This window comes from Lathyrus oleraceus, chromosome 3 (genome assembly GCF_024323335.1).
Source record: "Lathyrus oleraceus cultivar Zhongwan6 chromosome 3, CAAS_Psat_ZW6_1.0, whole genome shotgun sequence".
In the NCBI taxonomy this organism is placed as follows: domain Eukaryota; kingdom Viridiplantae; phylum Streptophyta; class Magnoliopsida; order Fabales; family Fabaceae; genus Lathyrus; species Lathyrus oleraceus.
This window is the reverse complement of record NC_066581.1, coordinates 274,791,408-274,863,496: the sequence shown is the minus strand read 5'-3', so window position 1 is coordinate 274,863,496 and position 72,089 is coordinate 274,791,408. Positions and strand designations below refer to the sequence as shown.

The 72,089-nt window shown below is 35.4% G+C and overlaps 4 protein-coding genes, 2 long non-coding RNA genes and 1 pseudogene across 6 annotated transcripts; 5 read left to right on the top strand and 2 right to left on the bottom strand.

Annotated features, from left to right (window-relative positions):
- Positions 1 to 11,832: 11,832 nt before the first annotated feature.
- On the bottom strand, positions 11,833 to 14,901 carry LOC127126948 (peptide chain release factor PrfB1, chloroplastic). Its single transcript, XM_051056017.1, has 7 exons — positions 14,651 to 14,901; positions 14,473 to 14,550; positions 14,148 to 14,368; positions 13,708 to 13,911; positions 12,958 to 13,173; positions 12,564 to 12,750; positions 11,833 to 12,284 (listed from the first exon to the last, which is right to left on the bottom strand). Exons 1-7 carry the CDS (start codon positions 14,814 to 14,816, stop codon positions 11,980 to 11,982), a joined length of 1,377 nt encoding a protein of 458 aa, XP_050911974.1. The 5' UTR covers positions 14,817 to 14,901; the 3' UTR covers positions 11,833 to 11,979.
- A 12,517-nt stretch (positions 14,902 to 27,418) lies between these two features.
- Positions 27,419 to 28,657, top strand: LOC127130820 (zinc finger BED domain-containing protein DAYSLEEPER). Its single transcript, XM_051059783.1, has 4 exons — positions 27,419 to 27,452; positions 27,531 to 27,667; positions 27,837 to 27,933; positions 28,023 to 28,657. Exons 3-4 carry the CDS (start codon positions 27,837 to 27,839, stop codon positions 28,655 to 28,657), a joined length of 732 nt encoding a protein of 243 aa, XP_050915740.1. The 5' UTR covers positions 27,419 to 27,452; positions 27,531 to 27,667.
- A 29-nt stretch (positions 28,658 to 28,686) lies between these two features.
- On the top strand, positions 28,687 to 29,955 carry LOC127130819 (zinc finger BED domain-containing protein RICESLEEPER 2-like). Its single transcript, XM_051059782.1, has one exon. The coding sequence runs from the start codon at positions 28,687 to 28,689 to the stop codon at positions 29,953 to 29,955; it is 1,269 nt and encodes a 422-aa protein (XP_050915739.1).
- Positions 29,956 to 31,267: 1,312 nt separating this feature from the next.
- On the top strand, positions 31,268 to 31,929 carry LOC127126946 (uncharacterized). The gene is made up of 2 exons (XR_007805155.1): positions 31,268 to 31,565; positions 31,670 to 31,929. It is a non-coding gene; the product is annotated as an uncharacterized LOC127126946 (long non-coding RNA).
- Positions 31,690 to 32,396, bottom strand: LOC127126947 (uncharacterized). Its single transcript, XR_007805156.1, has 2 exons — positions 32,058 to 32,396; positions 31,690 to 31,960 (listed from the first exon to the last, which is right to left on the bottom strand). It is a non-coding gene; the product is annotated as an uncharacterized LOC127126947 (long non-coding RNA).
- A 2,745-nt stretch (positions 32,397 to 35,141) lies between these two features.
- Positions 35,142 to 36,130, top strand: LOC127130817 (protein BASIC PENTACYSTEINE6-like; annotated as a pseudogene).
- A 14,873-nt stretch (positions 36,131 to 51,003) lies between these two features.
- Positions 51,004 to 55,697, top strand: LOC127126945 (phospholipase A(1) LCAT3). The gene is made up of 11 exons (XM_051056016.1): positions 51,004 to 51,334; positions 51,415 to 51,506; positions 51,687 to 51,814; positions 51,904 to 52,039; positions 52,148 to 52,199; positions 52,454 to 52,554; positions 53,032 to 53,211; positions 53,540 to 53,697; positions 54,132 to 54,186; positions 54,822 to 54,875; positions 55,191 to 55,697. Exons 1-11 carry the CDS (start codon positions 51,124 to 51,126, stop codon positions 55,368 to 55,370), a joined length of 1,347 nt encoding a protein of 448 aa, XP_050911973.1. The 5' UTR covers positions 51,004 to 51,123; the 3' UTR covers positions 55,371 to 55,697.
- The last annotated feature ends 16,392 nt before the right edge of the window (positions 55,698 to 72,089 follow it).

The following is a 72,089-nucleotide window of genomic DNA, read 5'->3' as shown; positions in this document are numbered from 1 at the left end:
TGTACTTAAATGATACAATGATGTGAATTGGAACACCTTATAAGATGATTCCAAATCACTAGTGGCTATATATTCAATATAACTGGAGGAGATGTATCATCGAAATCAAAGAAATATACTATCTTAGCTCATTCCATGATGGAGTATGAAAGGATAACATTAGCGATTTCTAGTGAAGAAACAAGTTGGTTGAGATGCTTGCTAGTTGAGATCTCTTTATGGGAAAAACTTATGACAATTGTGTTGATCCACTGTGATAGTACCACATCTATCACAAAACTTGAGAATTGTCAGTATAATGGTACGTGATGTCAAATAAGAAGGAAGAAAAACACGGTTATAAATTGTATCTCTAAAGAAGGTGTAAGAGCAGACTCTGTACGCACTTATGAAAATTTAGAAAATTCTTTGACGAAAGGATTAGCTAGAGAGAAAGTTCATAATACATTCAATAAGATGAGACTAATGCCTAAAGTGAGTTGCTCATGATGGTAATCCGACCTAATAGACTGAAGATCTCAAGAAATAAGTTCAATGGGTAATACCAAGTTGTGGGTAATATGAGGTGATCATGCTAGTATAAGTAAGAGAAACATGAATCCTTAAGCGAAAAGAGGATGAGATAATGGAAATTATTAATGAGATCTATACTTTGAGCGAGGGAGTACCTAGCTACAAAAGTACTCTTGATAGACTCACCTATGTGATTGTGGAACTTATGTCGATTTCTATGAAATTTTGAAGCAAAATTATTAGAATCTCCACTAAACCGGGATACATGTGCATGACAATTAAAATACATGCTTTTAGAATACACCTTAAGAAAAAGTTGTGCGCGAGTTTGATGTTTGAGATAGAGTTCAAGACAATTGTGTCACTCTTGTTGAATTAGAATTCTACTTGCTATGCAAAATTTCAAGTCATAGACACCTCTATTAATGCAGAGTCTTATAAACGTTTGACATTACTTTTGAAACACTTTTCTAAATTAAAGTGGGAGATTGTTTGAATGTGTCAAAGTTCCAATAGGAAAATGAATTTGCAAAAGTTTCTTAAGTCCCACACCGTTAGAAAAAAATAAGTGTGTTTGTGTGTTAATTGAAAATATTTCTTATTTCCACATCGCTTAGATTAGATATCTTATCTAGCTTACTTCACCATATAAGTAAATCACTTGATTCATTCCAAAACACATCAAAAACTTCTCATAATTCAATGCCTTTCGAATTGTCGAAGCGCCAACTTCTCTCCATTTCTTTCTACTCGTTGAATTTTTTGAGTATTTTCTTAAATTTTCTTTAGAGAATTATTTTAATTTCTCCTCGTTTAAGTTGAGAAATTATCAAACATTAACTTTTGAATTCACTTTGGAGAATTATTTCAATTTCTGTTTGTTTGAGAAATTATTTTGAGTGATCAAATGACCATTATTGAATTCTCTTTGGAGAATTGTTTGAATTTCTCCTCATTTGAGAAATTATTACGATTTGTCTTTATATCAGATACTACGAGTGATATCTATACCATATTTGAATGATCTTTATATTATTAAAGAGTGTATTTTTAGACCGATTGTTTTATCCTAGATGCGTCGTAGTTGAATGATTGTTTTGCATAATTTTGAGTAGAGCCGTAAAACGTTTTAAAGTGAGCAATCTAGTTCGTGACTCGATCCAATAATTTCTTAAGTGATAATTTTTTAAAACCGTAAAACACCAAGATTATTGATGAAAATTGGGATGATGGAAGAAGGCTTGGTTAGGAAAAAAGAAGTGTTTTTTTTTTATTTTTTTATAAAACTCAAACCTGAATTGTTATCGGGTTTTGCTTTTAATATAATACTTAATGTCAAATATTAATATTTCTTCAATGTGTTTTGATTCTTATCTATCTAAATTAGAAGTCTTCACTTAACTTAGTCACATAATATGTTTGGTTTAGGTCTTAAAACTCATTTAAAAAATCAGATAAACTGATTCAAGTTCAATTAAACACCGGTTTAAAATTAGTTTGTGTTTACAAATCCATTTTAATATGAACTAATTTCATGATTGATTTTAGATTATGAGTTTTAGAATCGGTTTATTTAAATTATATTTAAAAAAATGGTTTTAAAATATATTTCACTCTTCAAACTGTTTTTTAATCCAATTTGATTAACAAAATATTTAAAAGAAATGATTTAGTTTACTATCCATTTAAATTAATAATACAAAATTAAACAATACAATTTAAATTATTATTATAGTTTTGTTAATCACCTATACTATATCTAATTTATATTTAAATGGTTGATTTTGTAAGGTTTTTTATTGATTCTTTTCTTAAAAAAATAATTTAAAATTTTAGTAGAGTTGCTTTAGAATATATATATATATATATATATATATATATATATATATATATATATATATATATATATATATATATATATATATATATATATATATATATATAAAAGTTGAATTTGTTTTGGTTTGTATTGATGTTCATCTCATTTGAATGTGGATTACTTGAATTTGACTGCTAGGGGTTGTTCAAAAGATACACTTGACATATAGACACGTCAAATCATAATCGTCTGACTATCATAAGTAGGTAGATACAGAGGTCACATGATCTATTTACAATTGTTCTTCAAGCATAGTGTATTTAACCTTTAATTTCAACTAATTAATCCTTACTTTGTGACACTCTCACATTCAAATCTAGCTTAAAGTCAATATTAGTCTCTATTACAGAATATCTATGTGCTCTTTAACTTCTTTGTACCACCATCTTATGAAAGCTATTTTTAAGAATTGGCCACTTAAGGCGTGGATGATAAGGTGGTGGAGATTATGAGGGGTAAAATGGATCAGACCTATCTATTTTGCCTGCATTTTTTTTCCGGGTCGAGCCAAAATTTTAGTCCCGCACTCTTTATTATACATGTCTTGCTCCTCCCTATTTTTTGCTGGCTTTTGCGGACGAGAACATTAACATGAATTTTTGTAAGTTTGAGGAATTTTTGTAATTTTTGCACCATCCTTCATACCTCATACGAGTTTTCCTCAAGTCCTGGTAGATTCTCATTCCCGTTAAAGTTATGACAAAATCACTTATAGTTTATGGGTTCAACGTTTAAGTTCTAAATGCATTAGTTTCCCGATTTTGGTGCAACAGTAAAGGTTTATATTCCAGCAATCCCTTTTTCTTGGTGCTTTGTTCCTCTTTTGTTTGTGCACAATACTTTATTGTCCGATTATGCATATATTTTTTATTCAGGTTTGTTCTTAAACATCATCTCTATCAATTATGTGGTCATATTTTGAGTTGTAATCAGTTTAAGGTTGTTTGTCTAAGTATCTCTTGTGAGAATGTGTTTTCAGGTGTGTTTTATGTGTTGTCCCGATATGATCTTTAGTGGTAAAATTTATAGTCATTAGTTTCAACACATAATCAATGGTCTCTGGTAATTCCTTCGCTCAACCAACATCAAGCTTAATTCCTCGCCACAGTCACTTATGACATGTTCCATATAAATTATTTTACTTTTAGTTGTCCTGTTGCCCGATCATCGTCGAGGTTGAGTCACTGAAACTGATTATACAATTAAATTAATCGTTTCAAGAAAAGTACAGTCTGACCAAATATCGTTGGAGCCTTGTTTGGATGTAATTCTTAAATGTTTATTGTGGTTTTAACAGTAATTGGTTTTACTTTCCCTTTTAAAAGATATATTTGTTACAAGCTTAAAGCTAATTAAACGTCAGTTTAATGCAGTGTTAAAATATTATGAAATATTTTATAATATCATTTACATTAATTAAAAATATCTCTTAGTATTAGATTAATATTAGTTATTATTATTACTATTATCATTATTTGTTCTTCATTTAGAATCAAGTCTATGTATCCCCTATAAATAGGGATTGGTATTGAGTATTCGGTATCAAGTTAATAACTATTATCGATAATACTTTCTCTCTCTCTCTCTCTCTCTCTCTGTGTGTGTGTGTGTGTGCGCGCGCGCGCGTGTGATTTTGATTAAATTCACGGCGACATCGTTTACTTATATTATGTATTAATGTAAGAAAGTTGTTGATATTTATAAATCAACAACTTTTAAAAACAAACAAAAAAATGTAAGAGAAATATAGATAAACATTTGAAGTTGCAAATCTAGTTAAATATTTGTAGCTATCATTATTTGCTATTAACATTTGTACGATCGAGTTTAAAGAGGAGACCTGTTATGGACCGACCAAAAAGGCCCAAAAAACACAAAGGCCTAAGAAGAGGGAAAAGCAAAGCATGAGAAGAATAGAAGAATTCAGAGCCACACACCCCTAGGCCACCTCATATGAAAACATGTTTCCGCCACCAAATACATCTAACGGTCATCCGCACTTCATGCTCGTCTTCACATTTCACTCGCTAACAAACATTTTTATTTAAATGGGATTAATGCGCCATTATCCATGCATGAATTCCACTCCCCTTTGATACTACACTATTCACTCTCTCATTGACTTGGACATTGAAGTACTAACATTATAGGTCAATCCCGCATCTCCGCATCAGAACCTTGCACCACCATAATGCATCATCAATTCAATATTCTGATCATCATTTTTTCTTGAACAAAACATTAACACTGTCTATGAGAATCGAGATTTGATTCTTACGATTACCATGATTTACTAATCACATAACCATATCTCCTTCACTTGAAGCGTATAATTCCATATCCAAATTAATCTCATCAAGTTTGTAGTCGAATTCCTCTCACAAGAATCATCAAGCAATAACTCCGTATAAATCCACTCGTTATGCCACCCAACGACAAGCTGTCGCAGTCGCTGAAGCAACATAAAATATTTCTCTGCCTCTACCGAGGGTGTACGACCAAACCTTAACACCTACACCTTCTTCTCTTCCACCACCAAATCTCATGCTATCGGGGACGACCCAAGGAACTCCTCAGCTTCCCCCACTCATGGGGTTCACTCTATAGTTTCATGTAGGGGAACCATCCACCAGACTAACGGTATCTCTTGCAGTCACTGAGCCTGAAGCACTTCCTGATTTCCAACTCTTACATGCCAATCTCGGTCCATAAGTGGCTCATGAACTACTGAATAACACGCTGTAGATGATTCAATAACAAAATTCTCAGGCTCTCACGGACATACTTACTCAAATAGAAGAGAGCCTGTAAAATGTTGTCCCAAAGAACAACATCGTCTAGGAAGTGGCCTTGCATAAATTCTCTGAACTAAGAAAATTCCGGTAATATATACAAATATACCTAGACCATAAAGAAAACAAGTGTCACACCCCTTCACACGACTCTGAAGGGAGAAGGGGCAGCCACACTCATCCAAAATCCCATCGACTGGCAAGAAATGAGAAGAAGGAATAAGTCACCTCAACTCAGCCGAGGAAAAAGAATCCCCTAACTACTCGTATATTGGACGACAAAATTCTCTGATATCTTGAGAAACCCTTAAAAATCCAAGATTATAATGTAAACGAAGACCTCGAGGAGCACTTCGAGCATATGTACGGTCTTCTAGATTACTACCACAAGGACGGCGACGTGAAATACAAACTCTTCATGCTTAATTTGATCGTGTCTGTTCGAGCTTAGTTTAAGTTTGTTCCATACGGGAACATAGATTCATGGTCAGAGCTATGTGAAATCCCACTTTCCTGCTAGGAAAAGGCAACCAACTACTATGGTTGCCTTCAGTGGAGTGACTCAAAGGAAAAAAAGAAACCTTATACGGTTATACTGACCAATTCACCAAGGTAGCAGTGGCCATCATAGGGATAGATGAAAGTCTCGAGTGTTTTATTTTTTAGAAAGGACTCAAGCCTTACAATACATTCCCAAAAGAGACCCATTACCCGAAAGACCTATTGAGTAGGGTGCAACCCCATATTAACTATGAGGAGAAACAACTGATTGATGGAAACTAGGGACTAGGGAACCCCTGATCCATTCAAACGTTTGAGAAAGAATATGGGAAAACTAGAGAAGAACATAAGTAAAGGCACTGCTTAAAATTTGACTCATACACTCCTTTAAACACCTCTCGAGAGAGGATCCTGACAGAGTGCGCCAACACAAAATTCAAGGAAGTCGGGATAAGGAATTCATATCTGGTCAGAGAATTTACACGGACTGACCAGTTAAAATACTATCATTTCTAAAAAAGTCACGACCATAATACCAATGATTGCATCCAACTTAAAGATGAAATTGAAGGGCTTAATAAAATTGATGGCTATCGAAATATACCAAGGATGGTTATAGGGGAATAAAAGCATCCCCAAAGAAAATAAAGTCTCCTAAGGAGACGGTTGAGGTCATGGATGGAGGGAAAAGCAAAGAGACGTACAATGAAGAGAACAAAGGACATAAGGGAAAGCGTCCATATATCGCCTCCATAACTTGGGGAGCCCCAGGTTAAGCAAGTAATCCAAAGTCACGATAAAGAGGAAGATTTCTGAGTTTATGAATATAAAAAAAGGGAAGTACATCAACTGCCATCCCAGAAAGGTCGATCCTTGGATTTTGAGATAGTAAGAAGATTGGAGGAGTCTCAAACGAGATATTCCCTTTGGTGATAACGGCCACCAAAGCCAACTTTGATGTATATCGAGTTCTAATTGATGGTGGCATCTCTTGCAATATGATGTCAGCCGAGCTCTTCGAAAATAAGGGATTAAAGAGGGAGAAGTTGTTATTGTACAAGGGAATGGACTTACAAGCCTTTAACGGCACGGTAACCCGTCCATGGGGGTATGTCGAGCTGGTGGTTACCCTAGGAGAAGGACGGGAGAGCATAATTGTTGATCCTGTAGGTTTTCGCGGCATTGGCAATTACATTAAATCACGTATTTAACATAATAAACAGTGAGCGGTATCTAGCAACACATCACTGCTACCCAAGACACGAAAATGTCATGTGATATGACAAATCCTTTTGTGATAATACTTATGTGTATAATTACCCTTTTCCCCTTATATCTATATTGAACACAAGGCATATACTGTGTCATCCTTGTCTAGTTCAATATTGGGCCCTTAGACATTCATCATGTTACGCAGGATGGGCAAATTCCATCTAGGTCACTCATGTCCCTCAACATGCTTCATTGAGTACCCATCAACTGTCTTTATGGTCATCTAGTTACGGACAATGTTTGATTAGCAATAAAGCACTCGACTCTATATTTAGGATCCATAGTGGTTTCAGGTCGAAGGGTGGTATACACCACTATCACCATGAGAATAACTTATGACACTTTGCATAACATTCTATATAGTATTCTCATAGCGGGTCAATCCAGTATAAATATTACTCCTAATATCCATACCTATGTTTAAGACTTGATAACTCCTTATCCATGATCCATGAGATGTGATCATCAGTCTATATACATAATAGTCTTAATGCTTTAATGTTATCCCACTTCACAACAAAGCTTGACTACGGATACTTTAAGAATAATGTCATTATGTTTAATGGGATCTCATGATTAAGTCACACTTTATACATTAAACGGACTAGCTATTCTAAGGACTTTATTAAACAAACATAATAAAGAAAAAACCTTTGATTATTAATAAATAATTCGATACAAGTACCAAAAGTATTGGCCTCTAGGGCTTATACCAACAAAACAAAAGTGGCTAACTCAAAGAAGAGTAGGTGGCACCATCCACATAACAAAACAAGTGACGGCGAGACCATCTGGTTATGTTAAATTTTGTATTCTCTTTTATTGTAAAATAAAAAGCATGACATGTATAATGTATTACAACCATTTAAGTAAAGAAATAATGTTTAATTAAATCATCTTTTCCATTTTTATCATGAAAGGTACTGATGAGTTCTGGGCACGACCAGAAGGATCGAAGGCCCGTCACACAGACTCTGGAAGTTGTCATTAACGCCAAATGTGTATAACTAAAGCAATCAAAACCACACAACATCGAAATAAGCACAACAAAAATGAACTTCAAATGGAAAATAAATGGTTTTCCCTTTCTTGGTAGTTATCCACTCCAAAGGTCGTGGTAGTTCCACCAATACATTGACCTCTAACTAGGTTTACACCTGATTGAACGGGAAGGGGTACCAACCTTTGGGCATAGTCCCAGAGACACATAATATACTATAAGCATGGAACTCAGGAAAAATAGTTGAACCTTATATATAAAGGTCTGGAAAACAAACACCACCACAAAACATGTCCAAGTTAAACATGAAATAAGATAAAATAAAGTATATTTACATATGTATTGCATGATAAGGACACAAACTACATGAATTCTGGATTTATACACGTCAATGTCATAAAAAATAGAGCAAGGAACATGCTAGCCATCCAGAGGAACCACTTGTCCACCTTCAACAATTTGACCAAGACATACCTGACACTGAAAGATGATACCAATTGAATATAAATATTCCACTTGAAAAAGCGCATTCTCAAAAGCATCTTTAGCCACAGTGGAACCATCTTGCATGGATTTGGCCAGCTCCTTAAAGATAGAAAGATTTTCCTCACAAATGTTGTTGTGGATAACTTAAGCTTTCCTTTGATTCTCTTGGAACTCTTTCAAATACTTTTCCAACTCCTTGTTATGTTTATGAGAAACCTCTAAAGACTGGTTTGCCTCAGTAAAATTCCCATCCTTCTCGGTTACCCCCTGAACTACTCGTTTCAACTTTTCGACCAAAGAACCAAGGTGCGTGAGGGGGTCCAAAGCAGTTTCGATGGCAAGAAATGAGTTGGAAACATCCTGAACTTCTTCTAGGGATCTATCCCTCTCAAGGGTAAGGTCATCAACCTTCTTCTTTAACACTTCCCTTTTCCAAACGAGGACGATCAGATAAGAAAACCTCTTCCCAACCAACAACACAAAAAGCTAGAAGTGAAGATGCCCGACATGCATGATAGGCCAAATCAACCAACTATGGTGAGCTTCATCAATAAGTCATGAGAAATAGGAGTAATATTCATCAGAGAATGAAGAATGAAATCCACCATCCTTCCTCGGGCTTGAACACGCTAACAACACGAGGTTAATACCCTTATGTGTAGAAGATTATCCACCCACAAATCTACACCCTCAGAGGCGGTTGCAAAGAAGACCCTCATCTCGGACCTCCTACAGCTCAGGGATGGTGGATAACCTTTCCTCCCTTTATGAGTAGGAGAAATAAAAATTTCTTCCACCAAGGCACGACCAGGAGAAGTTGGGATCACATCTCTGACATAAGGAGAGACCATCTGTAAAACATTTATGACTATTGGGTTAGAAGGGGTCCCAACAAGCGTACCCAAAGCGGAAACCCCGCCGGCTAGGGGCATGTTCAGAGTCCAAACTGAAATAGAAGCATCTCAATTCTCTTTCCTCAAACTCCGCATGGCATCTTCACTCTTCATGGCGCCTGTAGAAGATAAAGACATTAGAAAGGGCCAAGGAAAGGAAAGAAGAAGAACAAATATCCAAAATCACTTACCAAATATTTTCTTCCTCCCATCTTTGGACTTTACATTAGTGCACCTTTTTAGCCAAGTCTTGGAGACCATTTCGGAAGGAACCACCGCACCTACGTAGCTAAACTCTTGACAAAAAGACACTAGATGACCCTTAAAATACTACTCTTCTTCAGACAAATCTTCTTCACGATGTGGTACATCCCTACTCTAGTAAGAAAATTGCTTTTAGTTATGTATTTTCAAATGATATATGTACACGAAGAAAGAGTGTCAGGATCCAGTCGAAAAATCTTCGAATGGGCTTTCTGGTTGAGAGGAACCATTAAGAAAAAGCAACCCTTAAAATGTTTCACACTATCATAGTAAGTCTCAAAGTATTTTGTACTTTACTTCAGAGAAACCAAACCAAAACCATTCGTAGATTTGGAACCACTTTGCACTTTGAAGAGATGGAAGAAAAATATCATTGTTGGCTTACTGCCTTTATATTCGCACCAGTGCTGATAAACCTTGACAAACGCCCAACTCATAGGATATAATTAAATGCGGCAATGAGTAGATGATTTAGAACACTGAGACTCGTTGAAAGGAAGACGATAACTAGTAAGGTATAACATACATTCATGAAATGGGATATCACACCTAGTATACTGAACATATACCCTTTGATCCTCATTTGGGAGAAGAATATCCCAGCCCTTTGATGGACCCACATCAATCATAGCTTGGGAAAAATGTCATCACGAGAGAAAACGAAAGTAGCTCATGATATCTCTGAGTTTATCCAACTTTCAAAATGTCTTTACCATCCTTCTTAGTTGAAACATATGTAATAACCATGATCTAAGAGGTTAAAGAAAAAATGTGGGATTTATAAGTAGGGAAAATAAGTTCAAAGCACCAGAAGCCCTAAAACGGTGAACGTTTAAGAAGGATGGAAGTTCAAACACTAGAACCCAAGAGTTCAAGCATGAAATCGAACATGTGAAACTAAACCGACAGATTAAATTTCTCGATCACAGATCAACGCTCACCCCAAAAAAATCTCCAGAACGAAAGGTAGAATAGGGAAAAGATTTCTTGTGTAAAGTCAATAAACAATTAATAAAAGAAATCAATGACTCTTCGATAACCTTGTATACTCCTTTAGAAGGCTAAGGGTTGTACGATCATTCCTCATTCTCAACAGTTAAGATTTCTTTGGGATTATTCGAAAGACACTCGAATATCCTTAATATAGGTGAAATGATTACTAGCTAAAATGGGGTTACACGTCAATCATTCCTCACACCTCATAACACCACATAAGAATAGTGTCCCAAATTTGTTGTTTCCCAAGAAAAGAGAAGTTCCTTAGACATCTCCATATGATGACCTCACAGGCGGACATAGTGATCTATTGCAAAATCCTTGCTCTACAAATCATAAGACAATGGCTTGGGGACACCTGTTCTGGATTGACCAAAGGGCCCAAAAAATCACAAAGGCCTAACACGGGGTAAAAGCAAAGCATAATAAGAATAGACGAATTCGGTGCCACGTGGCCCTGGACCACCTCATCCGAAAACATGTCTCCGCCACCAGATCCATCTAACAGTCATTCTCACTTCACGCTCGTATTCACATTTCAGTAGCTAACAAACTTTCCTATTTAAAGGGGACTAGTGCACCATTTTCCAAGTATAGATTTCACTCCCCATTGATACTACACTATACACTCTCTTACCGACTTAGACGTTAAAGTGTTAGCCTTACAGGTTCGTCCCGCTCCTCCGCATCAGAACCCACACCACTACAAAACAGCATCAATTTAATCTTTCGATCATTATTTCGTTCTCAAACAGAACAAGACCATTCAATGATGCAGTAAAAATCATTAGTTAAATGATTAAATATGTTTGTGATCTTTCTAAATATTTCAAAAGTGTGGATGCAATTTTTTATGAAGATCATTCTTTAAAGAGTATATTTTAAGAGACTAAAAACAAAATTTAAAATATTTAAGAGGAATACAAATATATTTAACCTTTCCTTAAATTATGATTGAAAAGTTATTTCAAAAGACTTGCGACAAATGTTATAGACTTGAGTGTGTTAAAGAAAAGCTTTTGAAAATAATTTGTGAACTTCGTATAGTGCAAAAATCTCAACCAATCACAAACTAAATTTTATCCACTCTAATCATAAATAAAACTAAGAATTATTTTTTATTTGGATACATTGCATAATAATATATAAAAAAATTGACATTTTAGATACATTGCATAATTAATATATCTAAACCATATATAGACTAAATACATTACTTTTTAATGAATCTAAATATTAAAAAATATATATATAAATAGGAGCAGAGGCAGTATTACAAATAGACATGAGATTTCTTTTAACAAAATCACGTTTATAACATGATGATACAACAACCATTCCATTGAACGGGAGGACAAAGTTGCTTGATTCCTGAAGAAGATATTAGTTGACCCCACTTGTAGAAAGTGTCATGCTATACTTCTGTTTAAGGTGAGATTTGATAAAGGGATCCAACTCCCCATCCATAACAGAGGCGACATCTGGTGTTTCATGCCCTGTTCTTACATCCTTTACTAGTTTGTATGGATGGAAGACATAATTTCTTATTTGTTGTCCCCATTCAGCCTTCACTATGTCCCCTCGAATCTGCTTAAATTCAGTTGCACGTTGCTCTTCAGCTATCACCAACAGCTTGGCTTTCAAACGGCTTAAAGCCTTTATCTTATTTGCTAGTTGGGATCTCTCCTCTGCATAAACACAATCGAAGTTTGAAGTTAAAACTTATAATAACAGCAGCAACAGTAACACACGAAATAATTTAAGTAGTGACGTAGCAGATGCGATGATAATAATAGTAGTATTTGTTTCTATCATGGTAGTAAGAAGATAACATGCGACGAACATAGCAGAAACCCGTAGAGAAGATTATTTCAAATTGACTCAATAAGGTTGAGTAGAGAGAGGCAATAGCTGAGGGAAGCTTCCATTTCAAAAGAATGGAAGCAGAGCAAAGAAGAAAGAAAAACCTGTGCAGCGAAGAGTGACACCAGTTGGGATATGTGTGATCCGAACGGCAGTTTCAACCTTGTTAACATTCTGACCTCCTTTTCCACCTGCTCTTGAAAAACTAATCTCCAGATCCTCTTCGGGAATTTCAACATTCAGAGATTCTTCTGGAAGAAGTGGCATGACTTCAATACCAGAAAAGCTTGTCTGTTCAAATAATAAAATATTGGCGTTTCATAGAATAATTTGTGCATTTTATGATGAAAGGCATAGGACTAAGCACATTCAAAAGCTTCTTTTATTTTTCATTAATGGATATCGTTGCTATACAGTCTACTGCAGCACTTTTTCTGTTTTTTTTGGAAACTGATTGTACAATCTGACATTGGGCTAAACAAAAAAGTTGGTTATTACCTGACGAAGACCTTTGGAATTAAAAGGGGATTGCCGAACAATGCGATGTGTCCCTTTCTCCCCAGACAAATACCCATACGCATAACGACCTTCAACTTCGATGGTGGCAGATTTTATTCCAGCTTCTTCTCCAAGAGATTTCTCAACCACTCTGGTTTTGTATCTCTGTTTCTCAGCCCATCGCACATACATCCTAAGAAGCATGTCGGCCCAGTCCTGCACTGGAAATGATAATTTTCGTACAGAAGTTGAAATTGAATACTCAGCATCACCACCAAGTACTCAGATTCCAAGTATATCACAAATAAAATAAAAAAGTAACTAGAAAGAAAAGAGGACTAATTAAAAGTAGGAAAAAACAGTAAAACAAGGTTCTCAGAAGACAATTTTTTCTAAATGGCAGAATATTAAATGCTTAACAAACCCACACCAACATATTACAAGAACGCTCGTAAAGATTTAAATGCATGTGACAGTTCCTTATCAGCACATTGGCGGAGGTTATGCATAAATTCCGGAAAGCCTGAAGAGGTTTTAAAATGTTGAGACATTGAGGTGACATATAGCTGCAGTGAATATTTACTCGGGATGAAAGAAAAGAAGATACATTTTAGCTTTCCATGGCATACAGCTTACAAATCTTCCCTTCTATGAATAAAACATATCAGACAATAAAAGTTTCACCCCTAGGACTAGAAACGAGAGAAAAATGTTCAATGCTGTATCACCTGTACATGGATAACTATTTACCTGCGCATCGGTACCTCCAGCACCTGCTGTGATAGTGATAACAGCGCCTTCTTTATCGTAAGGACCAGAGAGAAGTTGAGTCAGCTCAAACCGATCAACTGACTTATTTAGTTCTTTAACGAGACTAGAAGCTTCCTCATAAAGCCCTGTATCAACGGATTCCATTTCCTCTGTTAACATAACTATTGTTTCTGCATCCTCAACCTACATTCATTGTAATTATGAGCATAGTGGCACATAACTGGGTCGGCACAAGTGAATAAGTGGAGAAACTCAACTCAACATGAATCCTTAAAAGAGATATATTCAATTTTAGAAAACTACCTTCCTTTACTTATTACTACCAAATCTTTATTTATGAAACTTGGAATCTCTTTTATTTATCAGTAAAAATATTACTGCATGTCGGTCTTCCTGTAATTAACAGAAATGTATCTAACCTGAGCTTTGTACTCATTGAGCAATTTTATCTTATCTTTGACATCAGCCAGTGTAGAAAGAGTCTGTTGAGCTTTGGCTCGATCGTCCCAAAAGGAGCTACAAGATGCCTCCTTTTCCAAATTGGCAACTTCTTGCTCCAATAATTGTAGACCAGATGATTCTCTAATCTCTTTGACACGCTGTGATGCAATTTCAACATCCCTCCTTAGGGAATAAAAATCTGCAACACAATGCCGATAATGCTACTTTAAAACAAACTAATCCATATCGAATTTAGCAAGAACCCTCTAGCTAATCATGATGCAGCATAAAATTAATTCATACCTTGAAGTGCGGAATCACTAGTATGAGTATCATCCCCTTCTCCGACGCTCAATTGATTCTCCGGCGTTGCGAACGGAACTATTGCCAAAAGCCAGAAACACAGAAATAACTTCTCAAATCAGAATTATAGAAAAACATACTCAGACAAGTTTTATGAGGAAATACTAAGTAAATGTACCTGATGGTGGAGCAAAAGGAGAGGGACGGCGGGAGAGGCTTGTGGTGGCGAAAGACGAGAGGGGAAAATGTTGCGAAGAAGAGGGAAAGTGTGGTTGTTTATGAGAACGATAGGTTTTGGTGGTTACGATGGTGTGGCAGCAAAGAGGATGAGAAACAACCTCCATGGCTTCGGAGGGTTTTATTCGCAAACCACTTTTCCACGCTGAATGTGACTCGGTTTCTGGATATGGTTAGTGTTCGTGAGCAGTATAAATATGTTTATACTCCTTTAAATATTTCAATTTTCATTTTTAATTGAGACCTATAGTAAATTTTTCTTATAAGGATGTAATGTAATAATAGTCAAAAAATTCCTCAACATTGGTTGATTAGCAGAAATTTGTTTACCAATCGAGCTCAAATATCGTTTTTTTTTCATACAATGTATCCTAAAATAAATAAAAAATTCTTCAAAATAATCAATATTTTCAAATTAAATTTCTTAAATAATTGTTTTTTTTTAAAACATATCAAAATAAATCATCTTTCTTAACTGATGCGTCAGTTGAACTGGTGCGTCCATTTAAACTAGAGAGAATGCACCATTGGAGCTGACGCATGTTCCCAATGGCTATGCATGTTGGCGTCACGCCTCTTGGCGCATGCATGTGTGGTGTCACGTGCATTGGCGCATACATACACTACATAATGTATGTGTCAATACATGTAGCGCATGCACCTTTAGTTTTATTTATCGTTAATTTTAAATGTTTATTTTACAATTAAACAAAAAAATTATTGAAAATAAAAAATATATTTATGTTATAATAAAAGTTTCATGGAATTGACAAAAAATTCAATGACCCGCCCGATTGAAACGTCCTCATGTTCCACATCCAGGTGCGTTAGTTTGTCTTCGAGATCTCTCATGATTTTCCTGAGGTGTTTGGGGTCTTTGAGTGCTGACATGATCCAATGGTGGCTGATGTGAAGGTCCGGTGGAAGGTCTAGCAATATTTGATAGATGTGTCATCATTTATTCCCAATAGCTAGGGGATTCTTGCCAACGATGCTTCCGTAAATTGAGTTCAGTGCTCATTGTAACACCCATTTTTCTTCCCAAATTATTTAACATATAATCAGAGTAAATAAGCACGCATATAAAGAAAAGGGCGTCACATCGACGTTTTCGAAACTTAAACTTTCAAAAAACCAACAATACACATGGTCATTCAAAATAACACATTTCACTCATCATGAATATTCAAGCAATATGCGTTCGCAGCGGAAAATAAAGAATACTCATGTATTTCATAATATGATCCATGTCCCATACCATGATCATCTCTCAATAATCACTTCATATAAAATAAAACAATTAATAACATAAAGCATATCAAAATAAGATATGAGTTCAATACCACTAATCTACCCAGTGTTACATGACCAGAGCATTGACTCATTACCTAATTTCAAACTAAATACGGAAACTCCCCAGCTATTCTTGAGCGAGCTACCGTCCACCTACTCCAGCAATACTACTTTGTAGTATCTGCACGATACCCATGTAAAGGTAACATTCAAACAGAAAGGGTGAGAATTCAAATCATCATGAAATAACATAATAAGGCACAATGAATTAAAACACAATTTAAGAATTCATCACACTTGGTATAATCACGTCAATAATATTAACCAACAATCATCTCACATATTTCAAACGTACATCGCATCCACATCAATACATGCATTCAATGATCACATAACTATAGACGACTCAATGCAAGACAATGTGACTCTATGCATGTGGTACCTCAATGTGAACTCAAAGTTTCACCGCTTTCCGATTCAATATCTAGAATCCAAGCCACGCTTCCGATCCGGACAAGACCAAAGCCCTACGTCTGTTTCCAATGAAGGATCACCGTTAATACTACGCCTAATCCCAATTAAGGATTAACGTCTGCTACGTCTGTTTCCAATGAAGGATCACCGCTTAATACTACGCCTGATTCCAATTGAGAATCAACGTCTGCTCATGTGAACCGACAGTTTCACCACTTCCACAATAAAGTCAACCGTGCTATGAATGAATGCACACATACCAACACATATGCAATTAAGACCATCTATATACCGTCTTAACATCCCACATATCACCATGACTTACAATTGGTACATATACACATCCATAACAACACATCAATTACGACTACATATACACATCCATAACCATAAATCATTCACAATTCAATAATGGTATACATACACATTCATACAATATATTATTCACCAATATAGGTCAATCATCAAATATGTACACATAGATTTCATTCCAAAACACACACAACATTTCAATATCAATTTTCCATTTTTCAAACAGTGTTAACCGGTTAACGCCCTGGGTTAATCGGTTAACGCAAAACAGAATGCGCTTCTTGGCAATTTTTAACAGTGTTAACCGGTTAACGCCCTGGGTTAACCGGTTAATGCAAGACATAATGATGTTCCTGCGCTAACACGAAACAAAATGCAGATTTCCCCGCATTTTTCATCGTTGGAGGACTTCCGGACCTCCGATTTCGATTCCGTAAAAAGCTACACGTTCAGAAAATTATGACTCATCCAATTATATATTCATTCACAGTTTTAGCATAATTTAATCATCACAATTCAAGAGTATTTATCAAGACCTAATAATTCCAAACCATGTCAATTAAGGACTTCAACCTAAAACATGTTCCTACCCATTGACCCAATCATACTAACCCATAATGATAAGGATTTCCCCCCTTACCTTGTCAATTTGATAGAAACCTTGACTCCTCTCGCTTTTCCTCTCCTCTTTCTCTATTGCCTTCAGTGCTCAAGTGAATTCTAATTCTCACTTCCTTCACTCTTATTATTTATAATAGTATCCTAGTTGGGCTTAAATCATCTAATTTAATCACTAGACCCAATAATACCTAATATTTCAATACCTCTATTTAAATTCAAACAATTAACCACTCACTATGCAACCAAGTTAATTAATTAATTCTATTATTTAATTATTTCTCATATCCACTAGATAATGAATTAATACACCAATTAATTAATTAACACTCCACATAATTAAATTAAAATTATAATAATAATAGTATAATAATTCAATACTAAAAAAAATAATGGGTTGTTACACTCATGCTGTCGTAGTTGGGTCAATGTGGTTGGGTGAATTGTTGATGGTATGGTTGCCCGAATTGGGACATCAAATTGGTTTGGAAACGAATCAATGGTTCTTGGAGTGTACTATAGTCAAACAATGGTTGAGTGTTGTGGCGATGAGATGTTTGGATGGTTATTGGTGGGGGGCTTCGATGACATGAATTGTATGAATCATCTGGGTTATAGACTATTGTCTGGCTGTGTATGGTTGTTGATGGGTAGGGTTTGATTCTTGGTTTTGAGGTTGGGTGTGTGGCATGAATGGCTTGTGAGGTTGGGTGTTTGGTTGTTGGGTGTATATGATAGGGTGATGGTGTGAGGTTGGTCGTTGGGTTTGGGTGAGTTGACATTGTTCTTGGACAAGGATTTTTTGTTGGGCATATGATGACGAAGCTAGTTAGGGTGGATCAATCAAATACTTTGGGTTAGACACAAATTGTGGCATTGTAACCGACCTAAACCATGTCATATACTGTTGAGTTGGTCTAGCACAATGTATGACTGGTTCGTTCAAGATGTGTTGTCGTCGATTCCTCCAATGACGACACATCTCTTTGGCAAAGTCCCTCAAGTCGGAATAATCCCATTGAGCATCGACTCTCTGTTGATGCCAATCTCCCAAACACGTCGGAGGTTTTGGAATTTGTTGTTGCATGTCGAACTGCAGTTTTACCCGGTCACTCTGGTGCATTTCCATAGTAGTGAATTGGATAATTGGTGTTTTTGCTATCCAAACTGCATCATCGTCATGGTTAACCTGATGATCAAGACCCAGATATGGCCTCCAGATAAACTGTACAAGAATACAATATGACTAGATGGTAAATAATTTGATAACTATTTTAAAATCAAAATAGAGTTATGTAAGAGTATTACATCGTCTAGTCCAATGTGGTCCAATAGATTGCGATAGACTACTATAGCATGTTTCGGATACCTGTTGTAGTTCATCCCACTAACTGGCCACTTAGATCAAAAATATCTGAAAAAAATTATTTAGAGTTAGTTGTAATTTAAAGTCTAATAATTAGATGATAAAGTTTTAAACTTACTTTGTTGCAAAAGGGAATATGAATGGCTTCTCGTTTATCGGGGCGAGTGACGACATTCTTGACAAACCCCATGCTTGTAGCAAATATGCGCATGAATAAAACGTACAAGTATTTTTTTTTTTTTTGCATTTTTACACAACACACTATATAAATGGGGCAAAACAGCTGAACTTCAACTATATGTGCTTACCTTATTTATGTTCCGTAACAACGGTAAATACATAATATGTACTGTATTACCAGTACTTTTGAAAAATAAAAAATTACCGAATAAAATCATAATATAGCACCGAGATTTAATTATTTTTTCATACTCGGTAGATTCTTCGGTCAATGTTATACTCGTATAATATTGTTTGAGATATCTTAAGTTAATACCTTGACTCCTAGCTTGACCAGAAGTCTCTCCCGTAACTTGGTCGTCACACAAAGGGGCACCCAACAATTCATTGCAAATAGAGTTATTCTGGTTAACTCTACCATTTACGGCCTTACCATCTATACGTAGACCCAACAACATGTAGACATCCTCATGTGTGACGGTACACTCACCGAAAGGAAGGTGAAATGTGTGGGTCTCGAGTCTCCATCTCTCCAACAAAGTAAGAATAAATTTGTAGTCAACCGAGTATGAGACTATGTTGAGGAGATTACCAAAATCGCATCCTCGAATATATGGTTCTATCAAAGGATCGTGGGGTACATATTCATGTACATGACATCGAAATCGTTTTGGGTACTAATAAAACATAAGTAAGAAATAAAGTAAGAAGAAGTAATAAACAATAAAAATATAATAAAAAAATATGTACGAAATAAGTAAGAGTAAATAAGTAAGAAGAAGTAATAACATATAAATGTCGTGATATTGTCGATTGTTCCTCGGTGTTCAGTAAGAATAAATAAGTAAGAAGAAGTAATAACGTATAAATGTCGTGATATTGTCGATTGTTCCTCGGTGTTCATCATCCATAGTCAATAGAGACATAATGTTGTAGAGGTTGAGTGTTATAAAGGTGAAATGTTGCAGAGGTTGGTTGTTAGTGTTGCAGATGTTGAATGTTGTGAGTTGCTTCCCTATTAATAGATGAGTTAGTGTTATAACATGTGAATAAGTATGCAACATGTGAAGCATGGGATAGGGCGCATGCATGTGAGATAGGTGTGGGCGCCTAAGGCTAGGGTGTATGCCTTGCTTTATGACATGCATGGTCACATGCTCCAAGGCTAGTGGCGCATGCATGCCTTTTTATGCATGCAAGGAAGAGGCGTCTAAGGCTAGGGCGCATGTCTTGCTTTATGCGTCATTGGAAAGAGCGTCTGCCTTGGATTATTAAGGCAGAGATTCCTTGTGTGCAAGTGCATGCTTGTAGTGTTAGGGCAGAGATTCTTAGGGCAGAGATTCCTTGCATGCACATTCTTTGTATTGTCTTGTCTCTGCATGGATTCTTTGCATTTGTCTTGGCTTTTTAGAAGGAGACACATTTCGCAAAAGGAGATTCCTTGGGTTCCGATGAATCTTCATCATATACATTTTACAATCCTAATGTGCAAATTCACCCTTTATTGTCCTGTTATTTTGCCTTGATTTTAAGACGGCGTAAGGTCATAGTCGCCCTTTTGGCGGAAAGGATTCACCCTTGGGGGATCCAACAGATATAATTGCCTTTATGTGTGGCAAGAATCCTCCATTGGGAGATCCAACAAATATAATTGCCTTTATGGGTGGCAAGGATCCATCCTCAGGGGATCAAACAAATATAATTGTCTCTATGGGTGACAATGATCCTCCCTCGGGGGATCCAGCAAATATAATTGCCTCTATGGGCGACAAGGATCCACCCTTGGGGGGTCCAACAAATATAATTTCCTATATGGGCGACAAGGATCCACCCTCAGTGGATCCAACAAATATAATTGCTTATATGGCTGGCAAGGGTCCACCCTCGGGGGATCCAGCAAATCTAATTGCCTCTATGGGCGACAAGGATCCAACCTTGGGGGACCCAACAAATATAATTGCCTCTATGAGCGGAAAGGATCCACCATCAGGGGATCCAACAAATATAATTGCCTATATAAGCGGCAAGGATCCACCCTTTTGGGGATCCAACAGATATAATTGCCTATATGGATGGCAAGGATCCTCCCTTGGGGGATCTAGCAAATATAATTGCCTATATGGGTGACAATGATCGTCCCTTGGGGGATCCAACAAATATAACTGTTTTTATTCATCATGGAACTGGACTTCCTGCGTAGGTAGGGAATAACGAAATAAGCATATATAAAAATATGAGGTGCCTCATTAAAAACTCATTCCCCTAGGTATGTGCAGAGGCAAAAGAGTGCATCCTAGTTAACAACGTGTTCTTACAACCCGCATAGTTTAAATACTCATCTAAGAAAAAATGTCAGTTAAATAAAATAATAGAAAGTAAAGCAACTACATGAATAACATAAATAGAATGATGGTGCAACAACTCTCGAGGAGAAGAGATCTCCTATTTCTCTTAGGCTTTATTGCATGGCAAGGATGAGAGGGAAGCTCCCTCTTCCTCGTCAACTTCTTTGGGTGGGGTGATCTTGGAGTTGGCCTCTTTTGATCTTATGTATGGGGGGTTTGGTATCCTTAATCTGAGGTTTTCTGCATAGCATTTCCTGGCGATTTCTTGATCTCCTCGAACCACTCTCGCTCACCCATTAGGGAGTATTTCATGCATAAGTACATGGTTGATAAAGCGGGTCCCAATACAACATATCAGCGAAACTTCCCTGGTAGACTATGACTCGTTTGATCTCATATTCCTCGCATTTGACGATGATAACCATGGGACCATCGTGGTGAGGATAGACTATGAGCGCATATTTTTCCGAGAAGACGATCGTAGCTTCTAGTGCCTTCGTGCTCGTGATCTCTGGGAGGCCATCTATAATCAGGACTTGACGGGCGTATCTTTTGCGGGCGGAGCTGGTCTCGCTTCCCCCGACAAATCATATACTTGTGGTGTTGAGTGTGTGTGGTTTTGATGTCTTAGCCTTGGTACTACTCTTTGGCTTTGTTGGGCCTGGGAATTCCCAACATCGTCTTCCCCATGCGGGCTTTACGTCGTTTCACCTGATGGGAAGAGTCACCTTTCACATACTTCTTGAGGTGGCTCACCTGTATCAGTCTTTCTATCTCCTTCTTTAACTGGTAGCATTCACCTGTATGATGTACTTTTACCCTATGTAACTTATACCACCTTTCAGGTTCATATCCCTTTATATCAAATTTGGGGGTAGGTGGCGTCAGGATATTATGTAGGTGGAACACCTTGGACCAAATTTGTTCTTGGCAGGTGTTCAAGGGCATGAAACTTTCTGTCGCCTTCCCCGCCCTCTTGACTAGGTATTTTTCCTTCATATGCGAGGTCTAGCTATTTTTCTTTGAGGGGTGAGAGCTTTCGGCACTGGTGACCCGCTCCTTGGTGTCGTGAGCCTTCTTTTCAGTGTTGCTTTTCTCGCCTTTGATGTAACATTCCTCCCTAGCAACTACTTCGACCAGCGAGAGCGCCAGCTTTTGGGCGAGGGACTCATTGAAGTGTCCTGCCTTGAGTCTGTTCTATAATGCCCTCACGAACATCTCCTAGTTTGGAGGGACTACCTTAATTATGGATTCATTGAAGCTGGAGAGATAGTCCCTTAGCAACTCCGATGGGCCTTATCGAATGTTGAACATGCTAGTGGTGGACATCTTCCTGTGGCGACTAGAGACAAACTGGTGTACCATCATTCTCACCAATTCCTGATAGTTGTTAATATAGGTCCAAGGGAGGACCATGTACCATCAAATGAGGGCCTCCCTGAAGGTGCATGGCAACAACTTACACTTTAGAGAGTCTGGTGCTCATATGATGGCCATTTGGATGTCGATGGAGGCGACGTGCTTGTAGGGGTCGTTGCGTCCATCAAACTTGACCAGGATGGAGCTTTGAAGCCTTCAAGAAGTTGGGGGCCCATATTTCATCCGAGAGAGGTTGGGGTCTAATAGTTTCATTTGTTTCGGGGGATTGACCTCCTGTTAGCATTGTCTGATGTTTTAGACGTCATCGTCCAACGTCTAGTTGTGGTGGCGTAATTCGTCCATGACGGGTCGCATCTCTGCCATGACCTCGACATCACTTGTACCGTTGGTACCCTCAGAAGTAAGGGATGAAGCTCTTCTGTTCACCATGTCTGGTAATGGTCATAAATGGGAGTTAAGGGTATGACATGGACAATGGTGGTTTTTTAGAAACATGTGTGGCCCAGGTTAGTTTTACCTGGCCCCACGTTGAGCCACTGTACTGTTCAAAAAAGTATAAATTGTGTGTGTGTGTGTATGTGTGTGTGTTCGTCTGCAAGGGCATTGGGACTTAGAGGCCCTTGTAGGTATATTACACGAATGAGATGAGGACTAGCTCACATTGTCGAGTAACCCTGTATGGTGGTTTTTAGGTTGTTTAAGGGGCCAACTCATGTGAGGTGAGAGGCCTTGTCGACAGGCAGTGCTGCTAGGTTGTAGGCGGGCGGTTAAATTACCAGTATTAGGACTACTGGGAGCAAAGTGCTCTCTGAGAAGTATTGGAATGGTGTTGAGCGAATATGACTTGATCCCCTTTTCCTTTTGAGAGATCATCCATTTATAGGGATTCTCCAGAGCTATGATTTATGGACCCCTCTGGACGTGGTCTCGTATGTTTCCCCCTATTTATGGAGGTCGTTGACCGACGATATCTTTGGAGTCAACAAGGACTTTTCTTACTAAACTTTACGTTGAACGAGCCGTGTGGGCGGCTCCGCTGTACTGTGTTCGGGTGCTTCACTTGTTAGGCCATGGGCACCTTGATCTAAGACTTTGCCAAATAGGACACTACAATATGTATGTTCACTTAATATTTTCGATGGTTGCCATCAAAGATTTTGTCCCAAAAAGAACTATTGAGGTGTTCAAATTATAAAATCCTAGATGATTTGACTATTGAAGAGACTATAAAAGTTTCTGATGATTTGAAAGTGAGAAATATATTGATTTATGTCTTAAGTGACAATGTATATTACTCAATTTTGCATTGTAAGACTGCTCGATCAATATGGAACACACTTCATATACTCAACGAGGGTACTAAGAATGTGAAGCAATCTAAGATTAACATGTTGAAATAAGAATATGAGTTATTATGTATGGAACCCGATGAGACCACAAAATCTATGCAAATGTGCTTTATTCATTTAATCTATAAATTAGAGAAACATTAGAAACCGCATTCTCATAAAATCATTTCTCCCATACGTGATTGATGTTTGAGGGATTGTGTAAATATTCGAACTGTCAGCTTATCTCATAAAAGCATTTCGTTCTTACGTGACTCATGTTAGGGGGACTATATACATGTCCAATTCTTTTGAGTTTGGTCATCAAGTATGAGTCAGATTATAACCCGTAGCCAATATAGCCCACCCTCAACATAGCTTGCCCAACATAGCAAGGCTAGGATGAGGCAACTATGGACCAAGCTGATTGTGCCGACCCAAAATTACATTGAGAGAATATTCAGATTAAGAAACCAGAAATAACACATTTATGGTTGGTTGATAATATTATGACCCATGGTTTGTCAATAAAGTCCAGCTCTAGTTACCAATAAAGTATACCTTCAATTAGGATTAAGAAATCATTAGGAACAATCACCTTAAATAGTCCTTGAAGGGTCTTAAGTACAAAATAGATCGGAACTACTCTATAAGGAGTTAATCCGAGTGGAGCTATCACTTGCAACGACGATGAGGACACTACTATCGATGGTGAAGATGATGAAAAGAGTGACAATGAAATACATTGCAAAAGAGTGGTACAGACTTACTAGCGCTGGACAGAATAAAGAAACCCAGCCCAAACCGACCAAACCATGTGGCCCCTTAGACACCGGTTCGGGTGAGTCGGTTTTTCGGTTTGACGGTTTGAATGATCTTGGGTTCACATGGGTTAAACCGGTCGGTTTAGGTTTGAATTTATGGACCCGATGATATCCTAAACCGACCGGTTCAGTAGAAATTATGTTATAGACCATAAATTCCTAAATCAACCGGCCGGCCCAACCAAAACCAAGACTCTCTCTCAGTCTCAAATCTCAATTCATTAGTTCCACTTCTTCGTGAGATTCATACGCACAAACAGCAATGTTACTCCGCTAGGGTTCATCATTCTCTCAGGTAATCGGTTGATTCTAGGGTTCATCCTTTCAATTTCCAGTTCGTGGTTTCATCGTTTAAGAACTAACTCTTTCTACCTTCCAATTTTTCGGTTGATGCTAGTTCGTGGTTTCATCGTTTAACGAAGAACCGTCGCCGTCCATTATTCAACCACAAATCACCACCGATGTAAGTTACTCCTTATCTTTCTTTCTCTCTTTCCCTCTCTTTCTCTCTGACTATGGTTGAAATGTTAAGTTTGGTTGAACTATTTCTGATGGGTTTGACTTTGTTTTGTTTTAACTCCGATTCTAAAACTGCTTCTTCAGATTGATTTTGTGAAGGTGTTGTCGGTAAATATTGTTCCTACTCAGCTCGCCGACAACTTCCGGAATAAGAAGCCTGAGGTTTTACTCTTGGCCGTTATAAACTTCATGTTATCTATAGCTACTAATAACTAGCTGTTCAAATAAAAAGTGATTTTTAAAAAGTGATTTTTAAAGCTATAACTACTGCTATGAAGAATCATTAGTTACTGCTATGAAGAAATAATCATTTTCTTACACAAGTTTGAAATCACTTTTTTCAAGCATTAACAAATAGGCTCTTTATCATGCTAGTTTTGCATCTGACAGAAATAAGTTTAAGTTGTTATAGAGGAATATTTGTTTTTAGAATTAGTTATTTGTGATTGGGGCAAGTATTTTTGAACTACTGTTTTTGCAGCCTCATTGTTTCTGTTTTATTTTCTATTTATTTTGTACTTTCTTGATATTTCAATATGATTATAAAACTATTTCATTGTTCAGTTGTTTGGGTTGTGTGGCATTATTAGTTTTGAGTAAGCTAAGCTATACTTGATGGTTTGAGTTTTGTGGTATGGTTCACATTAGTTCTGGTTTTGTTTTGAATAGCTTTTATACTGATTATTATGGCTTGTTTGAATATTATGAGAATGGTTGGACATATCAAGATATTACGATGCTTAGGTGTTGGATCATAAGTCACACTTCATTTTAATAGTTGTTGCTTTTAATCCTAGGATTTAAACCTTTTAATTATAAATTTGAATTGAGGAATTCAATTTTTATATCTTCTCCGTTAGAGAATTCTTACTTCCCCCAATGTTGAAAACTTTGTTAGTTCATGTAAAGTTTATTATTCTCTTTTCTCATTTCATCTATTTGTATAGATATATAAATATAGATGATATACTTAAATTTTTACCTTAGCTGCATATTGAAATGTTTTTTTTGTCAATGTCTGAACCTCATCAGTCTTTTTGATTACGTTATCTAGTAATTTATATGCTGTTTCTGTCATCATATTTGGTTTATAGGGTGAAAGTATGTGCAAATCAGGCCTAACATATGTTTATATGTACATCTTTTAATTTGAAATTTGCTTTACACAATAGATCTGTCCAACTGTAGTTTGTTTTGAAAGTCGTGTTATTTAATTTGAAATTTGCTTTAACACAGAAAAGATGTAGACTAACAACCAAGTTTGTTTACAAAGTCTTGAATATTCAATAAAAATCAAAAAAGAAATGAAAATTTTAATAATTATGAGGCATGGTCAAGAGTGATTTCAATCTTGGTTGTTTCTAATGGATATCTGGTAACACAATGTGCTATTATTGTAACGAGGAACAATATTCTAAAGGTAATTGGATGAGTCCTGCCGCCAACGACCTAACTCAATCGAAGTATAAATCTGTGTCCAAAAACCGTTTTAATCCTTATACATCAGTTTAATACTTTGATAGTTTGTTAATATAAAATATTATTTGTAATTCTTGTCTGTTTGTAACTATTTTAAAATAATATTTATAAGTACTCCTCTATTTGTTTTGTATTCCTCTAAGGGGCCACATGGTTTGGTCGGTTTGGGCTGGGTTTCTTTATTCTGTCCAGCGCTAACACTCTCTATTCAAATACTTGTCTTTTTAAATTTCTTTTCGTTGAAAACATTGAACTTTCTAACCAGCATCACCCACCGACACAATTTCAAGGTAAGTGTCCTAATAGGTATTCTCATATGAAGTGGCATTTAGGCTAAAGATGAGTTGTTAGTTATTTGGCTTGTACTGTATGCTTTTAGTGTGATAATAATTTGTTATGAAGGTGCCAGCTAATTGATCATAGCACACAATGGGAAGAAGATAAATTTGAGTTTGGGTTGCCTACTCAACAACACTGTATGTCAAGAAGCAGTGGATGCATATCATTAAAATTTATTTCTAGTTCTGCTATAGTAGATGCAGTTCTTAAACATTTATCCTTTCATCTAATGGCAGGAAAATTATTGGTGCACGTTGGTATATTAAAGGATATGAAGTAGAATTCGGTAATCACACTTCTGGTACTAGTTTTCTGTAATCACACTTCTTTTTTCAAATGATTTTTCATCACTTTTTATTGCCAGATTATGGTTCCAGTCCCACAACTATTGGTTTAGAGGTTATTAATAGGCCCACAACTCTTGTTGTGAAGAGATTGATCTTTGAGACAGTAACCTTGAGGTGGAAGTTGAATCATTCTCTTTCGGAGTAACAGCTTCAGGTTGGTTTCTAACTGAGTTTTGATATTTATGCCTATAAATGAATTTCATTTACTGAGAAAGCTTGTTGGTTAAATATTCCATGTGTATTTCTCATCTCATCTTTTTCCTTCTGTTTTATGTTTCTAATTGACAATTCTTGTTTTGTTGGTTGTGTTTTGGTACTGGAAGATGGAGCGCGGCAAAAGTAGCTTGCAAGGAGTTGGAGTTCCTAGCTTGCAAGGAGTTGGAGTTCCTAGCGGAGTTGTAGATCAAGGAGTGAGTCAAGGTAATGCCATCACCTGTCATTTTTATACTGAGTGTTTGTTTAATAAGTGATACATGTTATGCTGTCATTTTTAAATGTATGAATTATAGGAGCAGCTGCTGGTACTGCACTCCCTCCACTTCGAAAAAGGAAACTTAATGCTAGTGGTAGTAGAAAAACTTCTACGGTTTGGGAAGAGTTTAACATTTTACCGGATGAGCCTGAACCTATAGCCGCGTGTAAACACTGTCATAAAAGGTACCGATGTGACCCTAAAACACATGGTACTTCTAACATGCTAGCTCACTCGAAAGTGTGTTACAAAAACCCTGCCCTTTTGTTGAAAGACCCCAATCAGACAAACCTTGTAAGCGGCGAGGGTGGGTTTTTAGTTCCAACTAGTCAAAGGTTTAATGCTGCAGCCTGTAGGAAGGCCATTAATACCTTTGTTATCCTTGATGAACATTCCTTTAGAGTGGTTGAGGGTGTTGGTTTTAAGCAAATGTGTAAACAATTGCAACCCCAAATGGCTATCCCTACTAGGAGGACCGTTGCTAGGGATTGTTTTCAGCTTTACCTAGCTGAAAAGTCACGTCTTAAAGCCTTTTTTAAATCTGATTGTACTAGGGTTGCACTAACCACAGACTGTTGGACTTCGATACAAAACCTTAGTTATATGGCCACCACTGCACACTTCATTGACACTGCTTTGAAGTACCAAAAAAAATTATTAGTTTCTCTTTAGTTCCAAATCACAAAGGTGATACCATTGGCATGAAAGTCGAGGACGTTTTGAGGGAATGGGGGCTTAGGAAAGTGTCTACAATTACCCTGGATAACGCAACAGCAAATGATGTGGCTGTGAGTTATTTGGATAGAAGACTTAAGAGCAAGAATGCTTTACTGGGTGTAGGTGATTATTTGCATATGAGGTGTGCTGCCCATGTCTTGAACTTGGTAGTGAGAGATGGTGAAAAAGAACATGAAGGGTCTATTGAATCAGTTCGCACTACTGTTAGGTTTGTAAGGTCTTCTCCACAAAGAGCTATGAAGTTTAAGGAGTGTGTTGAACTTGCGGGCATAACTTGTAAAAAAAAACTTTGTCTTGATGTTTCTACAAGGTGGAATTCCACTTACCTAATGTTGGATGCTGCTGAAAAGTTTGAAGCTGCATTTGACAATATGATTGATGAGGATCCTGGATACATCGAATATTTTGACCTCCTTACCGGTCCACCCGGTTCTCAGGATTGGAAAAAAGTTAGGGCTTTTGTGGTTTTCTTACAAACCTTCTATGAGGCAACCAAAGTGTTTTCAACTTCGCAAGAAGTGTCCTTGCATTTAGCTTTTCATAACTTGTCTTCAATTTTGTGTGAGCTTCAAGAAGCTTCATTTAACTTGAATTCTTATGTGGCTCCAATGATTTCACATATGAAGGTTAAATATGATAAGTATTGGGGGGATGTGGGAAAAGTGAATCATTTTCTTTACTATGGAGTGATCTTTGATCCTAGGTTTAAGTTTAACTATATTGAGTGGTCTTTTAATGATATGTATGGGCATTCTAGTGACCTTGCCAAGAAAAATATTGAATGTGTCAAAACTAGTTTGTTTAAACGATATAATTGGCATAAATCTGATCATGATAAGAATGTTGGGGCTAGTCCTTTAAGTGCACCAGGGAGCACTTCCCTTGGAGAAGCATCTTCCCAACCAAAAGAACCATCACCTTTTACAAGGGCTAATGCTTTTAAGAAACATCTGAAGGAAAAAGACACAATTGAAAATGAAAATGAACTAGAGAAGTACTTAGGTGACCCTTGTTGCGGGGAGGGGGAAAATTTTAGTATTCTTAATTGGTGGAAGGAAAATTGCACCCGTTATCCTATATTAGCAACCTTGGTTCGGGATGTGTTGGCAACACCTGTTTCTAGTGTAGCCTCAGAAAGTGCTTTTAGCACGGGGGGGAGGATTTTAGATATCTATAGGAGCTCTTTGAGTCCAGATATGGTCGAAGCGCTTATATGTACTCAAACTGATTGAAGCCTTCTGACAATGATCTAAATGTCCTTAATATGACTGAAGAATATGAGATTAGTGAATCAATTGTTTCAGGTACGTTATTAATGAAAACTTTGTCTTTTTTAACATTATTTTAAATATTTGTTAAAATTAAGCCTCTTGCTATATGTTTAACGTATGTTTAAACAACTTGTAGAGTTTCAAGTAGCTACTGGTGGAGCAGCTGCTCCTACACAGGCTGGGCCTGTTTAATTCTCGCCTAGGTATGAAAAATATAGTTTTGTTTTATGTCTTACATTGGTTTAACTATACTGATTTGATTTGATTTGCAGTTGTGAATTTTTGAATATTTTGGAGTCACTTTGTGATTCAATAAGACAAGCCTTTCTTTTTTGGAGTCATTTTTTGAAACTAAGGATGGAACCGTTTCAGTAGCTACTGCGTTTGCTGGTCATCAGGAAGGTAATGCCTCTGCATAATGTTCATGGATCATTTGTTATGTTTATTTATTTCAGATTGTTGTTATTTATGAGAATCATGTTTATTTATTTCAGATTGTTGTTATTTCATATTGCTGTTGTTATGAGAATCATGACTCAGAAACTTTTTGGGCAGCCACTGCTGCTAGTTTCATAACAATTCAGTGTTCGAAATGTTACATTTTTTTGGTATGCTTCTGTTTTAATCTCATTCGCTTATGTGCTATTTTTTTATCTGAAATATGACTGGTTTTTTTCACTCTTACAGACTTGGGGATTAACAAATCTATATTCATTAAGCCCAAGACATTTCACCTTACAGTACTAATGCTTAAGCTGTGGAATAAAGACAGAGTGGGGTATACTATACTATATGTTAGGTTTGATTATGATTATGATAATTGATTGGTTAAGCATCATTAATCTGTACCCTTAATCATCAATAATACAATTCAATTTTTTTTCCTGTTTTGGATTTGAATGAACTCTTACTCAACCATTTTTCTATATACTTTTTTTATGCATAATGTTGATGAGATTCAATTTTTTTTGTTTTGCAGGCATATCAAGAGGAGACTGAATATCTCAAGCTTCTTGCTGAATGGAAGAGAAAGAAAGGTGGATTCAGAGCTACCATGTTTGTTTTTGGTGAGTACAAGACCATTGTTCTCAAAGTTTACCTACTGAAAAGAGGTTTCTATCAGTGGTAGCAAACCCTGTTAACCTTGTTTCTGTTATAGGAAACTTGGTGGCGGCTCAAGTTGCGACAGAAATCGGTTGGAGCGAGTTTGCGATTTCAATGTTTTCACTAGGAATGGTACATTATTTGCAGGCCAGGACTGTTCAACAAAACTATAAAAAGGTTAAACATTACATGGTGGATCTACTCATTCCCTTTAACATTCCTTGGTCTAGCTTGTGCTGAATATGCTCATGAAGTGAAAACAAGCATGGCCTCTGGTTTAATGCTGCTGATATGTATTGTGTCTGTTTTGGTTTTTGTTTTTCTCATGCTAACTAATGTTGAATATGATAATGCTGAAGTTCTATCTAATTACACAGAAAGCTGCAATAAAGAAGATGGACATGAAAGCATCAAAAGAATTTTTTGCCGAGCTTAAGGTGTTAACGCGTGTTCATCACTTGAACTTGGTAATAGCTTATGAAAAGAATTTGATTTGATTTTATCTTTTGTTATTGAAATTGTTATGCACTAGCTCTTATATATACGATTGTTGATTGATGATCATCTATAGGTAAGGTTGATTGGATATTGCATTGAAGGTTGATTGGATATTGCATTGCCGGAATGGACTTGTCTCTTACAATATTGAAAAATGCACACACTGCTAGAGAACTAAAATGCACGCCAAAATTGGACTATACTTTTGAATTAGTAACTCCTGCAACTGCACAGCCTTGGTTTTTCACAAGTCTCACCGATGTATTGGACGTTGATTCACATGTAATCTTTTCCATCGATCTTTTGTATTTACTTTAATCCACTTAATCTATTTTTCACACTTTTTTGGCCCCATTGCAATTTCCTGTATTATATACAGTATGAAAACAAAAGATTCAAAGCTCAAAACAAAACTTCCAATTACGAAAATAATTTCAAGCATCTTGCTTCTGCAAATAAACCTTTTCTGAGACCAGTATCAGACATAATAACATATCATCTCTCTTACTATTACTATCCATGCATAATTTGTTGCTCTACATCCCCATTCATCACAAAACTGTGATGATGAACCATATACCACCGTCCATTATGGAACTCAAAGACATTTGTTACATTGAACGGCCCTGTATCCATGTCAGCAAGATAGATATAATATGAGTAGAAATTTAGAATACAAATGTTAACAATGATTGTTCAATCCATTTCCGAAAAATGCAGCAATTTCATAAGTTTTAAGATATATTGTTTTATTTTTTTGTTCATAAGTAAACTAAAAGTTTAAAGACTAGTATAAAATTGTGCTATTTAAATCCTAGATAAAATCCACTTGTATTGGGTTTATTTTGGAATGAGCTCAATTATTTTTAAAACCGAATAAACCGCATTATGAAACCGAACCGAACAAAATCGAAACCGAAAATAACCGAATTGCAAACCGGTCGGTTTTGGTTATGTTTTTTCCAACCGATGGTTAGGTCGGATTGGGAATTTGGGCCCGAAAACCGATCCAACCCAACCGATGTCCACCCCTAAGACTTACATTGGAAGAGTTACCATTAGTATATTTTACTAGTACTAGTCTATACTTATGTAAAACCTATTTCGTTATAACTTATTTATGCTAACAATTAAATCATATTAAGTTAACTCTCAAATTATATAACTATTAAATTTTAAGTAATTTGAAGTTTTAAAATTTATTTCTTTTGAAAATAAATATTAAAAAAAATTAAAATATATTCAATCTAAACTTGTATCAAATATATTTTGACTTTAAATTAAATTCAAATATAAATAATATATTATAATATTATAATAGAATTTCATATTATTTATAAAATAAAGTAATGAAATAAAAAATTAATTAGTTTTTAATAAAAATTGGTTCAGATGATGTTAAGTTGATTCATATCTTGTAAGAAAGTAAATTCAACTCTTTATTTTTGTTGGAGTTGTGAGAATTCTTTAACAAATAATAACATTTTAAAATTGTTAATTTATAAATATTTAATATATAATTATAAATAGATGTTATAGTTAGAAATTGAACTTAGACTATTCATTTAATTAAACACATACAATTGTTGATTTATTTACAAAAAAATAATTTTAATTTTTCTTTTTTTTAAATAATAATACATTTGAATGATTATAATGATGTAAAAAAAATTAATTAACAATGCACAGTGATTAAGCTTGTTTTTTAAAGACATTATTTAATAGAGTACATAGATGTTTTATTATATAACATGTCATAGTCTGACTCACACACTCAAGCGCCGTGCGATGAATGATAATACTATGAGCTAAAGAATATACTATATAGATACTTATATCTTCTTGACTTTATGCAAGAAATTTCCGCCAGTACACAACACGTGGTTGCATTGATTATTAATTATAAATCATTGAAAATTTGACATATTGTATGTAAATATTCTTAAACTGGTTTGTGTATAGATTTAATATAGACTTCTTCAATAAAAAATATTAAATATAATTTTTTTCATATTTTAAAATTAATCAGTAATAAATAATTATAAAAAATGACCTATCTTTAAGATTGATTTTTCAAAAAAAAATATAAAGAAATCATTTCTTAATTATTATTTTAATTAACATAGATAGTTGTCCTCTTATTATATAGGACATTTTATCATTTAATGATGTATATGTATAGGGATACTCTTCCGTTTTTCCGTTAATGTCATGAAAATTATTGAGAATGTAGCAAGTGTGAGTAGTGTGGGTAATAGTCTCGCATTGGTTGGAAATATGGAGATTTTAGCATTTATAAGTGAGAGAACCCACTCACCTATTACCCTAAGATTTTGAGTGAATATGTGGCGTGTTTCTCACAAATGTGTTGCTCTAAAAAAAAGTCTCACAATGTTCAATGCTCCATAGTAAAAAAACTCCCAACACATGGTATCATGAGCATTTGGTTTGAGAAAGAGATCGACTTACTTGTATCGAAAGTCAACGGTGCCACAAGGGTAGTGAGTAAGAAACATTCTGTGCGGGACAAGAGTTTGTGGAAGTAAGAAGAGCTTTCACTTGAGGGAGGGCATTGTGGGCTCACGCTTGAGGGGGTGTTGACAATGTAGCAAATGTGAGTAGTGTGGATAATAGTCCCACATTGGTTGAAAATATATTACCTTAAGGTTTTGAGTGAATATGTGGTGTGTCTCTCACAAAGGTGTTGCTCTAGAAAGTAAGAAACATTTTGTACGGTACAAGAGTTTATGGAAGTAAGAAGAGCTTTCACTTGAGGGAGGGCATTGTGGGCTCACACTTGAGAGGGGTGTTGAGAATGTAGCAAGTGTGAGTAGTGTGGATTATAGTCCCATATTGGATGGAAATATATTACCTTAAGGTTTTGAGTGAATATGTGACGTGTCTCTCATAAAGGTGTTTGTCATACCCCGATTTTGGTCCTGAATTTTTTCATTTTTTATTTGGCACGTGGCCTAAAGTTCATTTGCATACATTCATGACCAAAGGCAACCGTCCATTCCCAAATCCATATTTTTTTGATAAACATTGGTCATTATCTAGTTTTTTGATCATGGTGTTTTTTGATTTCAAAATGGATTTTAGTTATTTGACTTTTTTTAATTTTTAATTTCAATTTAATTTCAAAGTAAATCTAATTCCGAATTTCAAGTTAATCTTAATTGTTTTTTTTACTAATGATTCAAACTCTAATTGATTTTAATTTTCAAATAAATGTTAGAATTGATATCAAAGTAATTTTAACAAATTATAGACTAATTTGATTTTAATTGGTTTTATTGGTTTTTTTGATTTTAAATTGACATTTAGATGAGTTTTAGATTATTTCAAAAAAATCCATATCCATTTCTATAACCACAAATTCATTTCATTCAAACCAAATTCCATGAATAATTTCAAACCAAGTTACAATTTCACTTCCAATTCATTCCACATTTTACACTAGCCAAATTCAAACATTCATTACACCATTCAAATGTCCAAATAATCATTTCATTCATTAACAATCCAATTACTTTACAATAACCATGTCAAAAAATAACAAAGCAAAATCTCACAAACATGATCCATTTTCCATCCATAGTTCATTTCAAATCAAAATAGTACATACACTCATTTCATAACATTCAATAATATTTAACTTTCAAACATTTCCAAACTCATTTTCATACATGCATTTTCATGTCCATTTAACATTCAAGCATAATAATGCATCACATCCATATCCTACAACACTAGCTAGCAGCAGCTGAACCAACAACCCTTCAGTTTCGAGAAACACACTTTGGCTAATGGCAGTATGCCATCATGCCCTCCAGGATGTCAAATTTCACGGGGAGTTAAGTATATACATCGTCTTCCGCAACAGGTAAACCATTTGCCTACTATGGGAGATTTTTCTTACGGCACGCGTAAATTGCCCACATCCAATGCCTTCCCAGAATCACTTATTCCTTCAGAGGTTGGGAAACCACCTAGGCGGGCCAAACGACCAAAGGAAAGTAAGTCTGTTTCGCCCAACAAGAAGACTCCATAAGCTACAAGAAAGGTCAAGAAGGAGGGTAAAGATTTAAACAAGACAATGATTGCCAACAACAAAGCACTTGAATGGAAGAGTAGTCAGGAAATTATAAGCGAAAGTGACGAACTTACCAAGCAGTTAGCGGTCTCAAAGGCTGATTGGAAACCCCAAGACTTGGCACTGAACCAAGTTGCATACGACGATTCAACCATGCCAGCACCAGTGTGCTCTTGTACTGGCGTTCTCAGACAGTGCTACAAATGGGGTAATGGAGGTTGGCGATCCGCTTGTTTTACAACCACTTTATCGGTGTATCCACTTCCAGCAGTGCCCAACAAAAGGCATACACAAGTAGGCAGTAGGAAAATGAGTGGAAGTGCTTTTAATGAGCTGCTTAGCCGGCTTGCAGCTGAAGGACATGATCTCTCACACCCAGTTGACCTTAAAGACCATTGAGCCAAGCATTGTACAGATCGATATATCACAATAAAGTAGATCACATGATGTTTGTCTTTGAGAGGAGCAGTAAGACGGTTAGCATATCATTGTCTTTTTCAATTGAGTCACCCGCGAATATGATTGTGAACCTGCAGAGCAATAATTGACAGCATTAAAGAACTATGACAGATGCAAAAAGAGCAAAAGTAACTCTATTACCACAAGGAACATCTTCAACAGTCCAGCCTACATTACCGTCCAAGTCAAAAATCCACAAGCTAAACAAACATGCCTTATAGTTTGTTTTGAGGAATCAGACCCTGCAAATGCCCAAAACCATTAGGTTGCACAATTTTACTTAGAAGAGCTGACATGGATGAACTGAAAAAGGTAAAGCATGTGGTTCAGTATGCAGTTTTTGTAGCCTACCTTTTGGCCTTGGAGACATCTTTTTTTGCTGATGAAGGAGTCTTGCTGCAAACAGTCGCCCATTAATCAAGGCCATGTGATTGAGCATACATTGAACCAAACTTGAGCCACAATTCAAACAGATAAAGGAAAAAATTTCAAGCTGCAACAGGACATGGTCAGTTCACACCAAAACCAGATTTAGATTGCGTGAAGACTCTGCATTTTGATATAGGGTTGAATTGTAATCTTGGAAATTATCTCCAAATTCGTCCAGAACTTACAGCAAGTATACACAAAACCTGCCTTGCTGTAAACCAAAGCCAAATATGAGAAGTTCCAAGTCTGTTGCAAACCAAAACCTGTCTTTTGTTGCAAGCTAAAACATAGCCCTGCAAAAATACGTAAAACAATCAACACCATAACAATGATAAAACAGAATAAAATAGAAGAATTGAAGTCCATTAAGACTATCACAGTACGGCTGCCAACAAAAAGCATCAATAGCAACATCATGAGTTTCAACAGTGATTTCATTCTGAGAATGCAAATCTAAAGCCAAGCGCTTAAACTCAGAAGCACGAAGCTCACAGTCATGATAGTTTAAAGGTTGAAAATAAGCTGCCTAAATATTGAAGTATTCAAACCTATCGGAACCACAGACCAATGTCTCCATTCTGATTCCAAAGAAGGAAGAACAGGCGGCTTTGAATGTATAGACGAATGAATTTCGCCTTCTAAGCAAAAACGCTCTACTAGCACAATCCTGTAAACAGTTCCTTCATAAAGATACTTTATTCCATGCGAAATATCAAGAGCAATTTACATCCTTGACATCCAAAGTTTGCAATTGATAACTGGAAACACGAGGGAACCTTCATCAAATTCTCAGCTTCTTCAATGTGTCCACTTGTAACCAATTTCACTGCAGTAACACAAAGCAATCAGCAAGGCAGTAATTTTTTTAAACAAAATGTCCCAAAAGAGAGTTGAGACAAAATTCAAAAAAAGAAAGTTAGTTTTGTGTTACCTTCTCCGGATCCAAACATCAAGTAGGGCGACCAAAACCTGACAACCCAAAAGAGATTTTGCAGAGATACTCTTTTGAACTCCATATACCAATCCGAAACCCTAATCTGCAAGATATAAAGAGGGAGGAGAATCACGAACGAAGGACAGAAAAAATTGGGAGGCGGATGAAAAACTTCAAAACGAAACCCTAAGACGAAAAATCAGAGAAAAGAATCCTAAATCCCAAAATCAAAAAACCTGGATTTGAAGAGGCGAAGGAGGAGGATTTAAGCATCATCGGAGCCGTCGTCACCGCCGAAGGTGAGATTTTCACTCGACTCTCTTTTGAAACCATAGATTCGTGTATTTCTTGGGTAGTATTGTGAGCGATTGTGAGAGAGACGCGAGGTTTGAGAGCGATTGAGAGAGGTGAGCGATTGTGAGAGAGACGCGAGGTTGAGAGCGATTTTGGGAGTGAGGTTGAGAGAGCGATTTTGTGAAGTGAGATTGAGAGAGATTGAGGACGATGAATAGGTTCTGTTACAGTACCTCTCACCATTTTCTTTTTATTTATTTCTTTTTATTTATTAACAAAACAAACATTTAAACCAAAATTAATTTTTTACGTTTAGTCTTCCTGTGTTGTCTTATTTAATAGTGTGTATTAATGTATTTTTTTTTATTCCCTAAGTAATTTATTAGTTATTAGTCCATGAACCCAACAGCCAGGCGGCTGGGTTTATTGTCTTGGGATTTTTTTCACTTTTAATTGGTAGTCCAACAGACTATTTTATTTTAGTTTCTACTTTTTTAATTTTTATTCCAATCTGTTCTGGTTTATGTATTTCAGTTGTTATTGTAAATAGTAACTAATCATAAATGGCCTAGTGGGGAGAGAGTACTTTCGTTGCCTTTAGTGGAGTGGGTTTAATACTTGTGGATAGCAAATCTTTATATTTCTGTTTATTACGCTTACCATTTTGTTTAATTTTGTATATAACTTCTACTATTTATTTATTTTAAATTTTTATCAATTTAATTTAATCAATGTTTAGTTGTGTGTATCTTTAAATGTTTACCTTTTAGATTTAATTAATGGTTGAACTTCCGATACTATTTTATTCGATTAGTCGATTTTTGTGTGTTAACTAATTTAGTTAGGTTATTAGTACCCATATCCATACTTTTACACGTGTAAATAATCACCAAATTTCATTCGATTTCAAAATCGATGTCAACTTTCCTCAATTTCAAAATACATTCCAAAAATAAATATGAATCATTTCAAGATCATTTCACAAATCAAACATAATATTCAAACCCTTTTCTAAAAGCGTGAAGAAAAAGATTATCCTGGAGGGAATATCCAGTTATAATCCCGAATATTAGGCTCAAGCTGTAAGAGCTTGCAAGCCGTTAATATTCGTCTTCTCTTTAACACTCTAATATTCAAATCATTTTTCTAAATAAAGCGTGAAGAAAAAGATTATCCTGGAGGGAATATCCAGTCATAATCCCGAATATTAGGCTCAAGCTGTAAGAGCTTGCAAGCCATAAATATTTGTATTTCTTTTAATACTCTAATATTCAAAACCTCTTCTTAATAAAGTTGGAAGAAAAAGATTACCTGGAGGGAATATCCAATCGTAATCCCGAATATTGGGCTCAAGCTGTAAGAGCTTGTAAGCCATAAATATTCGTCTTCTCTCTAAAACACCTGTAAATATCTCAAACCATCTTCTTAATAAAGTTGGAAGAAAAAGATTACCTGGAGGGAATATCCAATCGTAATCCCAAATATTAGGCTCAAGCTGTAAGAGTTTGCAAGCCATAAATATTCGTCTTCTCTCCAAAATATTCATAAATATTCGAATCATTTTCTTAATAAAATTGGAAAGAAACAGGCTGTCTGGGTGGAATGTCCAGATGTAGTCCCGAGTGTTAGACTCAAGCCGTAAGAGCTTGCAAGTCACAAGTACTTGTCTTTCAAACTTCAAAATACCTAATTCCTACCTTAATACTCTTTCAATAAAGATGGAAATGGAACATGGTGTATACCGTGCACTCCTGAGATTAAGATTCGAGGCGGATGCCTCGCCTATCTTAGCTCTCGCTATCGTTCAAAATTGTCAATGCGGTTTCTTCAAACCCTTTCTCAATCAAACCTAAAAATACTTAATCTCTATTAAATACTTTTTCCAATGAAGATGGAAATGGAACATGGTGTATACCGTGCACTCCTGAGGCTAGGATTCGAGATGTATATCTCGCTCATCCAAGTTCTCGCCATTACTCAAAATACATCCAACCAATCAAACTCTTTTTCGCCGCCGTGCGACTAATCAAAGAACCTTTTTCATAAATGAAAGATATATTGTCTTAAGGTGATGCAAAACAATGTTTCGGCCATGATTGTTGAGTCGAGATAAGTGACGCTTTTCCGAATGTAGATTTATAAATCCGTTTGATGTGTGGTATGCGTCCGCTCCTCATCTGTTTTGGGTAAAATAATATTTTCGTCGATTAATACAGTATAGCTTTCGCTAAAATCGACCAACAAACAAACATTCTTCTACCCAGAACTACGTAAGCCTTGATTTCTCTTTTGAGATGCGTAGGAGCAGGATTCGTAAATCTTGTCAGACCCATTAATAAAAAACTTAGGTTTAGTCCTTCGTCAAAAATCCAAAAACATTTTCTTCTCATCCTTTATTTCTTTCCCACCTAATAATTCGAAAAGCCTAATATTTCAACTAACACTAACGCACACAACTAACCTAATGGTTCCCGTTGAGTACAACGGACGTGAGGGGTGCTGATACCTTCCCCTTGCGTAATCGACTACCGAACCCTGATATTGGTTGCGATGACCATATCTTATCCTTTCTTTTATGGGTTTTATCGATATTTTCCCTTTCCCATCTTTGGGAATAAATAAAGTTCGGTGGCGACTCTGTTCAGTCCATCATTGCGAGCGTGCGATCGCGCTTCGCTTTGTAGTCGTATCCCCATTTTTTCGAGGTGCGACAGTGTTGCTATAGAAAAAAAGTCTCACAATGTTCAATGCTCCCTAGTGAAAAAACTCCCTCAATAAAAATATTATTTTTTATGTGCATTTAGAAATATACATTGTTATGGTATAAGGGATATATGTATCTCTTTTACTCTTTCTTCCTCTTTGCACACATCTTCTTTCTCATTGGAACAAATTTTCTTTCATCATCACAATCTCTTTCCGCATGTTGCCTGCATCTATGCTTTCTCCCAGATTCTTTCCGATTTTTTCCAAATCTTATCTTTATCCTTTTCAATCTCTTTTCCACGTGTTGCTCTCCCTTTTGTTGTCCAACATTTCAGTATTATCCTTTATCAAACTTTTCTTTCCAAATTTATTCATTCTCTCTCTCTCTCTCTCACACACACACACACACACACATCCAATCTCCCCCTTCGTACTTTCTTCTTCAACCTTTAGAAATTCATAATACCAACCCAACAATTCATTCTCATCCAGATTTTTCTCTCCACAAATCTTAACCTTTACCCACAAATCCATCCCAATTAACACATAATTTCTTGAACCCTAATTTAACCTTCTCATCCCCAAATTCTTGAAAATTTCCAGAATCCCCTTTCTTCAATCTTCATCTTCCTCATATCCTATATGGAAGAACAAAGTTTTTTTGATTTCACAACAAATCCCTGCAACCCCTTATATTTTATCACTCCAACAAAAACCCTACTTTAATCCTCGTTTATCCCCCTCCAGATAGAAAAAATTACCTATCATGGGCTCGTTCTATGAAGGTATCCCTTATCTCCAAGAACAAACTTTATTTCATCAACGACACATTTTAGAACCCACAACAAACAACACTCTCCATGATTCATGGGTTCGATGCAACAATCTTGTTCTATCTTGGATCCAACGCTCCATCTCTGAGAATATTGCATAATTAATTTTGTGGTTTGGTAATGCCTTAACCGTTTGGGATAACCTCCAAAATTGATTTTCAGTAGGTGATATTTTTTGTCTCTCCGATCTCCAAGACGATCTTGTTCGTCTTCAATAAGGATCTCTCGATGTCCCCCCCACTTCACACAAATGACATTAATCTGGGAACAAATTGACACTTATCGTCCTACAAGAGATTTCACTTGCGTTATTCCCTGCACTTGCGGCACCGTTATTAATATTCGCAACTTCCGTGACCAAGATAAGGTTCTAAAAAGTTTAAAGGGTTTAAACGATCAACTTTCCCATGACCGTTCTTAAATTATGATGATTGAGTCATTACCAACCCTTGACAAAATGTTCTCTCTTGTCCTTGGCCTAGAAAAACAACTCACCATTGGTCGTGGCTTTCAACCGTCCTTTTTCAGAGGCAAAGGTTGTTCCCAATTCCATATTGCTCATGGCAACAATCAAACCTCTGCCCGACTCTATACCAACTGTGGTAGAACCAACCACAACATTGAGAGTTGTTTCGCTAAACATGGATATCCACCAGGTTTTCAACATCGCCCCAAAAACCCCTCAATGCATTCTATTATTGCAGAAGCTTCTTCAACCACTCCTTTGCTCCAAATAATACTTCCAACATTAATATTCAAGATTACTATAATCAACTTCTTACTTTGCTTCAACGACATCTCACCGCTAACATTGTTCATCCTAATACACCTTAGAACTCGGAGCTCAACTTTATCATCTCTTCCACTAGCAATGTCAACTTAATATCTTCACATCTAGGTAAGAATTTCATTCCTTGGATAATTAACACAGATGCCACACACCGTATAACGTATTCTCTTTCTAATTTTTATAACCATCAAACCATTCCACCCTTTACTCTTAAAATGTTGAATGGCCAAACTACTATTGCCGTTATTTCTAGCATTGTCATGCTTTCTCCCTCCATTACCCTTGTAAATGTTTACTATATTCCCTCCTTTACTGTTAATTTGATATTTATCACTCAACTAAAACACCTACTTCTGATTATTTCTTGAATTTTCATATTGACAAGTGTTTAATTTTGCAACATTTATCCCAAAAGACGATTGGTTTAGCTAAAAGATATGGTGATCTATATGTACTTCATGCTCAACCTTCATTATGTAATCTCTTTCTTGCTTCTAGTTTACATACTATTTCTACCTTAGGCAATGATATCAACTTATGACATCTTAGGTTAGGCCATATATCTGATTCTTTGTATAAATGCATCTTTGTTCAATTTCCTTTTATTACTTTTAATAAAACGGGTCCCTATGATGTTTGTCATTTTTCTAAACAAAAGTGTATGCCTTATCCTTTTAGTAGTAATACTTTTATTCATATGTTTGACCTTGTCTATGCTGATATCTGATTATAGTCGGTTTACCTGGGTCATTTTAATTAAATCTAAACTTGAAACACGACAACATCTTTTGTATTTTTATCTCTTTTATTGAAAATTAATTTTTTACTACCTTGAAAGGTCTTAGAAGTGATAATGAGGCTGAATTTTTCATGCATGATCTTTTTAATTCCAAAGGCATTATGCACCAACGATCATGTGTTGAATGTACTCAACATAATGGTTTGGTTGAAAGGAAACACCAACATATTTTGAATGTTTTTAGGATTCTTTCCTTTCAAGTAAACTTTCCCCAAACATTTTGACACTTTTCAATTCAACATGTTGTGCATATCTAATTAACAGAATTCCAACTCCTTTTATTGAAAAATAAGACCCATTTTCAACTTCTATATAATAAGTCTCCCACTTTATTGCATCTTAAAACCTTTGGTTGTCTTGCTTATGCTTCCATTAGCCATGATCACCGAACTAAGTTTTATTATCGTGCTAAGAAAACTATTTTTTTAGGATATAGAAATGGAACAAAAGGATATCTTCTCTATGATTTACATTTGCATGATTTCTCTGTTTCTAGGAATGATGTATTTTACGAGACCATTTTTCCCTTTCACCTTACCAACAATCCAACAAATACATCTCCCACACTTATAAATAATACCAATCAACCTAACCTTGAACCCCTGACTTACATTATACCTATGGAATCTCCCACATCCTATCCATCCAACCCTCTCCCACCTCCTCATACCTCAACAATACAACTGAGTCTTATGCGTCTCTCTCTCCCCACACCTTAACCTCCCACCATAAGAGCCTCAACCTGGATTATCCATCCCCTATCTACCTTAATGACTACCAGTGTAATCTCATTTAAAACCACCCCACAACCAAAAATATTTCTCATGACACTCCCTTCCCTTTATCCTCGTTTTTAAACTATGACATCTGTTATTCAAAATACAAAATCGTTTACCAATCCATTTCCTCTATCACTTAGCTGAAAACCTATAGTCAGGCTAGCAATTGGATTATCAGAATAACACTATGTAAGCTGAATTAGATGCTTTAATTTCCACTAACACTTGGTCTATTATTGATTGACCTGCTACTAAAAATCCTATAGATTGTGAATGGGTCTATAAAATTAAGTATAATGTAGATGTCTCTATCAAAGGATGCACTAACGTTAAGGGTATTGATTACTTTGACACTTTTTCACCCATTGTCATGCTTATCCCTGTAAGATTTCTCTTTGCTTTAGCTTCTATAAAAGGTTGGTATTTATAACAATTAGACGTTAATAATGATTTCTTACATGGTGACCTTCATGAAGAAGTTTATATGACTTTACAAAAAGGATTTGTTTTTCCCAATTCTAACTACAGTAATACCAAAGTTTGCAAGCTTTAAAAGTCTACTTATGGATTGAAACAAGCTAGGAGACAATGTTATGCTAAACTTTCTGATTCTTTACTTTCTATTGGGCATAAAACGTTTGGTTTCAGTTACTCTCTTTTCACTAAACATCAAAATTATTCTTGTACTGCTTTACTTGTATATGTCAATGATATTGTTCTGTCCGATAATGATTTTTCAGAAATACAATTTATTAAAACTTATCTTCATAAATGCTTTAAGATGAAGGATTTAGGGAATTTTAGATTCTTTCTTGGCATATAAGTTACAACATCTTCTAAAGATATTTTGATTAACCAAAGAAAATATACTTTAAAACTTTTGGATGATTCTGCCCAACTTGCTACCAAGCACTCTAACACTCCCTATGACCCTTCCAATAAACTTAATTGTGAGGACTCTCCTATATTCAAAGACAAGTCTCAATATCAAAGATTTATTGTAAGACTTTTATATTTGACAACAACTAGAGCCTATATAACTTTTGCAGTACAACAACTTAGTAAATATCTTTCAAAACCTAGTTGTTCACTTCAAAGCTTCTATCCGAGTTTTACAATATTTTAAAACAACTCTTACGACTGGTTTATTTTACTTTGCTAACAATATTTTATTATTATCTGGTTTTACAAATTTGGATTGGACTACTTGTCATATGTCTTAGAAATCCATCACATGTTGTGCAATCTTCTTATGATCATCACTCATATCATGGAAATCCAAAAAAGCAATGTACTGCTTCTAGGAGTAGCTCAAAAGATGGTTATAAATCTTTGGCCAATTTAACTTGTGGGATTCAATGGATCCACTACTTGTTTAAGATCTGAATCACACATTCAATCAACCAACTTCAACTTATTGTGACAACAACTCATCAATCTATCTTGCTCACAACCCATCATTCCATGATAAATCCAAACATATAAAGATCGATTTCCATGTCACGTGCAAAAAATTAAATCCGGCCTTATCAATTTATTCCCATTCATACTCACACTCAACTAGTTGATTATCTAACAAAAACGTTATATAAACTTGCGTTTGTTTCCCATATTTCTAAGTTCGGACTATTATTTAGGACATTTTGTTATTTAATGATGCATATATAGGTATACTCTTCACTTTTTCCTTTAATGTCATGAAAATATTATTCATCATATACATTTGGAAATATACACTGTTACATATTATTCATTATATGCATTTTTTGAAATATACACTGTTACATATTACTAATGTTTTAGTGTGTTCTTGTTTTGGTGAGTTTGTGAATCCAACAAGTCACCTAATACAAAAATAAATAAAACTGTATTTGCATGTCATATCATTTCAGCTACATATAACACTATTATTATTATTATTATTATTATTATTATTATTATTATTATTATTATTATTATTATTATTATTCACTCCATTTTAAAATGACTATCATTATACTAAATAAAATTTGTTTCAAAATGAGTGTCATTCTCACTTTCCAATGTAACAATAATTGTTATTTTTTCAACTGTGTTATTTAATTATTATTATATACACTATTTCCAATACATTAATAAGGTTAATATCAATATAATTAAACAAGTTAGTTATATTATTGGTTAAGTTAGTTAGGATGCAAGAGTAGTTTTACCACTTTATCATTGTATGTTTATATATATATATATATATATATATATATATATATATATATATATATATATATATATATATATATATATATATATATATATATATATATATATAAAATTATTGTTCCCCTGTACAAATGAGATTATACAATTAAATATTGAATACATGAATTTTCCTTCTTCTCCAATGAACTATTCTCTAAGTATTAACATGGTATCAGAGTTAAATGAGCTATGGTGACCATTTTTTCTTCTTCATCATCTTTTCACCGGTTGAGTCTCTCGTAGCTTATGAGTCTTCTTCCTTCATCGATTCCATGTAATCATGGATCATCAGAGCTTTTTCGATTTTTACGACAAACTCTGCAAACCCTTATTATTTGCATCCGAATGAAATTTCGATGCTGATTCTTGTTGCTCCACCACTGGATAACAAGAACTTTCACACATGGTCAAGATTGATGCGCACCGCATTGATTTCCAAAAACAAGGACAAATTCGTTGATGGCTCGTTTCCCAAACCTCGAGTTTCTGACCCTCTTTATGGATTCTCTGCAATACAATGGTTCTTTCTTGGATTCAACGTTCAATTTATGAATCGATTGCAAAGTTTATGTTATGGATCGATACTGCAGCTGAAGTTTGGAAGAATTTGCACATTAGGTTTTCACAAAGCGATGTTTTTCGTATCTAAGACATTCAAGAAGATTTGTATCGATACGACAAGGTACTATTGATGTTTCTGAATACTTTACGCAATTGAAAGTGTTCTGGGATGAATTAGAAAATTATCATCCTCTTCTTTGCTTTAAATGTGCAATTGCATGTGTCTTGCGATGCTATTGAATCTGCTAAAACATATCGAGGGCAAGATTTTGCGATTAGGTTTTTAAAGGGATTAAATGAACGATTTTCCCATTCAAAATACCAAATCATGATGTTGAATCCTCTCCCCGACATCGATAAAGCCTTTTCTTTGGTCATTAAACAAGAACATGAGTTGAACTCAAGCATTCCACTGGACTTTCCTAAAGCCACAATCACTGCTCTTCATGTCAATACTCATGGTAACTATTTTCCCAATGGCAAGGGAACAACGTGCAACAAAGGGAAAAGATCTTACTCTTCACCTAAAGTAGGTAACATGATATGTACTCACTGTGGACGAACTAACCACATCGTGGATAAGTGTTTCTTGAAACATGGATATCCATCAGGCTATAGACAAAGAGCCAAGAACCAGTCTAATGGTCAAAGTTATTCACAAGCTCAGGATAATACCTCACATGCCCTAACCCTTCTGAAGGTTCATCCACATATATGTTTAGTTTCTCTCAAGAGGAGTTTCATAATCTTTGTGCCTTGCTCCAACAATCTCAAACTACAACCATTGCCAACTCCATCACCATTTCCCTGTTTGTTTCGAATTCTTATTCCTTTAATAATGTTGGTAAGAACTCTAACCTTTGGATTCTTGACACCGGAGAAGCTGACCATATCTATTTTCACTTAGATTCCTTTAACTCTTACCAATCCATTATACTTATATCTGTATCCTTGCCAAATGGTTCCCACCTGACTGCCTGCATATCAGGCAACATATTTATCTCACCATCCTTAACTCTTTACAATGTTCTCTATATCCCTAATTTTCATGTCAATTTAATCTCAGTCACAAAATTGACCAGCAAAAATGATTGTTATCTGGATTTTTCTTCGACCCTGTGTCATATTTTGCAGAACCTTTTGAAGCAAATGATTGGTACAACTAAATTGCACAGAGGCCTCTATGTGATAGATACCAATGATGACCATTCCCCTTGTAATTCTGTTGTTTAAAACTCCTTTGAAATTTGGCATATAAGATTAAGCCACATTTCTAATTCTGGTATGCAATATATGGCTAAACTGTTTCCTCTCATTCCATGTAAAAATAACAAGAACCCATGTGATTCATGCCATTTTTTAAAACTACATAAATTATCCTTTCCTAATAGTATTACTCATACTCATGCCCCGTTTGAACTATTACATGCTGATTTATGGAGTCCCTTTGCTATTGATTCTATTTTAGAGCATATGTACTTCTTGACTTTAGTTGATGATTTTTCAAGGTTTACATGGGTCATATTTCTTAAGGAAAAATCAGAAACAAAACAAAGTGAAATGCACTTTGTTGCCTTAACAAAAAATCAATTCAAAACCACCCTCAAATGCTTTAGGTAAGATAATGGCTCAGAGTTCCTAACCTTTAATTCCTTTTTTCGTTCCAAAGGCATAATCCACCAAAAATCATATGTAGAAACCCCCAGCAAAATGGGGGCAGTTGAGACAAAATATCAAAATATTTTGAATGTAGCTAGAGCCATCACTTTTAATTCAAATGCACACTTAAATTTATGGAATTTTAGTATTCAACATGCTGCCCATTTGATTAATAGGATCCCTAGTCCTCTCCTTCAATCCAAACCTCCCTATAAGATGCTTTTCAAAACTTTTCATGTTATTGTTCATTTGAAAGTGTTTGGCTACTTGTGTTTTGCCACAACTTTGCAGGCTCACAGAACAAAATTTGATGTCGGGGCTAGAAAAGCCATTTTTCTTGGATTCAAATATGGTACTAAGGGTTATATCCTTTATGACCTTTAGTCTCATAAATTGTTTATCTCTTGACATGTTGTTTTCTATGAGACTTATTTTCCTTTCAAAAGTCATGCTACAAATACCTCTCTCCCTGTTCACAAACCAATGGACATTACTTATGACCTAGAACCATGTACACCTCAAGCCCTCTTTAAACCCTGAACATCATCTGTCACCTCTCGCTCTTTTTGTCACACCAGTCATAGACATTTCTAACAGTCATAGTCCCTATGACTTAGCAGTAGGTTCTGACCTCTCAAGTCCCCATCAACCTACCTTTCCTACATTACCTAGAACCTCAGACCATACTATCATTGACTTTGAGCCTAACCTCCCTTAAGACACATTAGATACTAGCTTGTATCCACATAACTCTCACATTACTTTAAATATCTCCCCAAACCAATCCATGCCACCTATAAGAAAATCCATAAGAACTAAGCATCCTCCTAAATTTCTCCAAGATTATCACTATAATCTTCTTACCTCCTCTAAGAATTATGCCTCCATAAATGATCCCCGTTCCACCCCTTACCCTATATCCAACTCTCTTTCCTATGACAATGGCTCCCTAACTTATAAATCTTTTTGTTGTTTCACTTCATCCATTGTTGAACCAAAAACCCACCTCAAAGCATCTAAACACGACTGTTGGAAGCTGACCATGGACTCTGAAATCACAGCTTTTAAGGATAATCAAACTTGGACCATTGTAGATCTTCCTTCATGAAAATCTCCACTTGGTTGTAAATGGGTATACAAAGTTAAGTATCATGCTAATGGCTGTATTGAAAGATACAAGGCTCAGTTGGTTGCCAAAGGCTATACTCAATTAAAGGGTGTTGATTACTTTGGTACTTTTTCTTCCGTTGCCAAAATTACTATTTGAGTTACAACTATTAAACACTATCACCTTGACCAACTAGACGTTAATAATGATTTTCTCTATGGAGACCTACATGAAGAAGTCTATATGTCTCTCCTTCCTGGCTATGATAATCTTGGATCCAACAAGGTTTGCAAGCTCAACAAATCCTTGTATGGACTGAAACAGGCCAACAAACAATTGCACGTTAACCTATCTTCAACTCTTCTTTCCTTAGGTTATTCACAATCTGAAGTAGATCATTCCTTATACACCAAGTTCACACCTCATGGTTTCACTGTGCTTTTGGTGTATGTTGATGATATTGTGTTATCAGGTGACTATATTATGGAAATCAACCATGTCAAGTCCTTTCCGCATCAACAATTTTGAATTAAAGACCATGGTCACCTAAGATACTTATTAGGCTTGAAAATTGCACAATCTACTTCTGGTATTTCTCTCAATCAGAGAAAACATGTACTCGAGCTGCTATAGGACACTGGATTTCTAGGGGCCAAGCCTGTCTCAACACCTATTGATCCTTACATGAAGCTATCATCTACTGAAGGTGCTCCCTCATATGATCCTTCTTTTTATCGCAAACTAATTGGCCGAGTGCTTTATCTTACAAACACTCGACCGTACATGTCTTTTGTTATCCAACATCTTAGCCAATATGTGGCCCATCCTCTGGTTCATCACTATCAAGCTGCTACCCGTGTCTTGAAATATCTAAAGGCCTTCCTTGCCCGAGGCATTTCCCCCCCAACAATAACTCCTTGAAACTGCATGGCTTTGTTGATTCTGACTGGGCACTTTGTCTAAATACCAAGAAATCTATTATAACTTTTTGTGTGCGGCTAGGTAATTCCTTGCTTTCACGACGTTCGAAGAAACAAAACACCGTGTCTCATTTATCTACTGTAGTAGAATATCAGGCTCTCACATCCTTAACATGCGAGATTCAATGTCTGTCTTATCTTTATGCAGATTTTCATATCAATTTTTCTGTTCCGGCATCATTGTATTGTGATAGCAAATTTGCAATCTACTTAGCGCATAATTCTATGTTTCATGAACGCAACAAATACATTGAATTAGATTTTCACGTCATTCGAGAAAAATTGCAGTTCAAGCTCGTGCATCTTCCACGTGTGCCTTCAAATTCGCAACTTATAGATGTCTTAACAAAACAATTACATGCGCCTCTTTTTAGTTCTCTTTTGTCCAAATTAGGACTATGTACCATTCATACTCCAACTTGTGGGGGAGATGTCAATATAACTAAACAAGTTAGTTATATTATTAGTTAAGTTAGTTAGGATATAAGAGTAGTTTTACCACTTTGCGCTGTTGTATACATCGTCCCATTGTAAAGATGAGATTATACATGAGTTTTCCTTCTTTTGGGATGAACTATTATCTAATTCTCTAAGTATCAACAATAAATTTAATAAAAGTATAACGTCAATATTGTATTTTTGAAATGAGTTGGATTATTATTATTATTATTATTATTATTATTATTATTATTATTATTATTATTATTATTAATAATGAAATTATAAATACGTGTTGGTAGTAGCATATTCAGCTCTAACAGTCAAGAAGAAGAGTTAAAGTTCCAGTTAGTGAGTCTGGTTGGTACAGCTAACTAACGACTCCTTCACCACCGCACCGTACTCCACCGCTCTTCGTCCACCACAGATGGGTTTCTGTCCGTGTTTTGGCGACGAAATATCCGAACAAGCACCACTAGCGGATCGTGACCCGGTTCTACTCGTTTCGGGCATGGGTGGCTCCATTCTCCACTCAAAGCCCAAGAAATTCGGATTAACCACTCGTGTTTGGGTCCGAATCTTCCTCGCTGACTTAGAATTCCGAAAGAAGATTTGGTCCCTTTACAATCCCAAAACAGGTACTTTACTACACTTTACTTCCACTGCGATACTCTAATTAGTCACTCATTTCTGACGTTAAATTAACATCAATTTTCAGGTTATACTGAAACGTTAGACAAGAAATCTGATATTGTTGTTCCGGATGATGATCACGGTCTCTATGCAATTGATATTTTAGATCCATCATGGGTAATAATAAACCTCAAAACAAAATCATATATGTATTTATTTTTTAAGTGTGTAATTGAATATCTACTGAATGTTTTAACTTATTTGAACTGTGTTAATGATTTAATTCGGATTTTTTATTTTTTATTTATTTTTTAATGGTTAAATTAAATGTTTGTTTTATGTTATGTGTGACTGCAGTTTGTAAAATGTGTGCATTTGACAGAGGTGTATCATTTTCATGACATGATTGACATGCTTGTTGGATGTGGGTATGTTAAAGGAACCACATTGTTTGGATACGGATATGATTTCAGACAAAGCAATAGGTAATGTTGTTTTTTAAACATCATTCGGTTTAGTTAGCGGATTCGAACATTCTCTCTCACTTAAGTGCTTGTTTTGTCCTTGTTGATAGGATGGACAAGTTAATGGATGGCCTTAAACTCAAGTTGGAAACTGCTTACAAAGCCTCTGGTGGAAGAAAAGTCAATATAATTTCACACTCCATGGGAGGGGTTATGATCTTGTGTTTCATGTCACTTTGCAGAGATGTGAGCATAGTTTTTCTGTCATTATTTATGAAATTTGTGCTATTTCTGCAATGTATAGGTAAGAAAATTAAACCGTAATTGGCAGTTATTTATGTTGTTCCTTGGCAGGCATTTTCAAAATATGTGAATAAGTGGATTGCCTTGGCATGCCCTTTCCAAGGTAATTAATTTCTTTCCTCCGTTTTTACGTGCTTTCCTTTTCTTTGGTTTAATTTGTCTAGTACTAAATAGTCAATTTTGTTGGTCTATGGTTCAAAGTTTAAAAATATTTGGATATAAAACATGCCCTTCTTGATAGCCATGTGATGGTTAATTTACATTTGAAGTTCATGAGGTACTTAATGTATTGATAGTTGTGCCATTCTTTGACTAATTATATTTATCTTCCATTCTTATTTGATTGCGCGTGGACAGGAGCCCCGGGGTGCATCAATGATTCTCTATTAACTGGATTAGAATTTGTTGAGGGCTTAGAAAGCTATTTTTTTGTATCAAGGTGGACTTTTCATCAATTGGTACATTCTTGTTCTTGGTTAGTTTGCCTGTTATTGTCTGAATTGAATGTGGGGATCAATGATAATACTTTTACCAACAAAAATCTCCAATACCCTTTCAAAAGTATTTATCATTGCCTAGGAAGCGGCCAATCCAGTTCATTCATACTGTCTCTTCGAACGAGTTGGATGTGGACCAGGCTTGAATCCTTTGGAACTAGTGGATATGGTCTGCATACAAGACAGAATAACACTCTGAGATCTTCTCACTTCAACAACCCATTTGAAATTTCTAACCAAGTCATTGAAGGCTCCACACCGATGAACTTCTTGGGAGCCTGTGATAGTGATCCACTTTTGTCTGCAGATCATGTCCTCATGTTCTTGAGATACAAAGCTTGGTCACCATTCAACTCATTTCTTTGAGAATGGTCGCAATTTGCTGTGTGTAACTTGTTTTAAAACCACTAATTTTTTGAGATAATCTTATCACATTAGCTAGTTGAGTGTCCATCAATCTACGAGATGTTGGCCAATCCGGATTATAAATGGAAAAAGAACCCAGAAATTAAAGTATGGCGAAAGCATAAAAAGGATGGGAATGAAAACATCAGTTTGGAATCTTATGGACCAACCCAAAGTATCTCTGTATTTGAAGAAGCACTGAGGCACAATGAGGTATTTTATTTGAACTTTTCTTTATGTTCATAAGTGTAATGTATGTGGTCATATATGCTTTGAAATGTTCTAGTAATTCATGTTGTGAACCTTTGCTTTTGCTTGCATGATTACAATTCTATTAAGTATTTTGTTAACACATGTTGGATCATGTTTGAAATTTAATATAGATATTAATCAATAATTGAGATATAAGAAATACTATTAAAATAGATAAATAAACTATAAGATCATATAAAAACTAGTGAATTCATATATAACTAATAATATTGTAGAAGCTCTGTTACCCTATACCAAGGACTTATGTTTTCCTTTTTTCTTTTTGCAGCTAAAGTATAATGGGAAATCAATACCACTGCCCTTTAATACAACTATCTTTAAATGGGCTACTGGAACTCGTCAAGTTATAAGTAATGCTAAACTACCAAACGGAGTCTGTTTCTATAACATTTATGGAACATCATTTGAAACACCTTTTGATGTTTGGTATGTGACTAAACTGCTATGGAAAAAACAAGTATGTCTTCGAATTAATGTTGGTTGAGAGGTGGGAAGGTTTGGTAGAAACGGGATCGTCTCACAAAACTGATATTGGGATGTTTATCCACCTTACAACTTTGATCTAAGATTTTTTATGCTTATAATCAATAATCAATACTTTATGTTATGAACTTTCTCGATTAGCTGGTGTTGTCTTTTTCCTTTATTATATTTCAAAAAGTTTTTCTTTTTTCATGATTTTGTTCCAAGGAAGAAGGGTAATCTCATTATTGTTAAATAAGGATTAATCTTATTGCTGACATTTGAGGGTATACACTGGGTTCATTGTCGTGAGAATTTAGATGAAATACCCTCTGCTAGGTTTTTAACAATTCTTACAATATATTTCTGACATGTCCTGATATCCATGTGTAATGCAGCTATGGTTCGGAAAAATCTCCAGTTGAGGACTTATCTGAAATATGCGAGACATTGGTGAGCCACTTAAATCTCTTAGAATCCAATGATATAGACCACTGATACGATTCTCATATCTTTATTCTTTAAAAAAAAGCTTAATGATACTGCACCATTTCGTATCTTTTTTGAGAAGTAAGTGTTATAATCGTAAAAGGAAATCTTAATTAGATTTAGATTTCAAACAACTCACGCACTTGTGAGTGGGGCTTTTCTACAAACTGTAAACATAGTAGTACAAAAAAGAGTATCATTATTTGGCATCCTATGTGGGACTATAAGTAGTTCTTTCACAATAGATAATGCATATGGTGTCTGCTTGGCACTCTATGTGGGACTGTATGAGAATTTGAGGTAGGAAAGAGTGAAAAAGCATGAGATATTCTGTCAGGTGGACATAAGAGGATGGAGGAAGTAAAGGGTGGGCTAGATTCTGTTAGTCCTTATTCATGTAATCAGTGCTCTGCTGCAAGGGAGTCTCTATATTAGTAATAAGCAATCAGATTGAATAATTTTGCTGCTTTTAGTTATTTTTGACTGTATTTGCTTTTAGTTTTGTCCCTGGGATGACATAACTCTCTCATTTCTTTCTAATTGCGTTGTGTTATTCATGTATATGTGTATTGAATTAAAAAATTTCTTTATGGTTTCAGCCACAATATTCTTATGTTGATGGTGATGGATCAGTTCCTGTTGAATCTGCCAAGGTGCTCACTTTGATCTTTCCGTATTTTGTACATATACTTACTTATCTGTAGTGTTGATTTTATCATAACTGCTTAGGACTTGACTATAATGCCAGACTTTAATGTTAAAAGTAGTTAATCAGGTCATTCTAGGATTTTTAAGCTTTTCAAGGAAATTATTTTCTGGCTTTTGAAGATTAATGCATTCTGCAGCTGTCCGCATATAGGCCAGATAGATCGAGACTTTTGAACTATCTGATGTTTCCTTAATACTGTAGTTTCAAAATTTGTCTTCTGATAATAATTCCCTATGCTATTTGTCTTTTGATGTCACAGGCCGATGGACTCGAAGCCGTTGAAAGAGTAGGAGTTTGTGCTGATCACCGTGGATTATTACGAGACCAAACTGTATTTAAACTTATTCAGAAATGGTTGGGTGTTGAGCCAGTGGTCAGCAAGCAATTTGAAACATCAAAAGTAGCAGATGCGAATACAATCAACCCTATGGTTCTCTAAATTTGTTTCTTTCGGAAAACCGGGGGATCATATCCACGTGCTTAAAGGAAAGTATTTTCCCATGCTATTCTTTTTTAGAAAACATACGAATAACCTGGAAACACCTTAGCTACCATTATTTGATATTTATGCAGAAAATGGATTAGTGGAAGTCCAGGTAGTCTAAAACTACTGGATATGGTATAAATTATTTCTGCATCATGTATAGTACAGTAGAATTCATTATTGGATAGTGTACTATATTCGGTATATTTGGCTGCTGTGTGACTAATTTCTTAGTCCTCAACATGTACTCATAAATGTATTATTATTTAAGCATTTTTATCATTATGCTGTGTCAACATGTTCAAATGTATTATTCTTACATTATTTTTTTTAATCTCACGGCTTGTTTCATCTTAACATAGCTCTTTTAGGAAAATAGAGATGCAAAATGGTAGTTGAGAAGAGAAGCTTTATGGAAGAAGGTACTGATTTCAAAATATACAAAATAGTATTTAACGAGGTGATAACTATCTAGAAGTGAGACATTTGGTAACTTGCAACTTGGTATACATAGGAACCATATTTACTTCCAAGTCCTCAAATCTAAATTTAGGTGTCGGAAAGGCTTAAGATTAGAGGTTGGTCATTGATAAAAGTATGAATTATTAATGATATTTTTTTTATTTTATTTTTAAATATTTATTATTCTTTCTGTCAATTTATCTTTCTAATATAATTAATGAAGAATAATTTTATAAAATTCTTCGTAATTTTTCTTTTTTATATCACAATTATTATTTTTTTTAATACGTGTGAAAAGTCAATCAAAAACGATGGATTAATTTTAAAGATATATGAACAGTAATAAGAGTGGTGGTCAAACCCAACTTGTTTAGCTTGACATTATTTTCATTAATTGGCTTTCATGTAATTTAGAATGGGTCAATATCTTAATCTTTCTGTTTCTTTTACCTGTTTCCTTTTCTTTGTTTGCCGTGCATATATTTTTTTCCAGGGTTTTATTATAGGTTTTTTAATTGTTATTTTGGATTATTGGAATTTTTGTTTTTTCAATTGTTTGTGTTTTTGAAGAAATAGAACAAAATTATAATACCAAATTTACATGTTGAATTCAAATTTCAGCATTGATTCAGTAAATTTCTTACTCAAATAACATATCAAATACATGAGATTGTGGCAGAAATTAATTGACGGGATTGAAAACAATTTTTTTTACTTAAATAACTTAATTTTTTAAAAAAATTCTCAAAATAATCCACTTTTTAAATTAATTCTCAAACTACCCCACTTTGAAGAGGTGGCGTCAGATGAATTGACGTCTGTTCTCTAAGTTAAAAAGCTGTCGTCAATTGGATTGGCTTATGCATCTAGTGCTGCCAATCCAATTGACGCCTGTGTGTTAGGTTTTAAAGGAGGCGCCAATTGGTCTGACACCTATGTGTGTTGTCTAATTTTTTTGAAAAACAATGTATATTTTAGATAAAGTCGAAATTGGACCAATTGATATTAATATTAATATGCGTTTAATACGAATATCAAAAAGACTAATGTCGTTAATCAGAATGACCTAACCGACCTCCGGTACCACATCCCCTAACTACTCGAATGCGTGACCCTAATCCACGTTGATGATTCATCCCAGGTGTTTGAGGATTTGAGGGTCCAGGAACATCACCACCACCTGCAGGAGATTGGCTAAGATATTCAGACAAATCCGCGTAGTCTTGTGTATGCAATGAAGCGCTACCGCCATAACTGAGTTCGTGACTAATGCCAGAGTAGTTGGGTTGTGTTTGAGTTATTGGAGGGCGACCAGGACGATTGAAGGGAGACATTGGTGTGAATGGTGCGCCGAAGAAAGGTTGAAATCTTTGTTGTGGTGTTTGGTAGCCATATGGTTGTTGCATGTTTTGGTTTTGTGATGTTTGAGCTTCTTGGCTATAGTAGGAGGAGGAACGATTGTTATTAAATGATCGCTGAGTGTTTTGGATAAGGCGGCTATGGTAGGGTGATGTGTTGGGTACATAGCGATGTTGGGTGTCTTGATGATGATCTTCTTGTTGATGATGATATGGGGTATGCTCTTGGTATTGTGGTTGGATGTTTGACATGTTAAGGTCGTATGTTTGTCTGTTTCTGGACCAAAATTTTTGATGGATAAGGGGTTGTGAGTAACTGGTCTGAAAATATTGTCGGGGGTTAGATATTGAACCTTCATGTGTGTAAGTTACATGACGTGGATCGTATAGGTACATATCTTCGGCGAGGAACTCAAATCCAACTGATCTGTACCAAGCCATATAATTATGAGTTGGTTTTTCTTCGGTTGACATCACAGTGTAAGTTAAGACATGGTATTGTCGGTGCTTCCATTTTCGACACTCAGATCTAGCGAAGCTTTGCCAAGGGTTAAAGTTCCATTGGTCGTTAACTTTTCGTAGATGCCATTCGAAGGCTTGTCTCTCGAATAAATTATTTTCCCATAGTAGCGACGAAGACGAACCATGTTTGCAATATTAAGAAAAGAGATGTGGAAAAATGAATCACATAACACCTTTATTTATACAAAAAAATGACACAATACACGAAGGAGCCATACCAATTGGCGCCTCCTCTCATTTTTTATACATAGACGTCAATCGGATTGGCAACACCATGTGCTGTAGTCAATTCAATTGGCGCCCCCTCTTTAAAATTAAGGGTAGGCACCAATTCATCTGACGCCTACGTCTTAACGTTTTTTTCTTCTGAAAATGGGGTAGTTTGAGAATTAATCTGAAAAATGGGTTATTTATGCATCTCTCTCCTTTAATGGGTTATTTTAGAAGATGAACATCATTTATGCATCTCTCTCCTTTAATTACATTTTTTTTTTGTCTTTTACAGGGATTTCTTAATGCACCATATATGTTTCTTAGGCACCATGCGAAAATTCCAAAATGCTTCTCAATTTTTGGAGATGCATCTCCGGACGCATCCAATACACACTCAGAGTAGACCATTCTTAGTGACGCCTTATAAGTTAGTTGTTTTAATACCGAAGATGCATCTCTGATATATTTCCGTAGATACATTTTCGAAACGTTTGCACACCAGTACTGGAATCAGACACAAAAAACATGTAATTTGACAAAATAAAATTAACATTCATAACATAAAATAAGCATTACATAAATGATTTTAACATAAAATGCAACATTACACTTCAATATTCAGGTGTACGCTTCAATATCTTAAGAATATCTTCGACCGCTCTTGGAATTGCTGCTTTCAATTCGAGTGGAACTTTTGTTTCGATAAGGAAAAACATATTCCACATAGCCCTTACATTTGCATCCGTCTTGAGCTCAAAGTTGCTGAACTCAATCTTCCCTCCATTGTTAATCGACGGTGAACGGTACTCGAGCTTCACCCCGTAAGGTAGGAGATGATGAATTTCATATTTAATATCTGCAAGAGATGTGTACTCGTTGAACTTAAAGTTTCGCCCGGGAGTTGTGTTAGAGAAGGAGACATTTGCGACATACTAGTTGATTTTTATCTGTGACATTTGAGACATTTTCAGTTTGTGTGAAATAAGAAACAATGACACCTTAATTTATATAAGATGTAGACAATTGTGGACCATTCAAAACCTGGGATATTGATTCCTGAGATATATCTCCGATTCCGCATCCTATTATCTTGTTCTAGAGATGCATCTCCGGAATCTCTCATGAACAGGTTTGAAAACAGAACCTTGAAAACATAACCTTTTTTGACAAATGAACCAATGTTGTTATGAAAAATATAAAAAATATATTAAAATATTAAGACACAATATGACAAATTGAATATACTACACTTCATTAATATTGAGACACAATTATATACACTTATTTATCCGGCTAAACAGGATATTAAAACGAATCGAAATATTTATTGCCGACTAAATCTATGGGTGGTACTCCCTTTGACTTTTGTGCATTTGATTCTCTTTCAATATTGCTCAATCTCTCTAACTCTTGCATCCTTTCCAGAAAATGGCCCGGCCAAGTCTCGACTTTTGTTGTTGAATGCAACATAGTCGCCACTGAATTTTATTTATTCTAAGAGAAAGAAAAATTATCAATAAAATCCAAAGGAAAGAGAAAAAGGGTAAGGAAGTCAGCTATGCAAGGGAAATGTATTAGCACCCCTCACATCTGTTGTACTCAACGGAAATCATTTTGATTGTTCTTTGCGTATATGCATGTTAATATCTAAAGGTTACCTGTGATTAGTTTTAATTAAGGGAAAAATAAGTTTTTAATAATGTGCTCGCCAAGATTTCGAAACCTTGTGCCTACGTATTCTCATAGTGCAATGAGAAAATCAGAGCTCCGGAGTTCGTGGGGTATAAAATGAGTATTTGTTGGTTGATTTTAGGGAACAATACTATAATCGTATCCTAGAAGTATTTTGACGTTAGCTGTTTGATCATCGCTCAAATGCTCTAAGTTATTAGTCGCACTACTAAAGAATAGTTTATAATAGTTCTTTTATGAAAATAAATTGCTGTTTGGATAAAAGATTGTAAAGGTTGGTGTCTAAACCAAGAACATGAATGTAAAAGTGGTGTCTAAACTAAGAACATGAAATAAAGTGGTGTCTTAACCAAGAACAGGAAATCGAAAGTGGTGTCTTAACCAAGAACAAGAAATTGAAAGTAGTGTCTTAACCAAGAATAGGAAATATAAGTGGTGTCTTAACCAAGAACATGAAATAAAAGTGGTGTCTTAACCAATATGAGTGGTGTTTAAACCAATAGATAGTGTTTAAACCAAATAGATGGTGTCTGAACCAAGAGGAGTGGTGTTTAAACCAATAAATATGATTATGAAATATTTTTGATATTGGTTGTGATTGATTTTAGTCTAAATATGAATATTCAGATAGAGAGCTATACAACAATGTCTGAGTCATTCAGAGAGAGAGAATTTACACCCTCCTCCTTTTTCTTCCTTTTATTATGAAAATGACCTTGATTTGAATTGCGCTAAAGTCTATGAATGAAGGTGAATACTTTGAACAACTGGTTCATGTGTCCCGTTTCCAAAGATACTCAGAATAAGGATATAAATGCCCCATCTTATTCCTTCTCCATTTCTTAAGGCTCGTTGCGCACAATTCACATCGTATTTGTTAAGTGTTTTGAGTTTATTTGCAAAAGAAGATTAGTTTTTCATTGGATAGGTTAAAGACATGATTAGAAGAATGGGATATGGTACCAAAGAATGAGAATAGATTTTAATGTGGTCATGCATTGATGGTTACCTATTTCTAGGGTTTTAAAGATGAATAGAACTGAGATTGACCTAAGGGGACATGTATGGTATGAGTCATAATCTTTCTAATTCAAATTAAGTGATCAAGGAACTTTTGATCACCTAATTGAATAAAATCCTAAGAGAGCAATTAATTGTTTTTTTAAGGAGTAATTAAATAGTCCTAAAGTCATTAACTTAATTAATTGACCAAAAAAAGTTTAATCAATTAACTAAAAGATAAATGGGGGATCACGCAAGATATTGGGTTAAGCTATATACATCAAGAACCATGAAATCATGAAGAAAAGTTAAAGAACAAGACGAAGTTAGGGATATGTAACCCTAATTTTGTGACTAATTCTAATATAAGTTTAATTAGGAATTTTAATACTAATCTAGAAATTAATCCTAGTTTAGCATTTTTAAACCTAATTAACTAAACCTACCTAATGGCCATTAAAATGATTTAAATGTATCAAAAATAATAAAGAAATTATTAACATAAATAAGGAAATAAATTATCTCTGACAGAGGTGTCACAAGAAAAGGGGAAGTGTAGAAGGTATAAAGGGCGTTAGGCGTAGAATCATAAGGCTCATGTCATGTTATTGTTGTTTGTTCAGAATTGAGGGGGTGTAAGTTGAAGGTGTAAAAGGCTATGGGCCTTAGCTTGGTGGACCAAGAGTTGGGCCTAGAAGGGGAAAAGTCCCTCATTCCATACCATTCACCCACACTCACTCTCTTCTCCTCATATGTTCACCTTAGGCTCACTAGAAATCGCTCCGCCGCACCAGAAATCGCCTTCGGCTGCGGTGGAGCCCAGAACACCACCAAAAAACCACCAACACACTCGTCTTCCTCTCATCTACTCATCCTTAACCTATATTATCTCTAATTATCACCCTAAACATTTCTTCTAAGCCAAACAGAAAAGCATAAGACTTCAAAGAGAAATTAAATAACAACCATCCATAAAATTAAGGTAAGACGTTAAGGCTATATGCTTCAACAACAACAACTATACCCTATGGTAACAACAATGGCACATGAAAGTGAAGAATTAAGGCACGTCACATTTACCTACAAGGCGGAGGTTGGCCTTGGTCGAAGTGGAAGTTGAAGTATATGATGAAGAAAACCAAAGATCCTTGATTCCCAGGTATAAATCTTCCTTCTATTGATTGCTTGTAACTTGCTTCTTACCTTCTCCTTCTTCTCTTTTTTTCTTGAACTTCTGAATTGGGGAATTAACAGTGTTGTTATAGATTATTGTTATTGTAGAATTAGGGATAATGTTGAGCATAAAGATGGAGGATTAGGCTTAGGAATTGACAGTAGGTGGAGGTGAGTGGATGAATGGCCAAGTTCTATTGTACAGAGCTTCAAAGGTTGAAGCTATGTCAATGGTGGAGAGAGAGCTTTAGAATGAATTTGAGAGGTTTGGGGAGTGAAACTGGAAATGTTTTGCTAGGGTAGATGAGAATTATTGATGAAGTAATGAATTAGGGTTTATATAGATGAGTGAAGATGAAAATTGGGAGGGAAATTTGGCTAGAAACTGGTTAGGAGTGATTGCTCTTAGCCCTTAGATGGTGATCCTAGGCTAGGGTTTATCAAGGGTGGAGGATCATTGTTGAATTAGTTATGTTTGTGTGTTGGTTAGAGTGAAGAAGTTTGAGGCAAATGTGTTAGTTTTACATTAATTTTAATGCAAAATATGGAATGGAGTTTGTTTGTTTGAGTTTAGAAATTAGTTAGAATTTTAAAAGTTGGTTAGAAGGGTTTGGAGGGAAATTTGGTAATTGTCCCTGCACACGTGGCAACTGACAGTTGGTCAGTCAGTTGTGAGTTGGTTAGTAGTTTGGGATTGGGTTAGTTGATAGTTAATTGTGAGGTTAGTTATTTTTAGGTTAAAAGTTTGTTAGATGTTGGATTGGTTACAAGGTGAATATTTAGCAGCTAAAATTTGATATTAGTTAGGGTTTTTAACTGACTTGGTCAGCTAGTTGGTGCTTAGGGTAAGGTTAGGGTAGGTGGTTGTGGAAATTAGGGCAATGGTTTGAATGGTTGTGTATTGAAGTTTTATAGGTTAGTTTGATGGGTCATGGTTTTGGATGACATTGTGTTATGGTATTTAAGACATGTGTGTTATTGGTTTGAATATTGTTGCATGCATGGCTCTTGATTATGTATGTGTGTTGGTTAGTATGTGATGATGATTATATGGTTATTGAGTTTATGATATGCTATTGTACCTTATCATGATAGTTGGTATGTTTTGTGTGGCTCTTGGTTTTTATGGTGAATTGCAACTGGTTTTGATAGTATATGTGTATGTGTTTATGAATTTTATGTCATGATTTGGATCTATTATAGGTTGGAAAGGCCATGCTTATTCCTTGATGTATGACTGTTGTGTCTAGGTGATGATGCATTTGAACTGTTTTTGAGTTGTGTATCATGAAAATGCAGCTTATGTGGTTGCATTGTGTAGATGTGTTTGCCAAGGGTTCATGGTAATTGTGTATTGCTTGGATGAACTCACATTGTACTTGAATGGCCATAGATTGTTTTATTATGTGAATTGTCATGGCTTGGCTAATGTATGTTCACGATGCATATTGGTTTTTGGATGGAAATATGAGTTCCTTCATGGTTATTGTATATGGTTCATGTATGCATTAGTTTTGGGATCATTTCTATTTATGCAATATGATGACGAGGTATTGAAGTATATAGGTTCTGATACATGTGATGATTGATGCAACATGTATAAGTTTAGTACAACTAGTGTGTAAGCCTGGTCATGGATGGCTAGTGCATGAAGTTTTGGTCATGGTCATGCCAAAGTTTGGTGGACATGGAGAGTTTTATCACATGATGCAAGGCTTGAATATGTTTGAGGATAACTTGGAGATAGGTCTAGAATTAGATGTTTGACTTTGGTCAACTGTTTGACCAAAAGTCAACTATTGGTCAAACTTGATTTTTTTGCATGTAATTTCAATTCTGATTTTTGTAAAGTATTTTTGGGCATTAAACATGCATTTTGGCTTTGTATGGTTGATATTTGACATTGTAACTTGTTTCTCAAGTAATAAAACTTTCCCTCTATCTTGGATCATTTTGAATTTGAAAATTTGAACTTTGAATCCAATTTGAATGAAGCATCTTAACTCAAAGATCAATAGCCCATCCATGGCTAATATGTAAAGCCTCATAAGGCTTGGTAAACAAAAAGTCAACCTTTCATGGTTGACTTTGTTGACTAAAAGTTAACCTTGTGTGAATAAATTTTAAGTCTTCTTATTCATCATGTGTACTAATACAACCAATATGCCTTGAACATGATTAGGGATTCCAAAGATTAGGTCAAGAAAAGCCAACATTCAAAGTTGACTTCAACCAAAAAGTCAAATGTAATACAATGATCCAAAAGGTTGCTCCACAAGTGCACACAACAAGAAACCCTAGTCCATAGTAACCTTTGAGATATCTTGTACCATAAGTAACCAATAAATCATCTGAACAAATTATCCATACCCAATTGTTGAGACACCTAGTTAAAATCATGAACCTTTTGAACTAATGATGCAAATGAATAATGAAAATGAATGGTTGCTAAGTGAATGTCAAGAGATCTATGAAGATGAATTAGAGACCATAAGCCAGATAAAATGAAAATAGGTAGGTAAAATTTTGGGGTATGACACGGTGATGTAAGTGGTATAGGGCATCCCGGTTTCAAGTAAACTTGAACAAAATGCCGTGATTTTGAAGTGGGGTGGTACGTAGTGGGAAAAAGGTTTATGAAAAGCCGTATTGTATGAGATCAACACACACTCTATACACATGTGCTACGAGGTGATCCATTTCATGGAAGTGCATCCATGTTGCCTTCGGTTCCGGTCCACTAAGGCCAGGAACAAGGGACTCATAAACTTCATCGAAGTTTTCTTTCTTTCCGTACAACCGTGTGTATGATTCTTTATGAGTCCTCAACTCTTGGATAAGTTGATGGTAAAAAAGTATATGATTATCTTCTCCTTTATTGAGTAAAGTCGAAACAACTCGATAACTGCAATTACCGTCCCCCTCAACATTGACGATCCACTCGATGTATTTGTGCATAAACACTGACATCTCGTAAATGAATGGAATATTTGGTGGAGGCGAAGTATGAGGTGGTTTGCTAATGCGAGCGCATCTGAAGACATTTATTTTTGAGATTTTGGAGTTGGCGAGTCCGGAAAAACTTTGTCAACATGTTCAAAATGCAAAGGAGACCGCACCGTTGAAGTATCACTCGGTGTAGGCTTGAATTTCTTTGGAGCACATTTTGTTTTTACTGGTTGAAAGAGTGGTTTAAAATCAGTGGTTTCCGGATAAGAAATCTTCCTCAGTTGTTCTTTGATGTGTAGTTTCATGTTGTCACCGGCTTTCAAAAATCTCTCTTGTATTAATTCCCATTCAGTCAAAATAGAGATATTCGATTTACTATCTTTCATGACACCATCATCATCAAACCTAAGCCTCTTTCAATGAGTGCAAACCTCATCCATTGCTACCGACTACAAAGTTTCACCTTTTTTGCATCAAGTATGAGCACAATAGGAAACATGTTGAACAACTTGGTGGAATAAGGATGAGTCCAAAACATATCTCTAACGGTAACTCCATCCTCGCATGTTCGGTACCTAGACACATAACTATTATCATCCAACAGTTTCAAGAGTTATTGTATTTATATTCTATCCCTCCTAAGAGACTTGTTATTTTGGTACCAAAAATTGTACACTTGCTTGATATTTGAGATACATTCAGGTCTTTTACATTTCAGAGTTGCAAGTATATTTTTCGGATGAACCAAATTCAAAGTCATGTTAGCAACACATTCCTTCTCTCCCGGCATAAGCTGTCACATAATTGGACGGCGAACTAACTTTTCAGACAAATCATGGTTATGTAAACCACATATGACTTTGAATCTCCAATTTTTATTTTCCAACATGTAACCACGCATCTTAAAGGTACACTCACATTTCTTAAACTAGTGTCGTATCTTTTAAAATTCCGGAATATAGTTATATATTTCCCGCTTCTTTCGCACGTCATTGTCACAAAAGCACATCTTCTATCTGAACCATTATCAGACCTTCCGATAACCACATAAAATTCATGTTTGGGGAGGCCTCTATACAAATCCATTGAAGCATTTGATCACAACATTCAAACTCTTGCTCATTTTTAAATTGGTTACCAACATTTATCACCTTCACATCAACACCTTGGACATTCAGAGACATAACTTGTTGGGGGAAAATATCGGGGTGCATCATATCTAATAAAAATAATTACCACAAAACAGTAAATAAGCGCTACTGCTGAAAACAAAGCTGGAAAAATGAATACAGAATGATACCGAAAATGCATTTCTGGAAAAGTTCATACACATTTTAGAAATATATTTCCGGAAAAAACACTCATTCTTCAGACAAAAAACAAGATTAATATGAGCAATGGAACTTGAAATAAATGATCTTTACCTAAACTTCTAACTTCTTTTGCTCCCTTTGATGTGATGAAACACAAGATTAAAGATTTGGAGTGAAAATATGGATTAAGAATGGAAAGGTTTTTGTTGAGGGTTTGCAAAGAAAAACAACAATGACTGTATGATCATGCAGCTGTGTGTTATATCAGATGATTCTGGAGATGCATCTCCAGAAATATCTAACCTGCAAAAGTGACAACACATTTCAAAATCCCACTTAAACTTTCGAAGATGCATCTCCAAAATTTCCACTGAGTTGATAAATTATAAATGTTTTCTTAAAATATCTCAGAGATGCATCTTCGGAATTAAAAAAATCCAATTTATAGGGAGTCATTCTTAATGGCCTACGTTGGATGTGTATTGAGTGCGTCCAAATATGCATCTCCAAAAACTGGGGGGCATTTTAATATTTTTGCATGATGCGTATGAAACATATAGGATGCATTAAAAAATCCCCTTTGATTAATCTAGCTGAGAAAAACACAATAGAAGATCCAACTCCAATCTGTATACTCTATTGGTTTTGTTGATTTCTAGTTGATAAGAAAAGCTTGAAACATACCATTAAAAAACACAGGCATTTAGTTTTGTAAAATTATTGTTAAGTTTATAAAATTTGAAAATAATAAATGTGTTAAGTAGTCGAATTTTATAAAACTATTATTAAAAACTGTTCTTTATTTGAGAATTTAAAAAACTAAAATAGATTTTATAGATTTTGATTATTGATTTTGTTTTAAAAATTTAGAAGAAAAAACAAAGAAAAATGATACATTTTTTTATTAATGGAAAATTTGTAATATTGCACAACTTTAAAATAGTTTTTAAAAGTATAAGTTTCAAAGTATAGGAAGATACCACTTCATTCGTAATACACAGTCTGTTCCTAGTGTGCCACAACCATCAACAAACAGCTAAAAAGATAGAGCCACCAGTGATGTCATGTCTAATCCAACCATATAAACTATCCCCTTGGAAGATATATAATGGGTCAAAAATTCAATAGATTTCCAAAAGCGAGTAGCAAATTCACAGTCTCTCAAGCAGTGCAGAATCGTCTCAACATCCTGATTTCATCTAGGATAGAGATTCCTCTGGAGCATACCACGATGATAAAACATTGATCTCATAGGAAGGGACTTATGTAAAGCCTTCCAAAGGAATAATTTCACCTTCTCAATAGCAGCAATATGCCACACCCACTTCTAAGAGTTATTATTTATTGTATTTTGAACAAATTCAAGTCCGTTAAGCTAGTTATAAGCACCCCGAGAAGTCTATATACCGTCTAAATTTCCTTTCCAGGTTAACCGTTCAGGAACCAGAGAATTCAAACAAATGGGATGCGGTTTTAGGCGATCACAAATAACTGGATGAATATTAGTATATAATGAAGTTTCAATTTCCATCTAAGTAAACATCATTCACTCGCATTCCAGATAGTGGATATCCATATAAAGAACCTGCAACCCTAATTTCCCTACCCCAGACCAATTGGAAAACCAAAAAGAGGAGTTCCTATCCTCCAATCTAAATTCAAATCCATCTTTAGGAGCTGAGAGAGATTTCATAACTGAATTCCAAGTATATGATCCCGATTTCTTTTTCATATTAAGGAACATTTCCTCATAGATGTAATTATGCTTCAAAACTCGGACCCATAAGGAATCACAATCATGATGGAGATCCCAAACGAGCATACCTAACATAGAGATATTGGCCTCTCTTGCTTTCCGGATCCTAATACCACCCAACTTTTTGGGCTTAATGATTTTATTCCAGCCAATGAGATGCACACCAGTGTTTGAATTACCTTTCTATAAAAAAATTCTAGCCATCATTTCAATAAAATCACAAGTTCGCTGAGGTAGCCAAGCCACTTGCATATTATAATTTGGGACGAAGTTTAGAACATACTTAACCAGAGTCAAACGATAAGCTTTGTTAAAAAATTTATGTTGCCAAGATGATAACCTATGACTGATTTTATCCTATAGAAAATCAAAATCATTGCATTGAAGACGACCATGCAACATAGGAAACCCCAAGTAATTCTCAGAGTAAGAGTTTGCTTGATACATGTGCAGGAGACAATTAAATCCATTTACGCCTCTTAGTGGTAGCGAAGAAGAACATCTTTGATTTAACAACATTCACTTTAAGGATATAAAACATGGCAAAATGATTCAAGATATCAGAAATGATCCCTGTCCGGGAGTTAGAAACCTTCGCAAAAATAAGACATCATCATCAAAAAATAAATGTGATAGAGGGGGTCAATTCCGAGATAACTTTATAGGTTTCCAATGCCCTTCATCGAATGCACTGATGATTGTCTATGGCAATAATTACATGCTAATAGTGAAGAGATATAGTGAAAGGGGGTCACCTTGCTGTAATCCTCTAGTCAAAATAAAATTTGGTAGTCGTCTCTCATTACAAAGAATATACATAAAGGAGTTAGTCACACAGTGCATGATCAACTTTATAATAATGGGAGGAAACCCATTACGCTTCAAACAAAATTATAAGAATTCCCAACTAAAATGATCATAAGCCTTTTCAAGATCTATTTTGAAGATCATGTAATCTTTTTTATTTTTAGATTTACCCATATAATGAGTTGCTTCTTGGTGGATACTGGCATTACCAGTTGTCCCTTTACCAAGCAAAAAACTACTCTGGAAGGGTCAAACTATCTGATTTAGATAAGGACGCAATATGTTAACCATAATTTTCGTATTAAGCTTGTAAGTAGTATTGCACAAGTTAATGGACTTGGATTCCTTAAAACTTTTGGGGAAATCTAATTTATGAATTAATGCAATAAGAGTCTCAGAAAGAGAGGAGTGAAAGCTACTTTTCACAAAAGCATCTGATATAAGTTGTACAACATCATCTTAAACTATATGCCAAAATCGTTTAAAGAAAATACCCTGGAATCCATTAGGGTCAAACGCCTTGAAAGGGTGTATTTGATTCAACGCATAAATAACTTCTTCCCTCGTCACCTGTTGAGTCAAAGAGTGTCGGGATTCTTCAGTAAGCCTCATAGCCATAATTGAGTCACCCATACTAGCAGGGAGTATATGAGATGTAGGGCAAAAAAGACCTTTAAAATTTTTTAGTGCTTCTTCCTTGAAAATAGTATCACCATTGCACCAGATACCATTGCAAATATGAAGGCCATGGACTTTATTTCTCTTCCTCCTGATTATCGTCTTGGTATAAAATATTTTGGTGTTCTGATCTCCTAATTTAATCTAATCATCTATAGACATTTGATAGCAATGAATCTCCTATTGCGTAAGGATCTCATCATACTCCAGTTGAAGCTCCTGTTAAAGATAAACTAGTCTTGCCGAATCTATTCTCTCCAAAGAGTGTTGGATACCCCTGAGTCTCTTCTCAATGCGGTGCTTCCGTATGATGATAATGCCAAAAGTTACCTCATTAAAAATGATATAATCATGTTGAAAATTTTGGAGACACGATACAGTGCCATATGGGATTTCCCTAAAGTAGTATGAACTATATTGGAGTATTCTGGGTGACTGATCAACATAACCTCAAACCTAAAAGGACACGGTCGTGGTCTTGGAGAGGAAGGTTGCACCTAAGGAAAATTGGGTTGTGATCAGAATGAAGTTTACACAACACCTTAACATATGCATCTAGGAAAGCCACATGTCAAGCAATGTTGACCAAGGCCCTATCCAGGTTGCAATAGACTATTCGATTACCAATACAAGGCCTATGCAAAATGAAAATCCCACCAGACATGTCTACTTTAACTAAATTACATTTATCAATGATATTCAACAAATATGCCATAAAATGATTAAAATTACCTCATTTTGTTCTCTTGGATGAATGATATCGTTAGAGTCTCCAATCAACATCCAAGGACCATCCTTAGTTTTCCTCTGGTCAATGAGGTTGAGCCACATGTTAAGACAAGAAGTGTTCACAGGACTAACATAAATTCCAGTTACATACCAAAAGAAAGTTACCAATGATAGTTTGATAGTAATTGTGTCCATAAAGACATCATGTACGACAATTACAATGTTAATACCATTCTTCTTTAACATCCAAATGCCATCGGATTGACCACATGCTTCTCAGTAGTGAACACTCACATATCCAGCTCTGTCCTAGAAAGACTTGGTCTTATGAAAACTAATGTGTGTTTCTATAATGATTCAAAATGTTGGAGAGTGTTTTATAATCAAACCCATAATGTGTCTTTTAGCCTTATTATTAGAGGCTTCCAAGATATTCCAGGAAAGCACATTGACTTCTTTAAAACATAACATAACTAGTCAAGTTGATGGAGGTAATAAATTAAGTCCCGGACTTGAGACAATTTATGTATCAAGCTCCCATTCAATGGGAGTTTAGGAAACTAACTGAACATGAGAATGAGCTGAAATGACTCGCGGAGAGCAAAGTGAATTTGAAAAACAACGAGAAAGGTAAAAAAGAGAAAAGCAATCTTTCTTTGAAATCTTCGTCATCTAAGGTGAAGAAATTAAAGGAAGAAAGTGATAATAGTGGCAAAGAATCTCCTATGGAAGAGGATATGGGGTTATTCGTTAGACGCTAAAATCGATACTTGAAAAGAAACAAGCTCAAGCATTCCAATAAAGGTTTGATAAATTTAAAAAAGTCTCATCCACCTAAAAGAGAACATAATAAAAAGGATGAAGACATCATATGTCATGAGTGCAGAAAATCATGACATTTAGAACTAATTGTCCAAGTCTCACTAAGCATCATAAAAAGAAGGATAAGGAATTCTACTAGACGAAAGGCAAAAATGCCAAATGTCATTGAGCCTATATCGCATGGAAAGAAGAGGATGAGAGCTCTTTCTCAAATTCCCGCTCAATATCAGATGATGAATGTACTAACCTATGTTTAATGGCATGAAGAAAAGTGAAGACTCAGATGTATGCTCTTATGATCTTGAAAATGAACCTTCATATAGAGAATTGTCTAAAGGTTTGATGAAATGTATGCAGATTCTTTAAATTCTTTTAAGAAAATTTATCTCCAAAAAAAAATCATTTTTAAACTTGAAAGTGAGCTTAATGATCTTAATAGTGCCTTTGTGTCCTTAAAAGAAGCACATACATCTCTAGTTGATGTTGTTTTAATGTTTCTAACACTTTCGTTGAAAAGGTAGAAAAAGTAGAGTGCGTTACTTTTCCAACTTTAAAATTTGAAATTGAAAATCGCAAAAGACAATCAAAGCATGCTATTTCGCTATCTACTACTAGTTCTTATTCTTCTTCAAGTGATAGATGGACCATTTTAAAGAAAACCCCTCATGTTACTAGAAGAAATAGAAAAAATATTTCATCTAAAGTTGCATGTCATTATTGTGGTGATAAATATCACATTAGGTCTCTTTGTCATATTAGGAATATGCATGTTCCTAATGGTAAAATGACATGGCTATCTAAGTGTTCCTCAAATAACCCTAAATGACCCACTAGTTGGGTACCTAAATTGCCTATTTGATTGTTTGCAGGAAAGTCTTGTCTCTACGAAAAAGGTTATGGTTCATAGATAACAAATACTCAAGACACATGACGGAAGACGCTTTGATGTTCATCAAGTTCAATGAGAAAGAAAGCGGTATGTCATGTATGGGGACAATACAAGAGGTAAGATTTTAGGATAAGGTGTTGTGGAAATCCCTCCACAATCACCATAGAAGGTGTGCTTTTATTTAAAGGATTAAACACAACTTACTCAGCGTTAGTCAATTATGTGACATAGGGTACTCCGTGGTTTTTGATACCCTAAGTTGCTTAATTGAGCATAAGTAAAGTAAACACATTGTGCTTAAGGGTTCTA

Bases quoted from the DNA above. Each gene is read 5' to 3' on its own strand.
- LOC127130819 (XM_051059782.1), top strand. From the start codon at position 28,687: ATGAAAGTCGAGGACGTTTTGAGGGAATGGGGGCTTAGGAAAGTGTCT.
- LOC127126945 (XM_051056016.1), top strand. From the start codon at position 51,124: ATGGGTTTCTGTCCGTGTTTTGGCGACGAAATATCCGAACAAGCACCA. The intron at 51,815-51,903 runs GTAATGTTGTTT...CCTTGTTGATAG, and splicing joins GATTTCAGACAAAGCAATAG to GATGGACAAGTTAATGGATG. The intron at 52,040-52,147 runs GTGAGCATAGTT...GTTCCTTGGCAG, and splicing joins TCATGTCACTTTGCAGAGAT to GCATTTTCAAAATATGTGAA.
- LOC127126948 (XM_051056017.1), bottom strand. From the start codon at position 14,816: ATGGAGGTTGTTTCTCATCCTCTTTGCTGCCACACCATCGTAACCACC. The intron at 14,369-14,472 runs GTATGAATTAAT...ATTGTGTTGCAG, and splicing joins TAGTGATTCCGCACTTCAAG to ATTTTTATTCCCTAAGGAGG. The intron at 13,174-13,707 runs GTAAATAGTTAT...TTTCCAGTGCAG, and splicing joins CTGGAGGTACCGATGCGCAG to GACTGGGCCGACATGCTTCT.
- LOC127130820 (XM_051059783.1), top strand. From the start codon at position 27,837: ATGGAGCGCGGCAAAAGTAGCTTGCAAGGAGTTGGAGTTCCTAGCTTG. The intron at 27,934-28,022 runs GTAATGCCATCA...TATGAATTATAG, and splicing joins AGATCAAGGAGTGAGTCAAG to GAGCAGCTGCTGGTACTGCA.